The 72089-nt window shown below is 41.2% G+C and overlaps 5 protein-coding genes and 1 pseudogene across 6 annotated transcripts; 1 reads left to right on the top strand and 5 right to left on the bottom strand.

Annotated features, from left to right (window-relative positions):
* Nucleotides 1-2966: 2966 nt before the first annotated feature.
* On the bottom strand, nt 2967-5841 carry LOC111976464 (specifically androgen-regulated gene protein-like; annotated as a pseudogene).
* Nucleotides 5842-17173: 11332 nt separating this feature from the next.
* Nucleotides 17174-22257, bottom strand: LOC111967867 (ubiquitin thioesterase OTU1). The gene is made up of 3 exons (XM_023993288.2): nt 22192-22257; nt 18088-18310; nt 17174-17966 (listed from the first exon to the last, which is right to left on the bottom strand). The coding sequence occupies exons 2-3, from the start codon at nt 18293-18295 to the stop codon at nt 17263-17265; spliced, it is 912 nt and encodes a 303-aa protein (XP_023849056.1). The 5' UTR covers nt 18296-18310; nt 22192-22257; the 3' UTR covers nt 17174-17262.
* Nucleotides 22258-22750: 493 nt separating this feature from the next.
* LOC111967882 (6-phosphofructo-2-kinase/fructose-2,6-bisphosphatase 2-like) lies at nt 22751-32387 on the bottom strand. 2 transcript variants are annotated; one of them, XM_070444999.1, is made up of 14 exons: nt 32295-32387; nt 31306-31372; nt 31139-31213; nt 30943-30999; nt 30664-30788; nt 30232-30439; nt 29480-29626; nt 29150-29254; nt 28932-29061; nt 28774-28836; nt 27175-27239; nt 25774-25956; nt 25094-25116; nt 22751-24696 (listed from the first exon to the last, which is right to left on the bottom strand). In XM_070444999.1, exons 1-14 carry the CDS (start codon nt 32306-32308, stop codon nt 24627-24629), a joined length of 1332 nt encoding a protein of 443 aa, XP_070301100.1. In that variant the 5' UTR covers nt 32309-32387; the 3' UTR covers nt 22751-24626. The 2 variants fall into 2 exon arrangements, with proteins under 2 accessions (XP_070301100.1, XP_023849078.2); XM_023993310.2 differs by lacking the exon at nt 25094-25116.
* A 7743-nt stretch (nt 32388-40130) lies between these two features.
* Nucleotides 40131-47259, bottom strand: LOC111967873 (protein PHTF1). The gene is made up of 17 exons (XM_023993301.2): nt 47014-47259; nt 46382-46494; nt 46234-46290; nt 46060-46129; nt 45795-45953; nt 45473-45653; nt 45165-45282; nt 44753-44917; nt 44428-44667; nt 44212-44340; nt 43738-44007; nt 43522-43653; nt 43316-43402; nt 42971-43126; nt 41665-41760; nt 40975-41100; nt 40131-40797 (listed from the first exon to the last, which is right to left on the bottom strand). The coding sequence occupies exons 2-17, from the start codon at nt 46409-46411 to the stop codon at nt 40777-40779; spliced, it is 2037 nt and encodes a 678-aa protein (XP_023849069.1). The 5' UTR covers nt 46412-46494; nt 47014-47259; the 3' UTR covers nt 40131-40776.
* Nucleotides 47260-47527: 268 nt separating this feature from the next.
* On the bottom strand, nt 47528-48813 carry LOC111971205 (olfactory receptor class A-like protein 1). Its single transcript, XM_023998021.2, has one exon. It carries the CDS (start codon nt 48771-48773, stop codon nt 47817-47819), a length of 957 nt encoding a protein of 318 aa, XP_023853789.1. The 5' UTR covers nt 48774-48813; the 3' UTR covers nt 47528-47816.
* Nucleotides 48814-51379: 2566 nt separating this feature from the next.
* On the top strand, nt 51380-54393 carry ora2 (olfactory receptor class A related 2). The gene is made up of 3 exons (XM_023993324.2): nt 51380-51654; nt 52398-52584; nt 52687-54393. The coding sequence occupies exons 2-3, from the start codon at nt 52509-52511 to the stop codon at nt 53643-53645; spliced, it is 1035 nt and encodes a 344-aa protein (XP_023849092.1). The 5' UTR covers nt 51380-51654; nt 52398-52508; the 3' UTR covers nt 53646-54393.
* Nucleotides 54394-72089: the final 17696 nt, after the last annotated feature.

The following is a 72089-nucleotide window of genomic DNA, read 5'->3' on the forward strand; positions in this document are numbered from 1 at the left end:
GATTTATCGTTATCGAAACCGTAGGTGCAGCCAAGTGGAAATACGAAAGCTTTCTAGCTATTTCGCACTGACGGTAATTTGAACACAAGAACGTTTCTAGTGAAAAGGTGCTTACACTCAGAGCCATGTATTTACACTCAGCCACCCTAGCCTTATTACGGGTTAACGCTTTGGTAATTTTGGTTGGCCTACAAAATGTAAGACTACAATGACTGCATACGTTCCCCAAATGTTATACGAAAAAAAAATGTTTTGTTATTGTGGACAATGGCAAGGCTGCCATTGTATTTTCAGTTACATTCTGTTCAATAAAAATGGTTTACACGTTTATTTTTTAAGAAATACATGGAACTAACCGAATAAAACACCATTAACCATCATGCATTGCTTACATTCATTCTATCCTGAAAAGTCTGTTCAGAAAATCGAAAACAGTACATATAGGCAATAAAACCACAATGTTTTAATAGGGATTAAATAAAGACAATATATATTAACCTCTTATGGTTAAATGGTTAAAAAAAGACAAAATATCTATATATTCATAACGTAAAATAAATAAATACAGCGATCGCGTCTATGGTTGTTGCAACGGCTTGTGTGTCGCCTACTGGTTAAATTCGTGTCTTTTCGCACGAATTAAGTAGAACAGAAATTCGTGTATTTTCGCACGAATTAAGTAGCACAGAAATTCGTGTATTTTCAAACGAATTGAACCACCCCCAAAAATGCACAAAAACGCACGAAATCTGCTGAAATACATTTTGTACATATATGCGCGAATTGAATGTGAGGCTGGGCTGGTTTCAGCACCAATTGGTAGATAAAAAAATACTCTGATCTTGTAGATTATTTAGGTTAAGGAAAATACTTTAGAATCATAAAAAACAGGTTTGGAGAGCCTTTACGCACAAAAKAAAGAAAATGGTGGTTTGATTCATTCTGAAAATTGTCACATTCAGTTCCTCAATCCATGGTAATGTTGAAAGATTACTGTATATACAGTAGAATTATAATAGGGGGAATAGTGTACAATAGTAGGCTATACCCTCGTCTATTGCCTGCACAAACCATGGAACACAAACCATGGAACACAAACCATGGAACACAAACCATGGAACTGTGTGACGACACGGCCAAGTATTGCGCCATGCGTCAGGTTCAAACTGTTACGGCTTGGTCTGCGCGCTGTGCCATAATTTTTTAATTAGCTTACATTTATTTTTATATATCATCAATTGTCACTAATGATCTTCAGCAACAACCACACGATCATGACGCCGTTTACAGAGGAAGCAAATGAAGGTAAACGAAACAATGTAATTAAATGGAATGATAACTAGGCTTTACCATCTGAAGGGAACTAACAGGAAATTGRCAGTTGAATATGTATGGTTATTAGGCCTACTGACAATCAATACTGATAGTGGCTATTAAAATGCTAGAAATAGGAAACAGAGAAAGTCTGGGTAGCCTATAATTAAGACATTCGAGAGTGCCCATCCCTGCAAGTTAAAAGCCCTTACAATTTACAGTTTGCATAATGACACAACAATTCATAAACTTTACCGTGGGTATGTTGATATGCTCCTGTTTGCTGCCATATGACTGGTTTCACATTTGTCTCCAGCGATTATAAAGTAAAAGAGATCTAAAACAAGTGTGATTTATATTTACAATTCCCTTAGCCAAACAGATTACTCATTTACCTAGATCTTATCAATAGCTCTTAACAAGTTGTAAATTACATTGCATGGAAAATAGCATTATTTMTATCGKAAAAAATTAAGTAGATGCTTTTTCCACTTGGAATTGGTGGGTTCGCTAGACCTTATTTATGGTTTCCTCACGTGTAAAGGTGGTGGAATTATTAGGGAATTAAGTCAAGATCAGAATACGCTATATCTGTAGACACACCTCCGCCACACCTTCATTTATTAGATCTCCACCCCAAAGGAATAGCGGGTTCCATTTACGCGGCTTAACTAGGGTCCGAATCGGCCACTTAGTGCTGTGCACACTTGGATTATGCCATATTATGCCATTATTCTTTTCAAAATTCTTCAAGCTCTGTCAAGTTTGTTGTTGATCATTGCTAGACAGCTATTTTCAAGTCTTGCCATAGATTTTCAAGACGATTTAAGTCAAAACTGTACTCAGGAACATTCAATGTGGTCTTGGTAAGCAACTCCAGTGTATATTTGGCCTTGGGTTTTAGGTTATTGTCCTGCTGAAAGGGGAAATTGTCTCCCAGTGTCTGGTGGAAAGGAGACTAAACCAGGTTTTCCTCTATGATTTTACCAGTGCTTAGCTCCACTCCGTTTCTTTTTATCCTGAAAAACTCCCATCCCTGCCAATTAYGAGCATACCCATATCATGATGCAGCCACCACCATGTTTGAAAATATGGAGAGTGGCACTCAGAGATGTGTTGGATTTGCCCCACACATAGCGGTTTGTATTCAAAACAAAAAGTTAATTCCTTTGACATATTTTTCTRTACAGGCTTTCTTCTTTTCACTCTGTCATTTAGGTTAGTRTTGTGGAGTAACTACAATAATGTTAATCCATCCTCAGTTTTCTTCTATCACAGCCATTATCCTCTGTAACTATTTTAAAATCCCCATTGGCATGGTGAAATCCCTGAGCAGTTTCCTTCCTCTCTGGCAACTCAGTTAGGAAGGCGCCTGTATCTTTGTAGTGACTTAATGTATTGATACACCATCCAAAGCCTAATTAATAACCTCACCATGCTTAAAAGGATATTCAGTGTCTGCTTTTTTTTTTACCCATCTACCAATTGGTGCCCTTCTTTGCAAGGCATTGGAAAACCTCTCTGGTCTTTGTGGTTGAATTATTACTTAGGCTTTCCATAACATATGGGTTGAATACTTATATAACCAATACATTTTAGTTATGTATTTTTGTTTATTTGTAAACATTTATATAATTTTCTTTTCACTTTGATGTTATAGAGTATTTTCTGTAGATCAATGAGAAAAAAATCACAATAAATCCCTTTAAATCCCACTTTGTAAAGCAACTACATGTAAGGGGGTGAATAATTATGATAGACACTTCTCTGATCTGCTTTAAAAGAGTGTTCAGTGACTGATTCTGCGACAACAAAATCATAGAAAAACAATGTAAAAATATAATGTTGTTAAACAACTGACATGAAAATTAAATTGCGGTAACAGTAAATTAGTGCTTTTTGAGGTCGGTTCGGTTTATATATAGCTGCTGCCTATGCTGTCTGACTTAATCACTATTTTAGTAGTTCTTCAAAGTAAATAAGGCATACTTAGATCAAATATTTTTAGGTAGATATAACTCCTGAAGCAACTACTCTCTATCCCTTCTGATCGAGCATTCTTCTGTCTCTTCTCTTGCCCTCTGTGTCTGCCACACACTAACGCAACGTAACAGGCGTAAAACAAACACACAGACGGACAAGTAGGCGCAATGGATTATCATCATTGTAGTTAATTACCATGTTTTCTATGTAGAATATTGGCCGTAACTATGTAGAATATTGGCCTGTTGGAAACTACAACTCTCCACAGTTCAGTTCAGGCTTCACACAGTTCAGGCTTGATCTGCTTTATCGCTAGAGAAACTGTGCAATGTTTATATTGAGCTTACAGAAGAAGAAAAAAACTGAACAAAATGGAATTCAAATTATTGAAACTAAATGACAGTTAATTGCCCGGCACTACTGAGTAAATTAAACTGCAGTACTCTCTTAAAGAGAGAAATGGAAGAAAGAGGCCAGTCTTTCCTGAAAAGCCAGCATGTTCAATGCTCAAAATATTTACAGAAATCGGTTCAATCGCCACTTTTGTCTGCTTCCCTCCCTAAGGTGGTGGAAGTGTGTTTCATTTGATACCCTCTGTATATCTGTTTATCCACTGGGCAGATATTTTGGCTGCCTTCTCTCCGGGCCTAGTCTTTCAGCAGCCCCAGCTTCCTAAGTGCCTCTCGTCTGTCTTCTCCCATGCTGGGCATCATCACCACACTGAAGCCTGGGCAGTGCAGGGTCTTGTGGGGGAACACTGGCTGAGCAGCGGGGGTTGTTTCCACCTGTTCTGAGGCTTTGTTGGGAGCAGATGGGGTGCAACGTCCACCCTCCCTCTGGCTGCCCAGGGTGGCGGAGCGGGGATCGGAATGTATCCCATGGTCGGCCATGTAGCTCCCAAGCCCCACCCCTGAGCGCTCCAGGGTGGCAGCTTTGACCCCACTGGGTTTGGACGGGTGTGAGAGGGGGGCGGTGGGCTGCTCCTCACTAGAGCGATGGAGGAAGCTGCTGCTGCTTTTTACTGGCCTGCTGTTAGATTCTCTGGGTCCCTGGGAGGTAGTTGAGGGCTGGCTTCTTGTTGGGTTACCATGAGGTGGAGCTTTGACTCCCACACGGGCTGAAGTTAGTTCCAAGGAGGAGTGAGATTTGGAGGTGCACAGGGGCGTAACAGGCTCAGGTTGGGACTCATTATTGTCTCTCAGGAGCCCCAGCTTTTGTAAGGCATCATTTCTCACCTTCTGTGGGTCCGACAAACGCCTGTCCCTGGGCAATGAGCCCAAGGAAGGGGCACTGGAGTCTGTAGTGGGGTTAGCAGTATCCCTTTGGGTATTCACAGCAATGTGGGAAGGGATTTTGTTTTTTTTGGGGAACACGTCTGGAGGACTGGCCTTGTGCTTGCTGGGCTCCCGGGGGAGTATCCCTTGGGCTGGGGTGACTGAGCGGCCTCTGGGTGTGCTTCCATGATGCGGGTGAATGGGTATGTCTGATGCAGAGGGCTGCCTGTTCCAGTCTCTGGTCTCAGCTGTGGGACTTTGAGGGGTTCTCTTCATGGAGGCACTCTTCCTCAGATGCACTAGGGCTTCATAGGACAGAGGGCCTCTTGGTGAAGGAGGTGGTCTCTGACCAGGGTAGTCTTTGGGCTTTGACGGAGGGGGAATCACAACAACATTGACCTCAGGGGGTAAACAAGGGTGGTTGCCCTGACATGGCATGTTGTCCAAGGCAGTGACCTGGGGCTTTGAGAGAGAGTTCTCCTTATCTTGGGGTATGCCTGGCCTAGCCTTTGGCAGGATGCAGGAGGTGCTGTTGGCCAGGATGAACGGAGTAGGAACCAGGTAACCGTTCTGCTCTCTGGGATATTTTGATACATCTGAAAGAGAAACAGAATTCTCATTAGATGCTTTCGATATTCAAGAGGATCTAATTCCCTCCTGGGCAGGTCACTCACTGTTGAGTTTGTTTTGGCCCATGGAGGCAGAGAGGTGGGCCATCTTGGTGGCCACATTGCCAGGGGTGGGCAGGCGGTCAGGCTCATCATTGGATAGTCCACTGTCCTCCTCAGTCTCTAGGGACTCTATGGTCTCTTCCAAGAACATGAGACATGCCCTCTCCTCAGCAGACAGGTGCTCAAAGCTATCGTCACTCTGCAAGACACACAAGACCAATTTAAAAACACTTAAAACCCCACAACACGCTTACGGTATTGTCAATTCAGTTCATTCTGAGCTGTTTAGTTCTATGTGAGACGCAGTCATTTGTCATAAAATGTATTTAGCAAAACTTATTTTGCAGGTTCAGGAATATACCTTGAGAAATGTGAGGATAACAAATGTACTTACAAATCCAGAGTTCATGCTGACAACACTGTCACAGCTGCCTGCACTGTCCATGCCATTCATTGTCTCTATGGCGACACCACCCGGCCATGTGTCACTCTTTGGCATTGTAAGGATGAAGGAGTCCAAGGTAGTAATAGAAGTTGGTAGTAGAAAACCTTTCTCTCTCTCTGTTAAAAATAAATACAAAACAACTTCATTAATTACACTTGGGTACTTTGATAATTCCACACATTCCTATTTCACATGTTCTTATCTAATTATCCACAAATAAAACTTAGCTAATCAATTATTATAATCCGTTTCACATAATCTATTGTCTCCCTATCAAACTCTCTCTCACACACACACCTTTCTAAACCTTTTTATATCACAGTCAGGGTATCGTGGCTAAGTCTATTTCTGTGAGATATTTTAGCTAACTACTCTTCCTGGTCACATGTGACTCAGATTACAGCACACACTACTCTAATCTCCTTCAGAAGGATCAATTTCAGCAAGAATGAAAGGCAATACAAATGATATCTCTCCTTAACTCTACATCCTACTTAACCATATACCTGTTGGGATAGATAAAGTAGCCTTGCTTGTTTGTTAAATTATGCCTTTGAAAATGTAGAATGATGTAGGTAATTGTTGAACAATGTCTTTCACACCATTTTCCATATTATGTGTGAATACACAACAAACAAACAGATGTGAGATATGAACCTCTAATTAAATAGTCTGAGAGTCTGATATCATAATAAAGTACTCCCTGATTGAGGGGTGTTTTAGAAGAAATGGAGTGGTTTCAACACCTGAGTGGGTCAGTAGAGAGACAATAGCAGTTCTGTTCTGTTCACTGCTCAGGATTTGTCATGTTACTCCATACCAGGCAATTTCCCTGTGGAAGTTAAGTCCTCTATCCACATGCATTTATGTAARATCTCTATCCAAATCTCTATCTGCTCTTGAAATGTGATTTTGAATGTAACAATGTTCGTGATAATGTTTATTGTCTTTTAATCTGTGCCAATCGGGACTGATCTAATGCAAATAGCAGGGCAGTGGCACCTCAAGCAGACAATGTAGAGCACACAGCCTCATCTATTCTGATTCACAACAAAAGAGTGTGACAAAAATGAATAATACAGTCGATACTGGATAGAAAAGTAATAAAATGTCTTATCTGTGGTTATTAGTCTCCTACTGTATAACACATTCCAATGTTCCCTACAGATGTTTCACTAGATATGAGATATGCAAAAGATATGAAATGAATAACCTCCATTGTGTTTTGTGTTATATATTTCAGAGGTTTAACCAAGACACACAAAAGACTTGAACCCTTATGCCCCTATCATGCCAATGTGTATGATCAGCCTGCCCTATGGGTGAAAGAAGGGAAAATAKATGCAGGTTATCACCACACAGTATTATCAGTTGTTGTACAGTATTTACAGAGATTAGCTATGTCCCGCAGGTGCTGTGACAACATGCTAATTTCCTCAGAATGACAGATCTCAGATCATCTAGTTAATCATTACTTCAACTCACCACTTCTGACATAGAAGTACATATACTTATTAGCGAGAACAGCGTTCCTGTCAACTGCTCAAAGGGCTTACTGAATACATATTGAATACAACCCATTTGTGTCTGTGATGGTGAGTCACCTGACACACAATGGAAAAACAAATGTGTCATTCTCCATCAATTCAGGACTATATTGTAAACATTGTTGCATGATTTGCTCAAACATACACATGCACTGGGGGCAATAACATAAGGGGATTAACACTTTGTTGTCATAAAGCAGGTTAAAAGTTGCGAGCAGATATTCAACACCATGGTCAATGTCTTTTTCTGATCTTGACACTCCCATTGGACTCAGTATGTTTGTACAGAGGCAATTGTATAACTAGTGAGTAAATGTATGCCGTGCTGGTCTTGTGTCTTATTCAAGAAGGTCAATTGATCTGTATTATCAATAGTTGCCATACAATCTAGGCAATATACAGTAGCCATGCAGATAGTTTACAGCTAAATCTATGTAGGCTATACATTTGTTTTAATTTCAAGAACCATTCAGAATCATTATTTTATCATATAAAAATATACAAGTAGCTATTCTSTATTGTATTATAATTAAGCTTACCAGTAATTTGTTGCAATTTTACAGGATTTGTGCTAATAACCCCACATTCCATCAATTGCGCAGGGCTTGTCCGTCCACCTGTTGCCTGCCTGTACCGTCTGCGCTTCTGTTCAGCACCTTGCTACTACAGGTGATAATAAACCATGTGCTACACATTCTTAACCAATCATAGTACAGTACACCTAAGCTGTTGAGGCTTCATTCAAGCTACACATCTATGTAGTAGTAGGTTAACTATATGTTTTAGTGGTGTTAACCTTGATCCTTGAATCGGTAAGCAATTTTGTTATAGTATCTACAAAAAATGCCTACCACTAGTGTTTTATATTCTCAGAATACCTGTGTAGGAATGGCCCTGAATGTAGCGGTGTGTCACTGTTGTCATGCACAGGTTCCCAATCATATTGTTGGAGATTGAAGGTTCCTTAAAATAACATGTCTAATCCAGTTGGCAATGATTACATTGATTTAATCATGTTTGTAGGATTGGGATTCATTATAACAGCCTTTGGTCAGTGAATAATTATGGACTGTTTAGGCTATACAGCAAACTATCAACCAAGATAAAATATTACCCATGACAAAATATTAAAGTGAATCTACAAAGTAAATTGTGCAAGATAAAAAAATATATACAGTATATATATACTGCAATAGCATTGCCATGTCATAGCCTTTTTGCTGACATCCTAAAATACTTCCAATTAAATATTCACTGGCTCATCAACGTGAGTTTGAAATCAATCCCATCTGCATTGTACAGGGTTTATCATAAGGAAAACAAATCTAAGCAGCATTACTGTATTCAGTTAGGGGGGAATTTTGTCCTGAGTTAAGTGTGCGGAAATGGAACATAATTCCCTTTTTTCCACTTGTCTCTCTATGCATATTCTGACCTTGAACTTAAGCATGAAAAAAGCATGCTATTTACACGCTATTAGTTTGGGACGGAAATCGAATAAATGAAGGTGTGGCGGAGGTTTGTCTACAGGTAAGCTATATTCTGACCTTGACTTAATTCCATAATAATTCCACCACCTTTATGAACGAGGAAACCATGAATAAGGTATAGCAAACAAACCTGTTTCAAGTGGGAAAAGCATCTACCTTATTTWTCCCGATAGAAATAACATTATTCTCCATGCACTGTAATTTAGAACTTGATGAGAGATAAGAGCTACGTAAATGAGTAATCCGTTTTGGAAAAGGGAATTGTAAATATAAATTACACTTATTTTAGATCTATTTTACCTCTATTTTACAAATGTGAAACCAGTCATATGGCAGCAAACTGGAGCATATCAACATATCAATTTTCCCACTGTAAAGTTTATGAAATACTGTGCCATTATGCAGAATTTAAATTGTACAGCTTTTTAACTTGCAGGGATGGGCATTCAAATGTCTTAATTATAGGCTACCGCGGATTTCTGTTTCTATCATATTAAATGTTAACCACTATCCGTATCGACCATCCGTAGGCTTGATAAATCTTGTTAGGGATAGCCCCTTTTTYTTCAATTTTCGCCTAAAATGACATACACAAATCTAACTGCCTGTAGATCAGGCCCTGAAGCAAGCATATGCATATTCGTGGTACCATTTGAAAGGAAACACTTTGAAGTTTGTGGAAATGTGAATTGAATGTAGGAGAATATAACACAATAGATCTGGTAGAAGAAAATACAAAGAAAAAAACAACAGTTTTTTTGTATTTTTTTCTATCACCATCTTTGAAATGCACCAGAAAGGTCCCAAATCTATCCATCACTCTGGTTGTGAATTCCAATGGTGTCCACAAGAGGGCAGTAGTGTATGGGCAAGGTAAGTTTCAGACTGATAACTTGAAATATGAGCAAGCTACATGACATTTAGTGTGAAGTTACCAGGTGTCCTTCACGATTTGCCCAAATGTATATTTACATTACATTTTTCTGCAAGAATATGGTCAAATCTGTGTACTTGGACTTTGATTTAGCTTTTCCAGTATTAGTAGCCATATTATAAGTTCAACATTTGCAAAACACCCAGTTTTCATAACTTCATAACTCTCTAAAGTCTTGCAATTTTTGTCCAAAAGGAAAAGGCTTGCTGTCGCAYAAGGTTAGCAGCAAAATTGTGCGACAGATACGGGGTATACTTCCGCATACTCCCGTAAAGCCCAGCTCATTGGCTATCTAGTTAGCTTTGTTTGACCCCGATTGGTGCTTATTTGACAAAGTCAATCAAGTGAAGACCGCCCGTGTCATCGGCGCACCATGAAGGCGTCGCTCTCTGACCAAATTTGGTGTCCTATAGGATATACTACACTCCTAATGATAGAGTGAAGTCTGGTTATGTTCTAGGATCTCTGAGGAATAAATATGAACGTCATTTGACTGGTTGAAACAACGTTTAGGGTTAGATTTTCACAGATTCCTTTCTTTGCAAATTGAACGAGTGGAAATACAAAATCGATTGTGCATGCTATATATATGGACATTTTTAGGATATRAAAAAGGATTTTATCTAACAAAACGACACTTCATGTTATCTCTGGGACGATAAATCAGAGCAATATTTCAGAATGTAAGTACACATTTCACCTTCAGAGGTGAATTTATCAAACCTGTCGCGGTGAAAAGTGTTTTGTTGTTTTGAGCTCTCCTCAAACAATAGCATGGCATTTTTTCGCAGTAATAGCTACTGTAAATTGGACAGTGCAGTTATATTAACAAGAATTTAAGCTTTCAGCCGATATAAGACACTTATATGTACCGACATTTGTTGTTTCTCTCAAATCTGCGATCATGACACGACACTACATGATTTACAACTGTCCCATTGACAGGATGCCTATCCCTAACAAGCTGAAGCTTATAACCACACATGTTCAACTGCCAATTTACTGTTAGTTCCCTTCACTTGGTATAGCTTACATTATCATTCCATTTAATACATTTYTTTCCGTTTACCTTCATTTGCTTCCTCTGTAAACGCCATCAGGCCGTGTGGTTGTTGCTGAGGATCATTAGTAACAGTTGATCATAAAGAAAAAACATGTAGGCTACTTTAATCATCAGACCAAGCCGTAACAGTTTGAACCTGATGCACGGCGCAATACTTGCCYGTGTCATCACACAGTGCCATAGTTAGTGCAGGCAATAGACGAGGGTATAGCCTACTATTGTACACTATTCTCCCTATTATAATTATATGTACAGTTGAAGTCGGAAGTTAACCTACACTTAGGTTGGAGTTATTAAAACTAGTTTTTCAACCACTCCACAAATGTCTTGCTAACAAACTATAGTTTTGGCAAGTCGGTTAGGACATCTACTTTGTGCATGACACAAGTCCTTTTTCCAACAGTTGTTTACAGACAGATTATTTCACTTGTAATTCACTGTATCACAATTCCAGTGGGTCAGAARTTTACATACACTAAATTGACTGTGCCTTTATACAGCTTGAAAATTCCAGAAATTCCAGAAAATGATGTCATGGTTTTAGAAGCTTCTGATAGGCTAATTGACATAATTTGAGTCAATCGGAGGTGTACCTGTGGATGTATTTCAAGGCCTACCTTCAAACTCAGTGCCTCTGCTTGACATCATGGGAAAATCAAAAGAAATCAGCCCCAAAAATTCTAGACCTCCACAAGTCTGGTTCATCCTTGGGAGCAATTTTCAAACACCTGAAGGTACCACGTTCATCTGTACAAACAATAGTATGCAAGTATAAACACCATGGGACCACGCAGTAATCATACCGCTCAGGAAGAAGACACGTTCTGTCTCCTAGAGATGAACGTACTTTGGTGCGGAAAGTGCAAATCAATCCCAGAACAACAGCAAGACCTTGTGAAGATGCTGGAGGAAACGGGTACAAAAGTATCCAAATCCACAGTAAAACTAGTCCTATATCGACATAACCTGAAAGGCCGCTCAGCAAGGAAGAAGCCACTGCTCCAGGTCGACCGATTAATTAGGGCCGATATCAAGTTTTCATAACAATCGGTAATCGGTATTTTTGGAAGCCGATTAGATTGCACTCCGCGAGGAGACTGCGTGGCAGGCTGACCACCTGTTACGCAAGTGCAGCAAGGAGCCAAGGTAAGTTGCTAGCTAGCATTAAACTTATCTTATAAAAAACAATCAATCTTAACATAATCACTAGTTAACTACACATGGTTGATGATATTACTAGTTTAACTAGCTTGTCCTGCGTGGCAAATAATCAATGCGGTGCCTGTTAATTTATCATCGAATCACAGCCTACTTCGCTTAACGGGTGGTGATTTAACAAGCGCATTTGCGAAAAAAGCACTGTTGTTACACCAATGTACCTAACCATAAACGTCAATGCCTTTCTTAAAATCAATACACAGAAGTATATATTTTTTTTAACCTGCATATTTAGTTAAAAGAAATTCATGTTAGCAGTCAATATTAACTAGGGAAATTGTCACCTCTCTTGCGTTSTGTGCAAGCAGAGTCAGGGTATATGCAGCAGTTTGGGCCGCCTGGCTCATTGCGAACTGTGTGAAGACCATTTCTTCCTAACAAAGACGTAATTAATTTGCCAGAATTTTACATAATTATGACATAACATTGAAGGTTGTGCAATGTAACAGCAATATTTAGACTTATGGATGCCACCGGTTCGATAAAATATGGAAATGTTCCGTATGTCACTGAAATAATAAACGTTTTGTTTTCTAAATGATAGTTTCCAGATTTGACCATATTAATGACCTAAGGCTTGTATTTCTGTGTGTTTATTATAATTAATTATATGATTTGATAGAGCAGTCTGACAACAATGTCAAGGTATTGGAGTGGCCATCACAAAGCCTTGACCTCAATCTCATAGAAAATTTGTGGGCAGAACTGAAAAAGTGTGTGYGAGCAAGGAGGCCTACAAACCTGACTCAGTTACACCAGCTCTGTCAGGAGGAATAGGCCAAAATTCACCCAACTTATTGTGGGAAACTTGTGGAAGGCTACCAGAAACATTTGACCCAAGTTAAACAATTTAAAGGCAATGCTACCAAATACTAATTGAGTGTACGTAAACTTCTGACCCACTGGGAATGTGATGAAAAGAAACAAAAGCTGAAATAAATAATTCTCTCTACTATTATTCTGACTTTTCACATTCTTAAAATAAAGTGGTGATCCTAACTGACCTAAGGCAGGGAATGTTTACTAGGAATAAATGTCAAGAATTGTGAAACTGAGTTTAAATGTATTTGGCTAAGGTGTAGTAAACTTCCGACTTCAACTGTAACACTAACCTTCCAACATTACCATTGGTTGAAAGAACTGAATGTGGCAATTTTCAGAATGTGTGTAAAGGCTCTCCAAACCATGTTTTTTAATGATTCATAAATACTTTCCTAAACCTAATAATGTACAAGAGCAGAGTATTTTTTAATCTACCAATTGGTGCTGAAAACGGAGAAGAATATGGCTTTCTTTCATTGATCCCTAATATTCTGAAGCCGTTCTCTCGATATATTCTAGTCAGTCTGTCAACAAATATTCAAACTAAAAACCGTCTTTAAAGGGATGGCTTAAGATAAATGTACTGGAAAACCCTATTGAATGAAAACTCCACGAGAAAATCTGTTGGCCAGCAAGTGGAGGATTTTCAGGGTTGAATGAAATTTAATTCTGAGCGTGAAAATACTTAGAAGTGCATAGGATAGGCGTACATTTCCTATGTCTGAATCGGCCTTACTGATGGTGTCTAAGGTTACTAGAGCTCCACATTTTCATGCCCTCATCAAGAGAGATGCTTCACAACATAGAACTAAAGTGTAATCCAACAGAGAGACCCTTGTACCACTGTTTAGAACAGAGTAGCCTACATTTCAGTAGGGTAACAGTGAATGGCAGCCATACTATTGCTAAGAGATCTTTCATTAAAAAAGGAGGACCAAGGCACTCTTCATAATAATTATATTAATTAAATGCCTTTATTAGTATGGCATGTTCAATAGAAACAAAGTTTTTAAAATCTATTTTAAAACTTTGTTTTCTATTGAACATGCCATACTAATGAAGGCATTTTAATTAATTATATGAAGAGTGCCTTGGTCCTCTTTCTTTTTGAATGACCAATTTACCCCTTTTACCAAAGAGCACCTTCTATCTACCAAAATGTACTATTGTGTACCTTAGTAGCGCTTCCCTTCCTCCTCTTTCTACTAGAGATCTTTCATTGGTTGACAATAGTATCAATATGTAGGGCTTAAAGCACATTAGAATCTAAAACCGAATACAAAAACACATTCACTCAAATAATATCCTAAATGATTTATTTTATTGTGACACAACATTGGAAAAATCAAGTAAACCCAGTTTCTCTGTAGTGCTTTGAGTGCAACATTCATTGAACGTTTCCTTGAACATCCATGTAATGGGTTGTGGGAGAAGTCTTATTTGAGTCAAATCAACACCCACTAGAACCTTGCCCCAGACCTCTTACACACAAGTCTTTGAAAAGTCCAAGCAAGAACAGGGAAACATATTCCACACAAAGCCGGCCCTGACCCAGATTATTTCATTGTAARACAAGCATTCATAATGCTCATACATCCTGTCCATTTTCTATAAATAACAAGTCAAAGGAGTTTTCTGAATTGTATAGGGGACACTTTGGAGTCTGTTTACGACCAGCTGACAAAAGCTAAAATAAATATTTTGTTTTGAGAAATKATGTGCGAGAGCTTTTAGACTGCATTAATAGTTAGATGGGGGGAAAAAACAAATCCCCAGCCGTTCATCTCTGCCAACAACCCAAAATTATATGATTATTTATGCCAGTAACAACAGTATCAACCTCTTGAAGAAAACCGTCAGAATTCATGTATTTTTTTAATTTTTTTTAATTTTTTTTATATATATATATTTTTTTAATCCCATTTTCTCCCCAATTTTCGTGGTATCCAATCGCTAGTAATTACTATCTTGTCTCATCGCTACAACTCCCATACGGGCTCGGGAGAGACGAASGTCGAAAGCCATGYGTCCTCCGAARCACAACCCAACCAAGCCRCACTGCTTCTTAACACAGCGYGCCTCCAACCCKGAAGCCAGCCGCACCAATGTGTCGGAGGAAACACCGTGTACCTGGCCCCCTTGGTTAGCGCGCACTGCGCCCGGCCCGCCACAGGAGTCGCTGGAGCGCGATGAGACAAGGATATCCCTACCGGCCAAACCCTCCCTAACCCGGACGACGCTATGCCACGGACCTCCCGGTCGCGGCCGGCTGCGACAGCCTGGGCGCGAACCCAGAGACTCTGGTGGCGCAGCTAGCACTGCGATGCAGTGCCCTAGACCACTGCGCCACCCGGGAGGCCGAATTCATGTATTTTCATGTGTGAGAATTATAGGGTTCAACCATCTCAATGGCTCCGCTTCAAGAGCAAGGCATGAGATCATGGTGGCTGTCATCTGTGAAAGTMGAACAGTGGCAGTCTTCCTCTCATGCATTTAGATTGAACACACAGTTGCTAGGTTTCCATCCAATTGGAGACAGATTTTATTGCATATTCTAACATACGCATAAAGAAAATATGCGCTTTTTCCACCAAACTGACTTGTTGCGGATCAAAATCAGTGCATGATGACGTAGAGCACACAATGTATTATTTCACTAAAGTTTTCATGTTCCAAATAAAATCTAAAGTTCAATGTGTTTACATCACATTTTCAACTCCACTGATAGTTTTGACACAAACTGTTGAGTTAAATAGCAAGATGTGCCTACTCTAGTCTTGGCAAGTGCGCTCTAGCCAACAGCTTGCAGATATAGTGCGAATAGGCTAGTCTATATGATGAGATTATTACGGATAAGGGCGAAAATATTTGTTGGTCAAACTGCAGTCATGTCACCAGAATATTTATTGGAAAGGAGCATCAAGTTCAACATTGTGCACTTTTACCAGCCTGTGAAGTTCAGAACTCATTTCATCTGCAGCCTAATAAACTATATGGTTTCCAGTAGTAGTGGAAGAACCACACACACCATATAATTGCGTGACTCCAAGTTTAAGTCAATATGATGGTTATTATATCAATATTTGCGCATAAAGGTGTTTCCACCATTTCTCGCATAATTAATTTTAAAGACAAAAAGAACCCACCATGTCGAACGAACAAATAATCTGTCTGCATTTATAAAACTGTACCGAAGATTCCTGTTTCCATCACAGCTGKKTTTTTTTTTAATATGGTATGACTTATCTTGCATAAAAACTGGATGGAAACATGGTTATAGATCAACATTACAACTATGACATCATTTGGTGGTCCTCACATTAGTCTAACAAGACCTCCAGGGTGTGAGTGAGAGGCTAATGGGAAATGAAAAAGAAAAACACTATCATGAAGAGAATGTTGAAAAGCAAAGCACATGGTGTGCAGTACCYGAACTACAAATATATAATGATTCATCACATAGACTGAATGATATAGATTGTAAGTCTGTCTAATCATTTTAAGATTAAAATGTAAATAAAATAAGCATGTAGCATTCTTATCGATTCTCTGTAATACAAAATACCATAATTCAAATTACAACATAAAATAGACACAAATAAATATAATAAAAAACCAATCCCACTGTGGGTAATGCCATGGCCTTTTGATGCTAGAGTGCCATGGCATGATAATAATTGCATGAAATGTTAATGTTCCACATCAAGATGAATGCAGAGCTATATTTCAATCCAAACACCTGACAACCCACAATGCAGAAAATATCAAAATAAATTCAGTAATAGCTTACACAATAGCTTATACAGTTGTCAGAGCACCATTGTTGGATAATTTAGGGTTGTATTGACCTATAAAGAATCTAGCTAAACTCTGCTATTACAAATATTAAATGCATTGCCAATATAAAATAACAGCTTCTCTACCAAGTGACTGACTGGGTTTATATTTKATATTTTGCAACAGTTATCACTGTTTTTCCAAGTACTAGTGAGGCACAAACAAAATCATTTTTTCATTGATGTGTGAAATCAAACATGTATCTTGTCACAATGGCCCTGGAAAAAGATTCCTGTTGTAGTACTATCGATCCATGCCGGTTGTGCCACAAGTCAGAACTGAAAAAGCAAGGCATTTCCAGGCATCTACAATTTTGGTATTAAGAAAGTTTTCTGCTCCATTAGTGTCCACAAACGCTACATTACTGAGCAACAAGACTTCAACAAACAATCACCCACTGTGTTTTGAGTTTAGTGTGAAGACTCAAAACTGAGTTTAAAAATKTACCTAAAACAATTGTAGAGGATATTTTGTATGAGATCAGAACCTTACAGTAGATTAGCCTGTGAGCTAACAGCTGTAGTAGTAATACTGAACGGGTAAGGGTCTGCAGAATCTCGCTGGACCAAGTGAGGTAGAGGATCGTACAGACACAGATGTGACGGCATGGGGGTGGTGGTTGTGAGGTAAGGGGGGGGTGTGAGAGGAGGAGGAGTGCTCTGACTTACACCTCTCCAAAGTTGGTGTGGCCCGTCTCCTTGGCATGTTCCCGGGCCTCCTTCTGTCCTACCAGGCCTGTCTGACACACCATGCAGCGCAAGGCAAAGCGGTTGATGTCCGTAAACTGCCGCTTCCTTCGCGCCTCGTCCGCTAGCTCCAGGGCCTGGGCCAGGATGATGTCATCTGTGGTGGAGAAGATGGTCTGGGGCGGAGTGTCGGAACCAGGCGTTTCTTTCTGCAGTGGGTCGTAGTGGATGCCGTCGTAGATGAGCAGCACACGTTTGTGGTAGCCAGCGTCCTCACCAAATCTATCCACACGCACTGTCTGCGTGTCAACTACACAGATCTCACACTGGTAGAATTTGGACAGGATGGACACCTCTATAGCTCCGCCCCAGGTGTCGTCACGTCGGATCCAGGTGCAGTACTCCTCGTTGGTCTTTCCCAAAACTGCCTCAGAGTAAGCCGTTGGGTCACTCGACACGATCTGGGCGATGAGGCCTCGCATCTCGGGGGCACACGCTAGGTCGTATACCCCGCCCTCCACCACATAGGAGACACTGGTGAACAGGCAGGAGTTGTCTGCTGGAACGACCCTTCTGGCCAGCACAGGGGGAGACTCCAGGCGGGGTCCCTTGGTTACAGCTGAATTGGTTGTCTGGGTCTTCATCTTGTTCTTCTCTTCCTCCTCAACAATGAGAGTGTCTCCTGCAACACAGTCATTTTCTTAATCAAATACAGCCATGACACTGCATGGTGAAGTGTATCCAGCTGTGTAAAAGTCACAAGTGATTGATTCAAGTGAGAAGAGAGAGACAACATAGCCTACCTGATTTGATGGGGTAGTCCTTGAGGTGAGCATCTCCGTTTCGGAGGTCCAAGCTAGAGGGAGGGTAACCAACCATGATCTTCTGTACATCACAGGGGATACCAGTCAGCTCCTCTACCTTGCTCTTCAGCTCCTGCACACAGGACTGATGCGTCAGGCCCTGCATTATGTGGCTCCCATTTTTGGTTTTGCAACGCAGACGCAACATCCTGGGGTCCTTAACCTGTGGGAATAAAACACCATTCAACAAAGGAACATCACAGGCGTGTAGGCTACATACAACTGAAGAAGTGAATGCTAGTTTATTCAGGCCAAGGAACCTTGTAGCAAGACATTACTTTCATTTCTAATGGAAAAGTAATTTGTTTGAAGTCACAGCATGCTGATGACACTTCGATGGGGCTAAACTGCCGATCACAGCAGTGCAAGCAAAACAACTGACTGCAACTATTTATTTGTTCTGCAACTCCAAGATCTTTTTCACCTCCCGAGAGGCGCTGAATTGCAGTGCTAGGAGGTCACTACAGACCCGGGTTCGATCCCGGGCTGGATCACAACCGGGAGTCCCATAGGACAGCGCACAACTGGCCCAGCGTCGTCCGGTGTTGTGCCGGAAAGCTTCTCCCTGCCAGAACCCCCCCCCCCCCCCCACCCCCCGCGTGAACGTGCACACACGCAATTATTCATTGCTGCGACTTGCTTGCTAGTTGAGATTTCTGATCACGTTAGGCTGCGTTTCCCTTTATTTTTCATGGTGGTTTGATCGCAGGGGAGGCACTAGAAATGTCTGCAGTTTTCGGGTTTGGCTATTTGTTTCAAGTGTATTAGTCTAGAAATATTTTTTTTGCCAAAATTCGTCATCTCTCCCATGTCTTATTCGACTAGTAGTTGTTCTGAAATGTTTATTGCTTGCCTACATTTTACTCCCTCTGTTTAAAATAACACATACATTAATTATTAATTTGCCTATCCTGACGTGAAGTTTTTTTCTATAGAAAGTATTTGACTCTAGCCACAAAGTTAAGGAAATTAGAAGGAGGGGGGTCGGCAAGGCCATTTTCGTGTCTGTTGAAATCCCCCCCAATCTATTTTGGGACTGCAAGGCCTGGCACTTCAGAATAATTTTGATGACCTATCATGCCCTCTGATGTGTGCCACAGGAAGTATTTGACTCTAGTCACAAAAAKAAGTGGTTATTTCAGCAATAATAGTTTTCAGAGCCCTCTACTGTTCTCTATATCCATCCCTCCATCCCCATCCCATTGTGCTTTTCCACATTTTTTCTTTACACTTTTTCTGTTTTAGTAGTAGGTACAGTAGTAATAAAATTAAAGTGTACTCTAGGCAAAAAGAAAGTTCAAATATACAAGTCAACATAAGTGCATATCCATAATCACAGTAAACTGTTATAATAATAGAAAARAATATGTATAATATAATAAACAAAACTATGACTGAATGTGCCTCCATGAAGAATCCCCTCCCCAATAGGTCTCTTCGCCCTCAATAGGACAGCCCCAGCACCTCCATCGTCCCCATCAACCTCCCCCACCCCTCAACCACAAAACACAATAATGATCATTGAAAATAGATATATATCTCACTCACTACATAAACATATTCACAGGATACTCAACTTATCTCTTTTCCTACATCAGATATGCAGGTGACATTTCCACTTGGATGACAGCACATWATCAGCAAGACAGAGATGCTCTTCATCCGAGGGATGCCCATTCTCAGATGTCAGATAATCTGAGATGATCACGTCATTTACATTCCAGCCCTAACCTGAACGTTCTGCTTCTTCCTCCACACCATCCAGCGATGACCCCAAGATGCTAAGTCAGAGCCTTTGTCAGCTCCAGATTTGACTACTTSAACTCACATCCTGCTGGAATCCCTGCATTCTCAGATTCTCCTCTGTTATTAATCTCTATATTGTAATCAATAAAGTGTTTCAAAATGCTGTACTTTTATTAACATATATGTTCAGATCGCACCTGAGAAGGGGTGTAATATCTCCAGATGGGCGTGTGGTACCCTTCCTCACCCATGCCAACAAGATGTTACTTCTTGTGGGGTCTTTACTTATACTCTCATACTTACTTTCAAGGCAATGTACAATGAACCTACTGATAAAATACTGACTAAAAGGCAAAACAGAACTGTCAAATTATATTATAGCTGTGTTGTATACTTCAAATCTTAAATGTYAGAATCTTAAGTGTAACAATTTTTTTGGGGGAAACAACTGTTTTTCCCAATTTGCTGAATGTGTTCTGAAGGAGGAGTCGATTTGTCTTTTCAAATACGGACAAAGATGTTAACATCATGAGAGAAGAAATAGCAGTCACTCTCCTCAAATGCTGTTATGTTCAATTTCTAATTTAATAAAAAAACATGTTTCAAGGTTTCATCTTTCAAGGTTAACTTTGATCCAACTTCTGACTAGATGGCCACTAAAACACATGTATTTAAATAATTCTGTAACTATTCCCTTGTTCCCTGTTTGCTCAGAAAAATGCATGTAAAGATTTATAGACTACTTGACATTATGTTTTGCTAGATAACCTGAGCCAACTGTGCCACTTCTGTGGGGAGGTGGACAATAATGAGGAAGACACTAACTGGGTAATTGCTTATTACTACTTATACAAATTCATACTCCTAAAAATGTGCCTTTAGAATTGAAAAGTTCTAGAGGTAGTATCATCTGCTTTGTCTGATAATAAATGAAATAATTGTATTTCAAGAAAATGTTTATTTTATTTTATATATATTAACATTTTTCATCATAAATGTCAGATTGGTTGTGCCCACGATGGTTCCACCAGTCCTGTATGAAAACCATCTCATCATTGGAGGATTATGTCTGCGCTGCCTGTCAGGACTAGGTTAGGCTTGAGTTCCAGGCGACGGTATCACCTGGAAAACGTTCCATAAAAGTGGACTAAATKTTCAGTCGAGCGGTTGCAGCTTTCCAATATTTGTTTGTTATTTGTCTTTTTATGTTTTATTTTATTTTTTATTTTATCGTATTATGCAAAGATCTAAATTTGTATTTCTTATTTAATGTTTGTTAACAAACTTAACTTTGTGATGTTATTGTGTATTATCATTATTTTCTTAAACATTACAAAATGTTTCTAAAATAAATGTTTGTTTATTTATACTCTAATTTTGCTTTGTGGCACACACTACTAGTCAACATGAGTTACCAAAATGATTCTGAAGTTTACAGGCCTCGTTTACAGTCCCAAGATTTCCTTAATTTTGTGGCTAGAGTCAAATACTTTCTATAGAATTAACTTAATGTCAGGATAGGCAACCGAAATTAATAATTAATGTATGTGTGTTATATTAAACAGAGTCAAATGTAGGCAAGCAATAAACATTTCAGAACAACTACTAGTCGAATAAGACATTGTAGAGATGACGAATTTTGGAAAGGAGATTTATTTATAGACTAATAGACTTGAAACAAATAGCCAAACCGAAAACTGCAGATATTACTAGTGCCCCACGATCAAACCGACATAAAATATATAATGAAACGCAGCCTAACCTGATCAGAAATCTCAACTAGCAAGCAAGTCGCAGCAATGAASAATTGMGTGYGTGCACGTTCACGCGAGGGAGGGGGAGCATTTCGGCACAACACCTGTTTAGGGCAGGGTTTGGCCGGGGGAGAGGACTTTACAAGTAGGCCGTAATTGTAAATGATAATTTGTTCTTAAATGACTTGCCTAGTTAAATAATGTTTAAAAACAAATTACATAGCATTTCTGTGCTAGCGTTACCTACGCTAGCATGTTGTCACTTTCCTCTTCTGCTATCTACAATACGAGACGAACTGGTTTCAGTGAAACTGTCTAGCAAAACACAAGCAAATGAGCAATGTGATTGATTAACGTTAATTGATGTTGAGTGTTAGCTAGTTTGACAACTAGGCTASCTAGCCAAGTGTTCTGCTAGCAAAGGGCTAACGTTAGCTGGCTAAACTGTTATGGTACTTTACTCTAACGAGATTGCAGCCTCACTTTACATAACTACGTCATTTACCTCTTTAATTAATAATTGAACCATTATTTATTTGCTTACCTGATGAAAATTGTACCCCTGCCTCGGACAATAAATATCAACCGACAGTCTCTGATGTAGAACGTCACAAATGTGAGTGTGTTATTATTCGTAACGTCGTTGCCACACACATGACGTATACACAAGCTTTGTTTCCTTTTRGCTAGAAGAGGGGATAGATCCACTCAATTGATGGATCCAGTCTCTTTTCAAATTAAATGTTAACTTTTGTGACATATTAAAGCCTCATATAGTTTACATCCTAATAATGCAATTGAAGTGAAATTACATGAGCTAACTTTATATTTTAGCAGACACTTATGCAAAGCAATTTATAGGAGCGATTAGGGTTAAGTGCCTTGCTCAAGGCAGATTTTTCACCTAATCAGTTCAGGGATAAGAAACAGCGAGCTTTCGGTTACTGGCTCAAAGCTCTTATCTGCTAGGCTACCTGCCGCTTGTGTGCATAGTGCTTAATAGTTCTCGAGCGGTACAGAGAGTAGGCAAATTAACTTGAAACATGTCACCTCCTCCTTCCCCCAAACTCACACAGAAAAAGGAGACATAAATTACACCGGTTTTACATATTTAATGACTCTTTAATACAGTTACTGGAGCAACATCTTAAATACAATTCAACTATGCTAAACCAGCTAATTGAGGCAATGAAGTCCATATCAACAGGCAACATTTTACATGACAAAATTCACGAGAATAATACTGTAACGACCCGGTATTGTGTTCTGTGKTTGTGGGTGTGTTATGGTTCTCATGGCTACTAGCAGGGGTTAAATATGTCAGGACAGATGGAAAGGTTGGGGGGGTATGATGGGTAATACCGCGGGATTTGGAAATGCATAAATAGGGATTACTGTCTCATTGTTCTCTCTCTTCTGTTCGGGCCTTGATCTGTTCATATGAGAGTGACCCTTAACTCAACATGTATAATTGTGTACGTTCGGCATTTAGCGGCGTGGGCTGTGGCCTGAACAATAGCCCAGTTTAGGAATAAACCTGTGTTCTAACCTGTACACCTAGAGTCCGTCTCTTTCCTCTTTAATGACCCAGTCGGGTCATTACAATACTGCAGCCGGGTATTGAGTACAGTACATTCTTGAGCTGAGCAGGCTATCGTTGGAAAACGTATCAAATATATAGTCACAACTTTTCTTTGGAACCTTCTTGTGTATGATTATAAACATCTTTACAAGTGTACTATGCACAGAACAGATAACTTTTCAGTAAGGCTTTCAACATGCCCCAAAAGACACAGGCAAAAAATCATAAATAATTGTGACACTGTAGTTCGCAGTCATTGGAATAATTGGGTGTACGTAATAGCATAACTTTTATCTAAATTAAAAGGATATTGTGTGCCCCTACTGACTAGTGGCTTTTGGTGCAAATTTCCCAAAATCTCATCACTTTATGCAGGTTATTTATGAAAACATTCAGCACAACACCAACTCAAAACACAGCAGAATGCCAAACACATTCATACAAATAGCGACATCTCAATATCTAATATACAGCTACTCTACATTCTTCTGGTATTCTACATATCAATATCCTATTAAGAATATGTGATGAGAAAAAGATCTTATCACACCTTGACTATGTTAAATATTTCCTTCAAGTATCTCAAAGCATCTGTTAAAATATGGGATATTTGCACTGTTTTGGTTTTAGTGGTAATGGCTAACAAGCTACATTTATTAATAGTCGCATGTCTGTAATAATTGGTTAAAAGGCAAGGTTCTCAAATAAGCTTTGAGTTGCTTAAAAATCTACTAGTGTAAAACATTTCCTCAACCATGAATATAATCAAAGGGACAATTCAGCGAGAATTTCATAAGAAAGGTATTGAAGCTACACTATGATAACTAGGACCGTAGTACTTTTCTTATTCCATGTTTACATATTTCTGTTACTCCTTTATGTTATCTGAAGACAGAGTAAGTAATTGACAGATAAATACATTCATTTACATGTCAACTTCCCYTTTAAGAGCACTGGACTAACTTCTAATCTAAAATATATACAGTATATCCTTATTGTAAATGGTTCCACACAAACCATATATGACCACAATATCAAATTATCCTACTATGTTTTTCTGTGTTCATAATGTCATGTGATGGCTAATATGGATGTATCTGATAATTGGCAAAAATGCTTTATGCTGCAGTAGTGGGAAAGGATTTCATGATACCATAACATGCTGCCACATATATTCAACAAGACATAAAGGGTCTCTGATACACATAAGGCATCATGTTTGATCTCTATTGGCATACATGAAAGAGGTGTTATAGTTGTGGTTTCAGATATTTGGCATGCAGGGAAATTATTATATGATGTGGAAGGCCATAGGGACATGGAGGATAGGATGAGCAGAACTTCAGTGTCACAGGGATAGACTGAGGCACCAGCTGAACTTGAAGGTGACTTCAYAGTCACTCAGAAGCGGACACWGCCAYTAGYTTCTWCTGGGCTGTCATMGTCGATTCCTTCACACAGGGAGTCCTTTAAACAGAAACAGACATGATTAATATTCTCAGTCGATAATTAACATGAGTCYAAACACTCTGACCAATTATGGTCTTGAWRACAGGTCTTACATTACTACTAGTGTTTTGCCTCAGAGAGACCAATGAAAAGAAACATCCCTGCTAGGTAAAAACTTTTCTCCTGATACACCATCATCATTATAAAACAAAGTGGGAACGAAATGATTAGTACTATTAGTAGTGAAGTGTATGTCCTTGAACTGAAATTATGATGAAGCATCATACTGTATGATGATATCAGTTTAAGATGCTATACATACCCCATTGTCTTATTGAGATGACATTTCATGTGAATAAGTGAAAACAGAAATTAAATTGGTGGAGTTCTGCGGGAATTTATCTTAAATACTCACAGACAACAGCTTCCTATCCGAGGCTATGACGACACAGGGAGGGAGGGAGAAAGGGAAGAGACAGAAATGGGGAGACTAGCTGAAGCACTGAACTCACAACAAAGCGAAGCGAACCAACACACTCGGATCACAACAGCAACTTTGAATATGCATCTCAAAACATCAACATGTCTATATTTACGACCCTTGTATGGCATTGATCTCTGACGCTAATTGTTGTTCAGTGCATGTTTCTCCTAAGATCACCATATGACTAATGTATAACACCTGGTTACTGGAAGACTTTTTAACTGTGTATCTGGAATGGTACTTAAGTGATCTATTCATAAGATGTAAATGAGTAGAAGTTAGTGGTGCAGTTTATTTAGGACAGGCATAGTGCTGTGCATATTCAAGATGGAGACACAGCCCATGAAGAAAAGGGGAGGCCATGTAAGACAAACAGCTGATGTTGGGGGAGAGACAGACATAATATAAAGAGGGGAAGCCACCAACAAGACCACAGCATGTCAGGGAGAAGTCCACTCTGTTTTTATTACAGAGTCTGAATTATCAAGTTGATTTAAGGGTGGTGGGATGCTAAGGATAAAGAAGAGATTGGCTTGGGTGGGAGGAGGGAGGGGACTGAGTATAATTATGAGTGATTAATTAAGAGGGCACCATCCATTTCTGACACTAACTTGGCTTTGCTGCAGCACCCCCTCTGGCATCTCKGGGAACTGCAGGGCCGATGGGAAGGGGCGTTGGGGGAGCCAGGGACGGTTGCCGGCACTGTAGAGCCTGGGCCGCTTGAAYTGGTCGTGACTGGACAGGGGGGTGTAACTATTCCGCCGGACGGGAGCTGGGTTCCTCGGGACCTTTTCCTGGTTGGAGATGGGGAAACACCAGGTGCATTAAAGAAAGCGACCCGGGAACACACAGCGTTACTGGGACAATTCCCCAAAACACAGCAATCAAACAATCATTCTCCTTGATCAACCACTACAATAGGACTTTTGCTATGGAATATGAAAAAGTTGATTCTGCATAGTAAAAAAAATAAAAAAATAAAAAGCACTAACAGATTCCACTTAATTCTGCTCCTCTCAAATATTGTCTATGGCATCTCACTAATAGCTCAGACACACCGGTAGGATTGTGAAACGTTTGCCTGCCGACTACTTAGCACTTCTGAACAGAGTGTCGGCAGTCTCTCTCTTTTGTGTTCACATAGCAAAGACCTTGAAGTCGTCAGCAACTCAGCCTTGTTAAAATAGTCCAAAACAGAAGGTGGCAGTAGCGTTATTTGGAAATGCATGTCCGTTGTTTTATGGTCTACAGTCACGACGAGTTCAAGCGGCCCAATATTAGCTAGCTATATAGCTAGCGGCGCTAATGTTACTATTGTTTTAGACAGCCCTTGTTGATATAGCTAGATGGCCACAGCTAGATAACTCACTAGCAAGATGACAAATAAACAATTTAATTCACTCTCCATGGTCACTACAGCCCATAGATACATTTTTTTGCTAGCTGGCTAACGTTATGGTTAGTATTATTCATTAGCTAGCAAGATGTTGTGCTAGCTAGGTAAAGTTAAGACACTGCATTGACTCTCAGTAGCCAGCTACAGGCAGCTGCTTCATGGAAAATAATCCATTGTGATGTAATTATCATTTTACTAGCTATAGTGGCCAGATTGGTAAAGTATTTAGTGTTGTGTGCATTGTGCTGCACTTACCACCCCRTTTGTTTCATATGAAGTGTGTGTAACTGCCTTGTCAGTTAGCAAGCTAACGTTATCTAGTTAGCTAACTAATAAGCTAGTGCAAACCTAAATAAATATGTAAAGACTTGCTCTAGAAAAAAWKTAGTTTTATTGTTTTAGTGGTGTCGGTGTTCGCAAGCAGGGAAAGGTAATCAGTCATAGCTTCGTACAAGTTAAATATAAAGTCACACTAACTACTCATTTATCCAGACATAGCTTGAGCTAGTTTGGTTAAAGAGGTTCCGTGAAGCATGTGATATGTGAGCAGAACAGAGCAGGGATGCCAAAAAGGAGCAAMGCCTTGCCACTGAGGATAACATGCAATGTTACTTACAAGTGGTCGGTCGCGATGTGTGTTCACTGCCTCCACGTTAAGGTAAAACATTTCCACTTTACAGCCTGGGGATAGTTGCAGAGATAAATTCATTTKACCCATTCCTAATTGTCAAACTAAACTCAGCAAAAAAAGAAACGTCCCCTTTTCAGGGCCCTGTCTTTCAAAGATAATTCGTAAAAATCCAAATAACTTCACAGATCTTCATTGTAAAGGGTTTAAACACTGTTTCCCATGCTTGCTCAATGAACCATAAACAATTAATGAACATGCACCTGTGGAATGGTCGTTCAGACACTAACAGCTTATAGACGGTAGGCTATTAAGGTCACAGTTATGAAAACTTAGGACACTAAAGAGGCCTTTCTACTGACTTTGAAAATCACCAAGAGAAAGATGCCCAGGGTCCCTGCTCATCTGCGTGAACGTGCCTTAGGCATGCTGCAAGGAGGCATGAGGACTGCAGATGTGGCCAGGGCAATAAATTCGCAATGGCCGTACTATGAGACGCCTAAGACAGCGCTACAGCGAGACAGGACGGACAGCTGATCGTCCTCGCAGTGGCAGACCACGTGTAACAACACCTGCACAGGATCGGTATATCCGAACATCACACCTGCGGGACAGGTACAGAATGGCAACAACAACTGCCCGATTTACACCAGGAATGCACAATCTCTCAATCAGTGCTCAAACTGTCTGCGAAAGGCTGAACTGAGGGCTTGTAGGCCTGTTGTAAGGCAGGTCCTCACCAGACATCMCCGGCAACAACGTCGCCTATGGGCACAAACCCACCGCCGCTGGACGAGACAGGACTGGCAAAAAGTGCTCTTCACTGACGAGTCTCGGTTTTGTCTCACCAGGGGTGATGGTCGGATTCGCGTTTATCGTCGAAGGAATGAGCGGTACACCGAGGCCTGTACTCTGGAGCGGAATCTATTTGGAGGTGTCGGGTCCGTCATGGTCTGGGGCGGTGTGTCACAGCATCATCGGACTGAGCTTGTTGTCATTGCAGGCAATCTCAACGCTGTGCATTACAGGAAAGAGCCTCCTCCCTCATGTGGTACCCTTCCTGCAGGCTCATCCTGACATGACCCTCCAGCATGACAATGCCACCAGCCATACTGCTCCTTCTGTGCGTGATTTCCTACAAGATAGGAATGTCAGTGTTTTGTCATGGCCAGCGAAGAGCCCGGATCTCAATCCCATTGAGCACGTCTCGGACCTGTTGGATCGGAGGGTGAGGGGTAGGGCCATTCACCCCAGAAATGTCTGGGAACTTGCAGGTGCCTTGATGGAAGAGTGGGGTAACATCTCACAGCAAGATGTGGCAAATCTGGTGCAGTCCATGAGGAGGAGATGCACTGCAGTACTTAATGCAGCTTAATGCAGCCACACCAGATACTGACTGTTACTTTAGATTTTGACCCCCCCCCCTTTGTTCAGGGACACATAATTCAATTTCTGTTGACAGTGAGAGGACGTTTCTTTTTTTGCTGAGTTTACTAGTGGTGATAGAAGAAATCCATCAGATGTGAACATAACACAATGTAATTGTCAATTTATTCTACCGTAAGTCTAATGAACACAAAGTCTTACCATAGGCAACAGGGCTGAGCTTGAGCACTGTGTGCAGTGGACATTTCAGATAGGGTAGATCATCTACGAAATACAGTTAAAAAAAAAAAAGTGTCAATGACTTCTGGTGTTTGTGACATTGTCAGTAAGTGTGTACTGTATGGTGTGTGCTCACCCACCTGCACTCTTGTCCAGGAAGTAGGCTAGCAGGCAGCGCATGACAGCCTGGTGACAGATGACCAGCACATTGCCTTGTCTCTCTAGCTCCATGATGACAGGCTCTAACCGCTGCACTAGGTCCTGGTAGGACTACAGGTGAGGAGAAGGGACACACTGAGCTTTAGCTATCCCTAACAAGATAAGGGCTCCATATTGTGGTAAGTGGGTAGGACTTTACCTCTCCTCCTAGGTAGCGGTAGTGGTACTTGTCTTGGTCCCTCAGGGCAAACTCTTCTGGAAAGGAGTTCTGGATCATATCATATGTCATCTCCTCACAAACACCCTAACAGATGGGAAAGAGAGAACTCTGGAAAATGTGCCTTGGCAGTTGAGTTGCCAGATAATGATCAATCATTACTTATTATTCAAACAATGAATATAACAAGTCCTTTATCAAAGATCAAATTCATTTTAATCACAAATGGTGTCTACCTAAATCAAACCATCATGGTATTCATTATTTTAGACCAGTGATAAGTGAGAGATCAGAGGGAAAGTCAGTACTGACAGCATCTATCTCGTTGAGGATCTTCCACTGTTCGTAGGGCACAATCAGCTCCTCAGCAGTCTGGATGGTACGTCTCAGCTGGCTTGTCCACACCTTCAGGTCCGACAGTTTGTGCTCCTCGATGAAGCCGCRCAAGGCATGGGCAAACTGGACCAGAAAGGGCAAAGAGAGATTARTGTCAATAACAGGCCCATCTATCAGGGGACTTCTTACTGTACATGATCATGGTAAACATGCTATTAACTATTTAAGAGTACATGACCAGATTACCAGTGTTTCCTCAAATTTAAAGTACAGGAGCTTTAATTAGTATTTTCCATTAGCTGTTCAACTAAATCTAAATAGAAATCGGTAGGATCTACTGACTCAAAGACAAAGGTCAGTAATATGCCTGACTGCTCCATAGAGATTGATAGAGGCTTCTACTGGACAAAAGGCCGTATTAGCATTGGCACATTGGCACTGAGGGCTTCCATCATTTTAATGTAGTCAACAGGGGGGGCCTTTCAACTTCATTGGCTGATCCCTCCTGGTTACCCTGTTGGAGTCATGTCCAACTGAGTCATCAGGGGGGGGGGATCAGCCAATCGTGAAGAAGAAAATGGACTACTTCAAAATGGAGATGGCCTCAATGGCGCTGCCCATGCTATCACAGATGCTATAATGGCACAGGTACAAAGATGAATCCTCTAATCTCTATGGACTGCTCTCTCTGGACTAGGCCTAACTGTCATGGCAGACAGGACACATACCTGTTTTCCCCCTGGGGAGAGCTCCGAGTCACCTCCGATACGGCCCTCCATGTTGTGATTGCTCTCTCCATGCCGGCACAGGTAGAGCGAGTGAGAGTGCACTTGAATGTTCATGAGGTAGTACACTATCCTACTCTGGATGTAGTCTTGCACCCGGTTCACCAGGAAGCGCCGGCCCACATTCTCCACCTTGATAAAGGATAGGTCCCTACGGGAGACACAGTAACACAATTGTCTGTATGTATTCTGTCTCCACCTGGTGGCATTCATCTGACCTTGCAGCAAATTTACAGCAATTCTCGAGAACTACAAACGTTAATGCCTATTAGGTATACCACATGATGATCGGTATGGACAGTTCCCTCTAATTGAAGCAATGTCCTATTCAATTGCAACAGACTGAGACAGACAATATGCTTTGGTCATTCTTACTTGTCATAATCATCGGGATCCAAAGGTTGGTATGTAACCTTATAGCACTCTATGCGTTTGAGAAAGTCATCCATTACCCTCTCTCTGTGCCTCTCTGGGTAGTCTGGACTGGACACCTTCACCTCCTGTTTAGAGATATGACACATTAGAATGTGGGCAAAGAAAAATGAAAGTCGTGACATGACAAGGATATAGYCAGTGTATAAATAGGTTAGTTTTGACCCTGGCCTGGGCTCATAGTAAAGCATTACAATCCCACATGGCGACATCGGAACATACCAGAATATTAGCAGCAATGACTTCTGGGTCATCACACACAGACTCCACAAAGAACACCTGTTGGAAATAAAGCAGCTCAGACTGCGCCACTAAAATATACTGCCTCACCACAGGGCTGGATGCAGTGTCGTTACACAGAGTAACGTTATATGGAGATAAACACAAAAATATATTTGGCAATTTAGCACATTTTTACCTTGAATGCATTCTCTTTCCCAAAATCAAGAATGAGGTCTCTCCTCTCCCTTGTTGTGTTTGTTGCATCAAATACCTAATCAAAGCAAACATCACTAAACGGGTGGATATATGTAAAATATATTGAACAGACAAAAAGGAATCTAAAGGAAAGAGTAGATGCCTTACAGCGATTTGTCCTCCTTCTTCAGTTAGATATCCTTTCACATCCTCCAGGGCTACCAGAGCACACTGTCTGTGGGAGAGGAGAGGGAAATACAATGGCAGTAGTCTTAATCTGCATCAAAGGGCTCAACAGTTGGTCTGCAGAAAAGGGGGCAGGTATGCATTCCAACCTCAGATAATATATATATATTGTTTTTATACTCAATCTTAAAGGCCCCTGTATCATTTTGTGTTTGATTCTATGGTGAACAGTCCAGTAGACCAGAATGATATACTGTATACCTATCTTTCTTCTGTACAGACATCTGAATAGTAACACTGACAGAACAGTGAGGGAACATACCGATGCAACATTTTGTAAGGAGTGAGTGAGTGCCAGAAATAYATTTAGATCAGCATTCTGTGATGTTGTCAAGAGCAGTAGCCATTTACAGGTCCATAAAGGGCAATYCAGATGTGTCTCATTAAGTGATTATCCTGGATCAAGTTTAGTGCTTGCTTAGAAAACTTTCAGCTAGTTGGAAAATAGTAATCCATCACAAATTACTATGAAAAACTAAGCAAATGTCCATTTGAATCCCACAACTGGTGTGTGTGTACACACACACATTCTATTAATATAATATGGGTCTTTTGTACACTGAATATCTGCTTGCACAGCAGACAGTGTGTTGGTTCAGAAACTCACTGGCCATTGACATTGGCAGCAGCCGGGGCTGCAAAGTACACCTGTGAAATCATGCATAAGAGAACCTGGTGAGCTGCTGGAGTAATGAGATTGACTCAGATCTGACCATGCTGATGGAAACAATACTTGATTAATGACCATTTTTTTCTAACATGTTACGATTGATAGAAAACTTTGTCTGTCATATGTGAACTTAAGTTCTAAGCAAATAAAAATGGAAAATGTGCCATCAAAACAGTGTGCATGGCAATTGTGAATGCTTTCTCAGTATGGAATCTGCATGAATAAAACAAACGTAACTTACTTCCTTATTTCCATGGCTTCCTTGTTGTCGTGTCTGAAGAAGTCGTAGGACTTGTAAGCTTTGACAGCCTCTCGGCGGTAAACACCCAAGTTAAACACTACAAAATTAACAAAATGRCACCAACAGAGTTATGACTTGCTTGTATTAGTGTCTACATGGTTWATTAAGTTAGGGTTGTCTCCTATCATAGAAATGGGACTGGTTCAAAGTAGGATCCTATTCAACATGGGGCGTCTCAGTTCTCAGGAGMTTTACATTTTTTATTAAAAATGTGACATTTACCTAATAATGAAGGCATTTACTTTGTAGGACACAATATACTGGTGATTTAAAGTTGACTGAAGTGCTTATTAAAAGATATCTCAAACACCAGAGGGTTCCACCATCAATAGTCTGTCGTAATGGAAGACTTAAAGGGAYATGTACACTGCTCAAAAAAATAAAGGGAACACTTAAACAACACAATGTAACTCCAAGTCAATCACACTTCTGTGAAAATCAACTGGTCACTTTAGGTAAGTCAACATCTGATTGGACAATACATTTCACATGCTGTTGTGCAAATGGAATAGACAACAGGTGGAAATTATAGGCAATTAGCAAGACACCCCAAATAAAGGAGTGGTTCTGCAGGTGGTGACCACAGACCACTTCTCAGTTCCTATGCTTCCTGGCTGATGTTTTGGTCACTTTTAATGCTGGCGGTGCTTTATTCTAGTGGTAGCATGAGACGGAGTCTACAACCCACACAAGTGGCTCAGGTAGTGCAGCTCATCCAGGATGGCACATCAATGCGAGCTGTGGCAAGAAGGTTTGCTGTGTCTGTCAGCATAGTGTCCAGAGCATGGAGGCGCTACCAGGAGACAGGCCAGTACATCAGGAGACGTGGAGGAGGCCGTAGGAGGGCAACAACCCAGCAGCAGGACCGCTACCTCCGCCTTTGTGCAAGGAGGAGCAGGAGAGCACTGCCAGAGCCCTGCAAAATGACCTCCAGCAGGCCACAAATGTGCATGTGTCTGCTCAAAAGGTCAGAAACAGACTCCATGAGGGTGGTATGAGGGCCCGACGTCCACAGGTGGGGGTTGTGCTTACAGCCAACACCGTGCAGGACGTTTGGCAATTTGCCAGAGAAACACCAAGATTGGCAAATTCGCCACTGGCGCCCTGTGCTCTTAACAGATGAAAGCAGGTTCACACTGAGCACATGTGACAGACGTGGCAGAGTTTGGAGACGCCGTGGAGAACGTTCTGCTGCCTGCAACATCCTCCGCATGACCGGTTTGGCGGTGGGTCAGTCATGGTGTGGGGTGGCATTTCTTGTGGGGCCGCACAGCCCTCCATGTGCTCGCCAGAGGTAGCCTGACTGCCATTAGGTACCGAGATGAGATCTCAGACCCCTTTTGAACCATATGCTGGTGCGGGTTGGTCCTGGGTTCCTCCTAATGCAAGACAATGCTAGACCTCATGTGGCTGGAGTGTGTCAGCAGTTCCTGCAAGAGGAAGGCATTGATGCTATGGACTGGCCCGCCCGTTCCCCAGACCTGAATCCAATTGAGCACATCTGGGACATCATGTCTCGCTCATCCACCAACGCCACGTTGCACCACAGACTGTCCAGGAGTTGGCGGATGCTTTAGTCCAGGTCTGGGAGGAGATCCCTCAGGAGACCATCCGCCACCTCATCAGGAGCATGCCCAGGCATTGTAGGGAGGTCATACAGGCACGTGAGGAGGCCACACACACTACTGAGCCTCATTTTGACTTGTTTTAAGGACATTACATCAAAGTTGGATCAGCCTGTGTGTGGTTTTCCACTTTTAATTTTGGTGTGACTCCAAATCCAGACCTCCATGGGTTGATAAATTTTGATTTCCATTGATAATTTTTGTGTGATTTTGTTGTCAGCACATTCAACTATGTAAAGAAAAAAGTATTTAATAGAATATTTCATTCATTCAGATCTAGGATGTTTTATTTTAGTGTTCCCTTTATTTTTTTGCGCAGTGTATAATGTTCTTCAAAAAGTGATGTTTAGGGGCTGTCTTCCCCACTCACCTTTGGTTGCACCCCTATCCAGTTGAGGTATCGTGTCAGTTTCTTAGACATGTAGGTCTTTCCCTAGCAGGTAGGCCGATCATTCAATCACTGTTGGAGAGTTTGTCATGTAGGATGCCCATGCTGAACAGAAAGACAGACAGACATACAGTGGGGAGAACAAGTATTTGATACACTGCCGATTTTGCAGGTTTTCCTACTTACAAAGCATGTAGAGGTCTGTAATTTTTTATCATAGGTACACTTCAACTATGAGAAACGGAATCTAAAACAAAAATCCAGAAAATCACATTGTATGATTTTTAAGTAATTAATTTGCATTTTATTGCATGACATAAGTATTTGATACATCAGAAAAGCAGAACTTAATATTTGTACAGAAACCTTTGTTGCAATTACAGAGATCAATACGTTTCCTGTAGTTCTTCACTAGGTTTGCACACACTGCAGCAGGATTTTTGGCCCACTCCTCCCTACAGATCTTCTCCAGATCCTTCAGGTTTCGGGGCTGTCGCTGGGCAATACGGACTTTCAGCTCCCTCCAAAGATTTTCTATGGGTTCAGGTCTGGAGACTGGCTAGGCCACTCCAGGACCTTGAGATGCTTCTTACGGAGCCACTCCTTAGTTGCCATGGCTGTGTGCTTCGTGTCGTTGTCATGCTGGAAGACCCAGCCACGACCCATCTTCAATGCTCTTACTGAGGGAAGGAGGTTGTTGGCCAAGATCTCGCGATACATGGCCCCATCCATCCTCCCCTCAATACGGTGCAGTCGTCCTGTCCCCTTTGCAGAAAAGCATCCCAAAGAATGATGTTTCCACCTCCATCTTCACGGTTGGGATGGTGTTCTTGGGGTTGTACTCATACTTCTTCTTCCTCCAAACACGGCGGTGGAGTTAGACCAAAAAGCTATATTTTTGTCTCATCAGACCACATGACCTTCTCCCATTCCTCCTCTGGATCATCCAGATGGTCATTGGCAAACTTCAGACGGGCCTGGACATGCACTGGCTTAAGCAGGGGGACCTTGCGTGCGCTGCAGGATTTAATCCATGACGGCGTAGTGGTGTTACTAATGGTTTTCTTGAGACTGTGGTCCCAGCTTCTTCAGGTCATTGACCAGGTCCTGCCGTGTAGTTCTGGGCTGATCCTCACCTTCCTCATGATCATTGATGCCCCACGAGGTGAAATCTTGCATGGAGCCCCAGACCGAGGGTGATTGACCGTCATCTTGAACTTCTTCATTTTCTAATAATTGCGCCAACAGTTGTTTCCTTCTCACAAGCTGCTTGCCTATTGTCCTGTAGCCCATCCCAGCCTTGTGCGGTCTACAATTTTATCCCTGATGTCCTTACACAGCTCTCTGGTCTTGGCCATTGTGGAGAGGTTGGAATCTGTTTGATTGAGTGTGTGGACAGGTGTCTTTTATACAGGTAACGAGTTCAAACAGGTGCAGTTAATACAGGTAATGAGTGGAGAACAGGAGGGCTTCTTAAAGAAAAACTAACAGGTCTGTGAGAGCCGGAATTCTTACTGGTTGGTAGGTGATCAAATACTTATGTCATGCAATAAAATGCAAATTAATTATTTAAAAATCATACAATGTGATTTCTGGATTTTTGTTTTAGATTCCGTCTCTCACAGTTGAAGTGTACCTATGATAAAAATGACAGACCTCTACATGCTTTGTAAGTAGGAAAACCTGCAAATCGGCAGTGTATCAAATACTTGTTCTCCCCACTGAGCATACATACTATAGTGCATTAGCATCAGACTAACTCAGATACTACTGTATACTGTCTATACTGTATATCTACAAGTGATACACAGGCCTGACAAAATTATATACAGTAGATAAGGCAAAACAATTTAGCTATCAAATTTGTTGGTTGGTATGATCAATCATCATTGGATACATTTCTTATCCTTGATTTCCCATGTACTGTATACTTAGATGAAAAGGGATATGTCAAAGTGGACTGGCAAGCCATGGCTTGCTATTCTCATATAAATTACACCCGCAACAGGACTGCAGATAAACTGAATACTGTATGGAATATGGGCTGCATTGTCGGAACTAGAAGCACAAGCATTTCGCTACACTCGCATTAACATCTGCTAACCATGTGTATGTGACTAATAAAATTTGATTTGATTTGATTTGAATATGGGCTCATTATAAACAGATTTCAACATAATCTGCATGATAAAAATATGTGGAATGAGAATTAATAATTTACCCAAAATATGCCCAACAGAATAATTTTCAAAGAAGACTAATCCCTCTCAAAATATTATAAACACAGTTGTATTTCTTTTAAACTAATTTGCTTGTTAATGTGTGCATCAGCAAAAAAAWAAAGTGCTTTCAATGCATAGGGAAAGCTTTACATCATAACTAGCAACATTTTTGGAGATGAAGCCAAAACAAAATAACACCTGTAGACTCATGTGCCAGTCAAAACAGCCTGAAGCAAGCATCCAGACTGCATTGTTGCTGTCTTGCCTATGGTCCTGCCTGCGCAAAGCTGTCCTGCATTGAAGATGTTGCTCTGGGAGRCTTATCATTAGGCTACTTACAGCATTTCTTCTTGTTTACTCTGAGCTCTGTTTTCTTGGCTTCAGCAGAGTTCGCCGAGCTAGTCTCTCTCTGAATGGTTGCGGACATGGTGGAGTTGTGTCCTTGTTGTGCCAGGTTCTCAAAAGCTCTAGAAGGGCATGGCCCCAGACAATCTGAAACACAAGGTTGATTTATTCTAGCAGTAGGTCTAGGCCTATGTAATATTACATTTATATTTATATTTCCTGAATAAGAATGACTAATGTATCCACTATCTGAACAATATTCAATTAAATTGATGTTGATATAAAATATATACAATGGTATTGTTACACACCTTCAAATTAGTGCATTCGGCTATTTCAGACACAATCATTGCTGACAGGTGTATAACATCAAGCACACAGCCATGCAATCTCCATAGACAAATATTCGCAGTAGAATGGCCTTAGTGAAGCGCTCAGTGACTTTCAACATGGCAACATCATAGGATRCCACCTTTCCAACAAGTCAGTTCGTCAAATTTCTGCCATGCTAGAGCTTCTCCAGTCAACTGTAAGTGCTGTTATTTGAAGCGGAAAGTGGTCTAGGAGMAACAACGGCTCAGCCACAAAGTGGTAGGCCACACAAGTTCACAGAATGTTACTGCCGAGTACTGAAGCACGTGGCACATAAAAAATCGTCTGTCCTCGGTTGCAACACTCACTACCGAGTTTCAAACTGCCTCTGGAAGCAACATCWGCACAAGAATGGTTAGTCGGGAGCTTCATGAAATGGGTTTTCATGGCCGAGCAGCCGCACACAAGCCTAAGATCACCATGTGCAATGCCAAGTGTCGGCTGGAGTGGTGTAAAGCTCGCTGCCATTGGACTCTGGAGCAGTGGAAAGGCGTTCTCTGGAGTAATGAATCACGCTTCACCATCTGGCAGTCCGACAGACACATCTGGGTTTTGGCGGATACCAGGAGAACGCTACCTGCCCCAGTGCATAGTGCCAACTGTAAAGTTTGGTGGAGGAGGACTAATGGTCTGGGGCTGTTTTTCATGGTTTGGCCTAGGCCCCTAAGTTCCAGTGAAGGGAAATCTTAACGCTACAGCATACAATGACATTCTAGATGATTCGGTGCTTCCAACTTTGTGGCAACAGTTTGGGGAAGGCCCTTTCCTGTTTCAGCATGACAATACCCCTGTGCACAAAGAGAGGTCCATACAGAAATGGTTTGTCCGAGCCAGGCCTAATCTCCCAACATCAGTGCCCGACTTCACTAATGCTCTTGTGGTAGAATGGAAGCAAGTCCCCGCAGAAATGTTCTAACATCTAGTGGAAAGCCTTCCCATAAGAGTGGAGGCTGTTAAAGCAGCAAAGGGGGCACCAACTCCATATTAATGCCCATGATTTTGGAATGAGATGTTCAATGAGCAGGTGTCCACATACTTTTTGTCATGTAGTATATATGGGCCACACTAAATGCACTTAAAATCCCATTTCATTAAGTATTAGGAGTCTGATGAATTTTCTAATGAATTAGAAAGTAATGGCATGACTTGACATTTGCTGTAACATAATTAGACTACTTTTATATTAGGTTGGATACAGCTTCGTTTTCTGTCAAAGGCCTTCAAGCATATTGCAACACAGCAAAGTGAGGGACTGCAATTTCATTCTCACAGCCACCATGTATTGCGCGGCCATATCCGCTCATCAAAAGAGCACTAACAAAAACCGGGAATCACAAAATGATGCCAAAGCCATTTACCTCAGTAAGCCATATTATTATGCGACGACACTACTGCAGTCCAATCGGAGTCTCGAGCCAGGGTCACTTGTCTGTGTCGGGAACACTGATAATAGACGCGTTGGTTGTTTCCATGGAGATAGTTAGAGGGCGCAACATCTTATTTGTCCGATTATTGCGTCTATGAGAGCATGAGCAGCGCCATTGAGGCCATCTCCATTTTCTACTAGTTGGTAAACAAACTGAAAGGGTGCATACTGCCACCCGGAGTGTGTTGTTTGAACAGGTATAAAGCCAAGGTTGGCGATTTACTGCCACCTGCCATTATGCAATGTTTGCTCACAAGTATAATTAATTGGTCCCGAGTATAACCCATTGATCCCACCTAATGACCTGGATGGAATTATGTGATCCTTCCTTAACCCATAGGAAGTCCCACCCAGTTGATTACTTCAACATGGTGAATGTCCTCAATGGCGCTGCCCATGCTAAAATGGCATTTTGGCCACTAGAGTCCTCTATCTGGCTCTATGGTTGTTTCACACCTAAATAGCACAGGCTACTTACTGTACACTCTCAAAAACTATTGCAATTTACCTGCAATATGAGAGCCGATGAGGGAATTAGAACATTGATCTGACGTCCAATCCGCACGTTCTGCTATCTCTGACTCTATGAGGTTTTTGTCCCACTCCAGTCGGAGGCGCAACTGTTAAGTCCTGTTGTGTGCTACGCTGTCCTTGTGCTGAGGTTGGTGGCGCGGGCCCGGTTGATGTCCTTCCAAGCCAGAAAAGCATGAGGTGTGCCATTTGCGTCACAATTTCTTTACCGTAATCGTCATAATATTACGATTTATGATGCGCATATAATGTATATTCATTCAAGTAAATTTACCTTAATAGAAAATTACTCAAGTATAAGTGGAAGTCACCCAGTAAAATACTACTCGAGTAAAAGTCTACAAGTATTTGGTTTTAAATATACTTAAGTTTCAAAAGTAAATGTAATTGCTAAAATATACTTAAGTATCAAAAGTAAAAGTATAATTCATTAAACCGGACTGCACATTTTTTTAAGTTTATGGATAGCCAGGGGCACACTTCAACATTCAGACATCATTTACAAACGAATCATGTGTGTTTAGTAAGTCTGTAGTACTTTAAATTATTTTTTACTTAAGTACATTACATCACTGTGTATATATGTATATTATGTAGGCAGTGGAAGTGAGAACATTATATGCACTGACCAGACAGCAGTAATAAAATCATTGTGAAAGATTTATTATCAAAGGAAATAARACATAACCTAATTTATAGCCTATTAACATTTTTTTTGATCAAACTATACTATCTGTGAATAGTTGCTTAGCAGAACATAATGGTCTTCAGTACTAAGGCCATGATGGCAGTCCAAAKGTTACAATCTATGTGTACCATTATGTCAGTAATGAAATACAGACAAACCCCAAATAAATAATGCCCCAATAAAAGCTACWGCACGTTGCCCTTAAAATATCACAAAATTGGTTTAGAGTAGAGTTAAATATTTCCTATATAAAAAWAAAAAWATGAATCAATTTAATTCAGTAACCCATTTTGAAGAACTATATTAACATTTTTCATCTTAAAAGTATTTTAAAAGTATTTTACGCTGTCTACTCGCAGCCGAGTACATGTCAAACCACGCTGGAATGTCAAATTCTTTCATAACAGTTTGTTCATTCTTGTTTCCTATTCCATCCGTTCTCCACGTCTTGAAATGGTTCACATTCAAATGGCCAACAAATTTCTCAGTGTTCAGAAGGCACCCATTGGCTACTGTTTCTCAGAGTAAGAACCAGGAAGTGGCCAGGTCCTGGCACTGGAACTGCTGCAGCAGATCAGTTCAGGCTACAATGATTACGTAGCCAGGGATGTGTGTATCATTGATTGTAAAGAGCTCATGCTTGTGTATGACCACAATGGTATTGTGTGATTTAAAGTTCAATGTTTCTGGGAAGGCACAGAGATGCATAGGCGATCACTCAGTAGGTTTGCACACTTTGGACACATTGCACAGATTGCCAGCTATGGATGGTAGGACTTGGCAGAGTCTCCAGTATCCAACAGTTAGTGGTTTAGCAAGTTCACATTAAGGCTTAATCTTCCACAGCTGTAAGAGAGACAACAAAGAGGGCACATTTAAAAACCCAGCACATATACTCACTTTTGGAAGTTAATGCACATGTGCCAGGAGGAAAACAACTCTGACAAAGGTGAAGATTCACTGTATGGCAAAAATATCAGTGTTAAGCAACAGCATTGTAGGATTAGAAGTGTCTCCACTCACTCGGATGTTGAAGCCGAGCAGGTCGCTGACCACAGCGGAGACTGCAGACAGGATGACCACGCGTGTGATGTTATAGATGAGCGGGTTCACAGTCAGCCCCAGCAGTCGGAAGGGGGTGTCAAGCTCCTGTAAAAGGGTTGGTATGAGAAGCCAGTCAGAGATGCTTTCACTGCACGTTATGCTGAATAAACAACTACCAGMCCAGTAGATTMTTTTCATTTATTATGACAAGTTTTTTTGACACCCTTTTTCTCCCAAATTGGTAGTTACAGTCTTGTCCCATTGCTGCAACTTCCGTACGGACTCGGGAGAGGTGAAGGTCGAGCCGCACTGCTTCTTGACACAATGTCGCTTAACCCGGAAGCCAGCCACACCAATGTGTCGGAGGAAACACCTGGTGACCGTACACCTGGCGACCGTGTCAGTGTGTATGCGCCTGGGAGGACATCCTGGCYGGCCAAACCCTCCCCAAACCCGGACGACGCTGGGCCAATTATGCGTCGCCTCATGGATCTCCCGGTTGCGGCTGGCTGCGATACAGCCCAGTATCAAACCTGGATCTGTAGTAACGCAGCTAGCACTGCGATGCAGTTCCTTAGACCGCTGTGTTACTCGGGAGGCCTCTCAGCCCAGTAGATTTGACTAAAGTCAAAAAAGTCATGATGGGCTGAAGTTGAGAGACATCCTTACTTTCATTAGTTTTGTTGCAAGCTTCAGAACATTGTTCACTATGTTCAAATTTTCTTTCTTGTTGGGCTTCTTTTCCATCTTAAGATACAAGTTGATCTGAAATAAGAAAATAATTGAGAGGGAGATGTATTAATAAAGTTTTTGCTTCAATAGAGTTGTAGCATAGATTTTTGTATCATACTTTTTTCTGAAACTATATTGAGTCATTATTACTGACAGTACCCCTTTAAGACTTTTATTACTAAGCAYTTAATTATTCCCAGAAGGCACCTGTGCATGTCCAGAGGGAAAGAGAAGAGCTTTGATGTTGATGTGAATCCTACTTGGCTGTGTTCTTGTGATCGGAGAACTACGGAGAAGTACTTTACCCGTTGTAACCATGTGACCCACACGTCCTCCAGAGGAGATTGAATATAATATCCATGATCAAGAAATGAAGGTCGCAGAGGTGCTTGGTGTTGCTAGTATTAGCAACGTGTTTCTCCATCCAAGGCAGTGAACTATGGTGCATGTCTCAGCTAACACACGTTGGTGTGAGTGGACTGTTTCGGTAAACGTGTCCAAAGTGGACATTTGAAACATCACTAGCTTAATTTCATAGCACATCTATGTTAAAGTAGTGAACACTCAACGGACATCATGCATTCATTGGCCAAAAACTACATCAATCAAGTTCTCTCAAACATCAAAGAGACACGCACATGCATTTCACTACTGCGTTGAACTACCCCATTGTTTCTAGAAGCTTCTCCACATGGAATACCCAGTTGTAGCTCGCTGTGCAACACATTTGGCAGAAAATTGTTTTCATCAGATGACAACACTATTTGGCTAGCAGCCACACATAAGTAAGTTAGCTTACAATGAAAAAGCAAGGTCTTTTTTGTAAAAACGATGCATGGMCATATTTCTAATGTTTATCATAGAAAGAATGTAGCCGTCTACATTTCCTGAAGTTTTGCTTGAAGTTAATCTTACATTTTAACTTGCTACCAGAGAAAAAAAAAGTACTAGAGAAAAGTAGCCTACACAGAACGCTGTGTGGTGATCCAATGACAAGAGCAAAGATATTTCATCCGAGTGGAAAAGTGCAACTGATGCACGAAATTAGTCCTTTTAMATTCATGATTTGGAACGAACCCTGACTGAAGCCGAGCAGAAATTACAATAAGAAGCATTTTAAAATCTGTGTTTATAAAATGCAGCAGAACTTTTTTTCTGTCTTATCTTTCCCTTTCTGCCTGAAAAATGCAGAATCCTGCGTTAATGCGAACCCTGATTGTGTGTGTGTAGCAGGGGGCCTTACCTGTTCGGTAAGCAGCACTGACACGTTGCTGTATTTACAGTTGGTCTCGGAGCCCAGGGTGGCCAGGCGGAGCAGGAAGAGGATGAGAGAAGAACCCCACACCATGAGCTCCCAGTTGGTCTCGGAGTCCAGGAATGTGTGGTGACTGTTTAGTAGCTGGCAGTTAGATATAGAAAATGAGTACTCATTATCTTAAATCTATTCTGTTTGTACAGGTTGGAGCTTAACAAATACACATTCGGTCTTACAACAGGTCTTTTTTTTAATTGGATGGTAAATCATGGTGTGTTTACTGGAATCTTGTGTATTTATCAAACAAAGTACGTTTTTATAGATATGTCTGACCTGTGTACACAAGATGAAGGCGATAGAAAGGGCCAGGAGGAATATGGAGGAGACGATGACATCAACGGAACGCTGGGGCCCACGTCTCTGTGGTTAATAGGAAAAAATATTTGGGAACATTTCAATCAAGGCAGGACCTTCATGCCCCCTAGTGGCAACACCATACGCTGAAGTAAAGGCATCTGAGTAGTGAGAAGAACTCAGACCTTGAGGAAGGAGCGGAGCGACAGCCACATCTTAATGTTCTGCACATTCTTCAGCCTGAAGTGGGGGATTTCCGACTTCTTGGCCTTTCGTGCTGATGTGATGTGGTTGAAGAGTTTGGCGAAAACAAGCCTCTGTTGAAAGAGAAACAGCCACACCATTTACAGCGTATTCATTGTGTTGTAGTGAGTCTACAACAGTGGGACTAACATGCTGACCTGTTTGTAGGTCCTCTCTGCCACACACATCATGAAGAAGAAGAGGCCTGTAAGGCAGAGCCTCTCCACAGTGGTGATGAAGAGGAAGGCGTAGGTCTTGGCGTCGGGCGGCCCCACCGCCATGACAGCCAGCTCAGCCAGAGACAGGGAGCTCAGGCGTGTCATGTCCAGCCGCTGTGCCAGGCGGAAGCCAAAGGGAAGCAGCACCAGTGTGGCAGTGACCAACCCCCCCAGGGCTAGGTAACCCATGCCCTGCTCCACCACCTTCACCTACAGAGAAGATATCACCTCTGTTAGGAGGACAGAGTTATGGGGCACAGAGTACACAGCCCGTATGGTGTTTCTATAAATAGAAACAGTAAGAAACCCATTCCAGCCCTAAAGCATTACACACCAGCATTCACTCTGTATTGAACGTGTGTTAATTGTACCAAAATGGCAGTGAGTGTAATGAAGTGGTCATAGGAGGTGTACCCGTGTGAGGATGATCCCACTGATCTCCAGTACTGACATGTCTGCTTTCTTGCACTCCCCCTGCTCCCAGATGATGGCACTGACCCGGTCTCTAGATGGGTGGCACGCCTGCAGCCATGATAGTTGGCCCTGTGAGGAGAAAAAGCTGGTGTGCTGATATACTAAGCCTTTTTGAGGTTACATATTAGATGACAGGGTATGGTGGTGTAGACCCACCTGCTGTAGGTTCTCATCATCACTGCTGAGAGTGGTGGATGGGGGGAGAGTCAGGCCAGGGCAGTACCGCCCCTCCCCCTCACTGTCACTGCTGCCAGTGGAAGCGGAGTCAGGCCCTTGAAGAAGATCCTCCCACATAGTATCATCTGTGTCAGAGGCCGGGCGCGAGCCCTCTGTCCTCAGGTGCTCCACTTCACGAGGGTTCACCTTAGTGTCCTTGGCACCTCCACTACTTTCCTCCTGTGCAAATAATAGGACTGTTCAAACTAAATGTCCACCTTTCACTCAGGCTACAAAGAACAGGACTCACTGTCTTAGGGTTTACCTCAGGTGGTGAGGGATTTGAGAAGGAGTGAAGGTGTCTCTTCCTGAGGACAGTGGTAGGTGTTGGTCCAGCTACACTAGTGGGTGGTTTTGCTTCCTTATTATCCTCTTCCTCCTCACTGGAAAGCTCATCAGAGGCCCCAAAGCCCGACTTTCTCTGATTTGTCTGGACAACATCACAAACAGCAATAGAATTAGCTGGATAAAACAGCAAATGGTACCCAAAATGTAAATCACAGACAAAAATCCAGCCTGACAACCCTCTATACAAGTTTGCTAAGGCAACGCAAAGGAAACAAATGTTGACATTTGAAAAAAAGGAAAAACTGGAACTCTGTTAATGACTGCTTGACTCAAACAGTCATTGTTTTATGATCAGGTAAAGGATCTGATCATTGTTTGTTTGGCCTTACCCTTCTCTCCTCTGATCTGTACAAMMTTTGGTTTTCCTCCAGCTGCCAAGGCTGCAGCTCAGTGTCCCTGTCGTTCCCCTGTCCCTCTGTCCTCTTCAATCCTTTACCCTTCCTTAGCCTGAATGAAGGGTGAGAAAATAAGGGAACATGTTATACAGTGTGGGAGCAGTTTGCGCAAGTRTATAAAAGGGTGTGTATGAACAGCATGTGTGTGAGCACCATGTTTGTGAACAGCATATGTGTGAACAGCATGTGTGTGTGTGTTAGCAGTGTGTGTGTGTCTGTGTTACTGGCAATAAGAACCATACCTCCTCCTGCGTGCAGGGCTGGTGCTGCTGCTGCTGACAGGACTGGCTGAAGGGCTCCGGTTGGACTCAGTGGACACTATCTGGCAGTGCACTGTCCCCAGCAATAACATAAGACACATAGGCCCCAACTGCTCACTAGCACTGGCTGCAGGAACCTCTACGTACAACACTGCTGCTGCCACTACAGAGAGAAAGCCATTAATATACTATTTAGGGGACTGAGAGTTACAGACCCATTTAGGTTTATGAAAAAGTATATTGGATTCCACAGCATACATCTGCATCATTCCTAAAGTAATGTTAAAGTGAGATGTGAGTTTACCTTGCATGAAGTAAAGCACCAGGATAAAGGTAGAGATAGACCTGGAGGTCACCTGGATCCACCACTGGAAGAAGAAGGGGAAGAGGAGCACCCTGACCAGGCCCTTACGGGTCAACGCCGTCCATGGACTATCGGGCTTGGCCTTGCCGAATGTAGACCCTGAAAAAGAAGAGACAATCTATAGCGTTGCATGCACCCTTTCCATCCAATAAGCAAATAGTGCAAATGAGCATACATATACACCTTGTAATAAATGGATACTCACCTCTTACTAAGTCAACATCAATGAGGTCTGGCTTGACATGACCGGACCTCTTTGGTTTACAGTCCATGCCCTGTGTGAGAGGCAGTTATCTTTCTAACAAATACTGATCACATAAGACATTAATCTAATTGCTTGTGAAATATGAGCATATTAGACCAAACGTCATGAACTTACATTAAGTTCAGCCTGTTCCAGAGACTTCTCCCAAACCTGCTGATCATATGCACCGATCTGTTGACACATGGACACACTTCAGTTTTATTATACCATGTAAGGGATTTTAGACCCTCATTACATTGTCAGTAAGTCCAGCATGTCTTACCTTCTCTTGATACCATGCTATTCTCGCCATTGTCTTATGATTGTGGTGAACACTCAGTGTCAGGTCATTTCAGAGGGGACACAGGGACAGATAAGATCTGGCTGCAACCCAGGCTTGTGTAACAACAAAAACAAAGGAGAGAACTATTACAGATTAAGCAAAAACAATGACATCGTGGAGTACAATGGGCCTTTCCACTACATGTTCACTSAATACCAGAAATTACCACTGCTAGCTAATTGTAGCTTACTGTTTTTCATTGTGCTGCATGTACAATTGTTACCCTCATTACAAAAAAATAACTATATAGAAATTCAACTCATCTCAACTTAGGATAATGTGTTTGAAGATAGGTGATACAATTGTTCAACTGTGTTCAGGTGAAACTCTGTACTAGTGATCATTCTAAAAACAGCCAGTAAAACCATCATCCCGGAGCAGTATCATCAAGCGGGATGTCGCAGTGTGGTTTGCAAACTAGCTCTGCTTCGCCATCATTCATGCAACCTAGCTATACTTTTCAACTCGTACAAAACACGTTTGAACTTGCCACCATTCAAAATAGGTAAACAGATTCGTGCCACATTTACATTATATAAATTAGAAACAAGTAACGTTAGCAAGCTAGCTACCATTAAACAAAGAGTTATCTCGCCAGCTCTTCTTCAGCCCAGGAGTAGCGCGCGGCTCGACGACGTAAACTATCCAGTTTACTTGAGCAGCATCTCGCCGGTAGGAATTGCAATGATTTATGAGTAACTCTCTTTTACTGCAGTTATCAAAACGATGTCTCCAATCTTTGCTATCAGTTCTATTTGAAGTCGAATTCCCAGGAATGCACACTGAAACAACTCTTTTTAGGCTCTTGCACTTCCTTTTTCCGGGTTGATCGGAGCCTGCTTGTTTGTTGACATTTCTGTCAGAACTGTCAAATCTGTGCAGCCAACCGCTGCGCGTGTGGCCTGTGGAAACTCCACATTCCAATGGAAAACCTGTGACAGCTAGAGCGTACTCTACAATARAATCTATGCGTATGGAATACAGTAAAAATAAATAGCAACATAGAACAGAATAGAAAATTATTTTTTATTATTTTTTGTAAATATTGTGTTAATTTCCATAGCATTTCATATAGCTATTTAAAAAAAAAAGTATAGTTGGACTACATTGTTGTATTGTATGCTACTGTATTTGCAGTCTATCTTCACAGCTCCTGCTTGTCCAATAGAATGATAATATAGTTTCGAACCTCAGGTCAGACTAGTTCAATCTAAAATCCTGAAAACTGTCAATGATTTACACAAATAAATAAAATGCCTATAACAAGAAGGCTACATAGGCAAAATGTTCACAAATTAATCACAACAAGACCATCCATGAGGTATTAATAGCCCCAGAAAAAGAAAAAAAATCTGCCCAGAATTTTGGTAACATTTTACATCTTGTCATTGGAGTCCTGGGTGTCGACTGATGGCGGCTCTTGGTCAGCTGCCACACACACCAACTTACTCTTGACCTTCTTATTGGAGCTGATGATGAAAAAGGGGCTGAGACAGGCATAACAGGAGGAGAAGAAGATCTTCATGTCAGCTACCACTGGAGACACATTATCTACCGTCAGCATGTAAATCCAGATGATATTGTCTATGCCGAAGAATACAACATACAACACCACCAGGGTGATCACTGTATTGGCTGCCCTAGTCTCAGCTCCTCCACCCTGGGATGATCGTCGGATGCTTCTCACTTGGCGGCTGTGACGGTGGAGGAGGAGAAGGATGTAGCCACTGGACCACAACATGAGCCCCACAAAGACAAAGTCCCGTGTAGAGACAATCACTCCATTGATCTTGTAGGACAGCCTGTCCCTGAAGTCCACATGGCAGAAGCCCAGGTTGAGGGTGAAGGCAGGCACTGTGCCGTTGCGAGGGGCAATCGAGAACAATGGAGCTGCGAAGCATATAGCCATGTTGAAGAGCCACAGCCCTGCGATGGTGGGCACGATGAGCCTGGGAAGCCGGGCCTTAAGCCTGGACAAACAGGGTCCACCTGCAGGGGCGATGGTCACTGCCTGGAACACACTGAGCATACAGGTGATGCACACTGACAGAGCCCGGGCGATGCGATAGGTGTAAATGACCACCTTGCAGCCCGGGTCATTCAGCAGGTCACGCAGGCCAAACACAGTCATGGTCTGGGGGACGCAGCGGGTGAGGAGCAGAATCAGGTCAACGAAGGCTAGGTGGCAGAGAATTATGTCCACAGGCTGGAGTCGGCACTCAGAGCAGACGACCTGGGTGTAGGCCAGCAGCACCAGGGTGTTCCCCAGGAACCCTAACCCTGTTTGCAACAGGAAGGACACCCCTTTGATGGTGACACAGAGATCCAACATGATACTTAACTTGGGTACCACGCTGAAGAATAGAGACAGAAAATTAAGTTTGTTAAACAGATTTATGAATACACCAACTGTGAACAAATGTTACTTATTGCACTCTCTATTAGACTAGGATTGCGGAAGCATATTCTTACCTGCAACTATTGATAAAGAAACATGAACACAGTATTGAGCATTCATTGTGGTTAATTGCCCCTGTAATTTCAATATATAGCATGTTCTAGTCTGTGGGGATTATTAGGGGACAACATTAGAACACTCACCCCACCCCTCCTAAAGATGTAAGAACCACTACAATATGTAAACAAGAATAAGAACAACTGTACATTTTTTTTAGATGGCAGCCATCAATGGCCATATTCTATTGGAACTTCAATTAAATTWAAAAAAGTAATAATTTGGCAAAACTAGTCAAGGGGTAAGATTCAGTCTTAGTGTTCAAATACCCCAGCAGAGGTTTTTGTTATTGTTGATGTAAAAGCAGCTTGATGAAGCTATTAGGAAGTCATTTAGAGGTTTTAACATGCACAGCTGGCCCCTTACACTGCTCTCCTCTGTTCTCTCCTGTCCTGGGAGTATGTCACCTAGGCACACAGCAGCACAGGTCATTATCCAGCAATAACAGATGTCTGTTCTAATTGGGAGCACTGGGAGAGTAACCTTATATTCTGATGTTCTATTCTCTATTCTTAACACTGCTTTATTCACCTACACTCTTAGAAAAAKGGTTYCAAAAGGGTTCTTTGCAGAGGGATAAGATTCTACCAAGAACCGTTTCAATCAGAAGAACCCTTTTTGGAAGACAAGGGTTCTTTGTAAGGCAAAGGGTTCTACAGAGAACCTTTAACATCCTAAGAACCGTTTTTGGAAGAAAGGGTTCTTTGATGATTCTTTGGAAGGCAACACGGATTCTTTGGAAGGCAAGAAGGGTTCTACATACAACCATATATAATATTTCCCAGCATGTTCTATTGCAGTGAGATTTTCAAAATTGTTAGTGTAATATCTGTTTTTGCATTTACATTGATTGGTTAATAAWTTTTTTGCTACACAAAGATAAATAACATACAGTTTTCTAAACTAATCCAATAGGTTGGATTTATTTCACCCATTACTGGTTGTTCCAGGTTAGGTGAATGAGGTAGTCTCAGTATTCAATATTCCCTACCTGGCAGTCATACTGAATGCAGGTTGAGGGTGATTAACAATTCCACTTGTTAGATATCCTAACTATGGCTGGATTCCAATAGGAATTACACATCACGTTGCAAGCCAGCATAATGTGACTTGCAGGCCTGATGTGGCCAGTATACCAGGAKATTCCTGACACCACTGTGTTAGGGTATAACTAGGCCCTCAAAGAAAGGCCTTATGATACACAGTATGTAATGTATTGCCATAGATAATAACATTTTAAAGGCAAATAAGGCTGGTGGAATCGATCATAGTGGGTTCTAGAAATAACCATATACAGTGTTTTTTTTKAAGAACCCTACATAGAGGGTTCTAGATAGAACCATCTGCAAAGGGTTCTACCCAGCACCAAAAGGGTTAACCTATGGGGACAAACCAAAGAACCCTGTATGGTTCTACTTAGAGTTTTCCAAAACAATCATCCTGTTCCACCAATACTCTTCTGCACTATGCAATCCAGACAGTGTACATCTATAATCCAGTGTTGCTCCATAATGTGTCATTTAGACTGCACAGCCCTTTGACTAATAGTCAAACTTAGAAGAAAGTCAACCAATACTGAAGGATCCTTGATAAAGGCGAAGGTGACATTTTAATTTAATTTGCTAAACACATCCTGGAAGCACTCTCTGGGTTACATAATGTAAAGGTGTTATTTCCCCATGTGTGTATCAAAATGTTTATATGAGTACAGGACTAATTAAAGAGCAAGCTCATGCATGTTCTTCTCTGGGGATTTGATCATGTGTTCCGAGTCAGTGAGCAGATKGTTTTAATGTGTTTCCTCCAAAGACCAGACCCCCCACCCCCGCTTCTAATTACTTTATTGATTCATTATTCTTTGYGTCAAAGAGGTTGTCACAAACTACAGATGACTGTTGAAAATCTCTAAAAGCTACTCTGTTCACCAAGTTATTTACTCTCCTGTCCTATTTCTTCTGCCACCCTACTCGTATCCCCATCGCTCCCTGTGGGAGACATTATGTCTTATTAAAAGACTAATGAGGAGGGGTATAGGTGTACACTACTATGTATACACTCCTTGGAGTGGGATCCACTTACAGGAAGATATATTTTTTATTCACTTCGTATGTGTTTTTATAGAGCACGGTGTCTTGCTTCAGCATCACTTTCATCTCTGACAGAGGTGACAATGACAGTGAGGCGTTTCCGTCAATGACATCAAACAGGCTCTTTGTTTCACTTGTTACTCATTTCATTACAAGCATCAATCACAAAGTAAAACAAACCACACAGTGCTCATACATTATTTCTCAGTTTGGTGTAACTATTTTACACCTAGGTCAGATCTTTTTTAATAGAGTACCACAGTACTCTATTGTATGAGTCATAATACCCATAAAATACCCATAAAACCCCATAAAACCCCATAAAACTCCAGGGGTCAAACAAGGAAATGGTTCCAATCGTTTTTCCGCCATTCATTTTTCCCATAGGGGATTTTAGAAACACTTAAAAGAAGGACTGTTTTGTGTAGGCTTACCCTGGTGTGACGTTTTGATAACCGTGTAAATCTCTCTAGGACAAGGGGACTTTTATCAATAAATTCGCCTGTATTTACCGCTCAAAAGTTAAATTCTAATTAGCTACTAATCATGTCTATCATAAAGAACTACAAATGCCATGATGATCTGGACAAGACTGCCAAATCGAGGCAAAGGTAAGAACCTCTGAATTAACTATCTAATGTTAGCTACATTTAGTAATGAATACATTTATACATTTCTTGACAATTCTGTGAACTGTCTTCTGCAAGTTTTAAATTGACACAATACCTGTTAGCAAAGGTGTCAGCTAGAGATAACGTGCAGGGATTTGTAGTCTTCCATGATGTCTACTTTGATGCTAACTAGCATTTTTAAATCGGAGCGTAAATAGAGCTGAATACATTGATAAAAGTCACCTTGACCGAGAGAGATTGACATGGTTATCAAAACGTCACGCCAGGGTAAGCCTACAGAAAACCGACATTATTTTAAGTGTTTCTAAAAATTCCCTATGGGAAAAATGAATGGTGGAAAAACAATTGGAACCATTTCCCTGTTTGACCGCTAGGTTTTATGTGTAATATTACACCTCCACTCTGGGGCTCTATGGCAAAAATTCTACACTTATCGATCTTGTCACATCTTTCTCCATAGGGGGGCACTGTAGCCTTGTTGTTAGTCCTTACCTGAACCATAGCAGAAAGCAATTCAAAGGAACCATAGAAATAGAGCAGTAGACCTAATCCATGAGTATTGAAAGTGACCGGTCTGGCTGGGAGTGCATTAAGCCCATTGAGATACTTCTTGAGACCTACAGTATATTTCCATTCTGGCTGACTATCCTCAGTCCTGATCATATGTTTTGGTGCCATATGGCCACAGCTGGAAAATATTCAGTCATCTGTATTGATATCAGGTAATTGGAGAGAGACTGAAAAGCTGCCTAAAGTCAGTGGACCATGCTGATCACTCCCTACGGCTACTGAACCACTCTAGGAGTATAAGAATACGAGGAAACTCACTAGACATGGGGACTTTGGTCTGGTTTACAAACAGACTTGTGATCTACAGACTCCAACTGCATCATAAAGCATACCCCTCAGGTAAGAGAACTGATGAATGCAATGGCCTTCTGAGATGATTGAATATATTGACAAATACTGATAGGCCTATGACATATATTTTCATATCCTTCATCCCTGCAGCCATGAAATCAGAGGAGGTGGTCCGGGGAATGCTGTACCTGTCTCTCACTGTGGTTGGAGTTCCGGGAAACACTGCTGTCATCGTGGCATTCCTCCTGGCACTGTACCAGGAGCATCAGCTTCTTCCTGCTGACGCCATTGTGCTGCACCTGGCCTGTGCCAACCTGCTGGTAGTAGGCGTGCGCTGCCTGCTGGAGACCCTGGCCACCTTCCGCCTGGTCAACATCTTCGGGGACACGGGCTGCCAGGGGGTGATCTTTGTCTACCGTACGTCTCGCTCCCTCTCCATCTGGCTCACCTTTGTGCTGAGTGCCTACCAGTGCCTGAGCATCGCTACTCCCGGCTCCTGCTGGGCCTCCATCCGTGTCCTGGTGGCTCGCTACCTGGCAGTGATCTTCCTCACCCTTTGGGTCATCAATACCTCCATGAGCTCGGCAGCCAYAGCCTTCTCCCTGGGCTCCCGGAATAACTCGGTCAACATGCAGCACAGCATTAATGTTCAATTCTGCTATGTTCGCTTTCCTACTATGCAGTCCAAACAGGTGAACGGGGCTGTCCAGGTAGGGAGGGACGTGGTACCTATGGGCATGATGACCCTGGCCAGTCTGGTCATCCTTGTGTTCCTGTACCGCTACAGCCAGCAGGTGAAGGGACTCCGCAGCAGCTCTGGGGCCAGCGGTGGGGCAGAGCGGCGGGCGGCTAAGGCTGTAGTGGCCTTGGTGACCCTGTATGTGGTCCTCTATGGGGTGGATAATGGACTGTGGGTATACACCCTCACCGTGAGGAAGACCATGAGCTCCTCACTGATCTCAGACCTGCGCATATTCTTCTCGTCGCTGTATGCAGCGCTCAGCCCCCTGGTGATCATAGCCACCAACAGGAAGGTGAACAGCAGGCTGAGGTGTGTKGTGCAGGAGAGGCCCGTTCAGGACAAAGYCACTACACTATCTACTGTGTGAGTTAGGGACCTTATTGTAGTAAGATGGTAACAAAGATGAAGAATGTTGATTATAAATSAATTATGTTGCTATTAGAATATGGAGTAGAAAACACATAGAGCTAACATTGTACATTGTTAAAGGCGTGGCAAAAGTATCTTGACCTCTTGTACTCACATTTTTTAAGACTTCTTCTGTTTAATATTCTTTAATATACTGTATAAAGTTAATGTTTGAGCTGTTTTGATTATTATGTGGAAAAGTTRGTGGCAAGCTTGGATTGACGGAACTCAAAGGTCATGAAACCAATATATTGCTACAAATGTGCCTAGAACATGGCTAGAAATTTAAAAAATAAGCATCGCAAGTAGTGTTTGAGCCTTTTCTGTCAAAGTCCTATTAGTGAAATTGCCATGATATTAATCATTCCATATTTGTCCTGTTATCGCTTTGTTTGATCATTCATTATGCTCCTTCATCTTAATTGGATGGAAACATTATAATTGGATGACTAACAGCACACTATAGCTGTCAAATGACTTCCAGCAGTCTCTTTCATTGTTATTAACGATTTAATTGAGATCTGTAAACGTCACACTGCTAATGAAGGTAGTTAATTGCCCCACAGAGACCCAGGTACAGTCGCATGAGAAAACCAACTCTYTTTAGAACAAGAAAGATTCACTCTGAATAGAAATATCTGATGTAAATGTGAAAAGGATGGTTTTCATTTATAGGTCAAATAATAAAGATGAGACTACTAAGATAATAGTATATGATTGGTTGACATTATAAATGTAGACATTTCCATCAAATTAGATGTTAGATTAAGTTGCATGAGCTGTTATACCCTTGATTGACTGACTCGCTAGGGGTGATATTTGCCATTTGCATGTAGTTATATTCCACTTCAGGAATACAAGGGCTGAGTAAACTGGACTAGGAGGGGTGGGGTTAGGGGTGTCTGTATAACAACTTCAAAACCTCATGATTTATGTACAAAGAGTGAGTCATGAGTCATCAAATTGCAATTACTACAAACATTTTATGTATTCTTTGTAAGGGCTTTGARTTGTGTATACCCTAGCCACATATATTCTAATTTTGTGTGTTGGATGCAACTTGTTTTTTTAGATGCATTTATATCAGTAGAGTATGGCAGGTCACAAAACCGCCATAAATGTATAATGTTAATGAGGAAAAATCGGACCTTGCTCACCATGTTCATGTAGAGATTGCAACTGTGTCATGCACCAATCGATAAACATAAAYATTCCTTAAAACTAATGCAGGAAATAACATGTTATTCATGTTTGCACCTCTCTGTCAGGCTTTTACTGATCTATGTAAAAAATATATTATATTATGTTTCTATCATAATCTGTAGCAACATACACTATGTCTGCAGTACAATGGTCAAAACTATTTTCCGAACAGGGCTAGATCTTGTCTGTAAATTCAGGTCAAATTCAGCTAAGTTACTGATTTGAGTCCAGATTCAGAGTAAAGAATCCAACTCTCCAAATATTTTCTCATGATGATAAACTCCATGTTTCTTACTCTTCATACCACTGAAATCTGATTGGTTCGTGACACAGACTCCGGTGGAATGAAGGATAGAATGCATGGATAATTCCAGTCAGCCTATGGGTCTTTTCCTTCATTCTCCCCAATTCAAAGCGGAGTACTCCTTGGATCCTTGTCAGAAAACAAATCACAAAAATAGTCAAAATGGAACATTAGACACTGGGGAAAAACTGAGGGGTGAAGAATTACATACAGTTCAYTCCATGTGTCTGTGTATTGTGTGTGGGCCTCTGTGTAGGTGTGCCAGCCTCTCGCTGCACAAGATGCAACCTGCTCCTGTACTGTTTCATTCCTTCAGTGTGTTCCAGGCCCTGGTGAATGCCTTAGCCCTGTTAGACATATGTAGAGGTGTGGCTTAAGCCTCTGTGGCCCAGAATCACATTGTTTTGTATGCAATCCTGAACTTGGAAAATTATTTTTACTTTTGCAATACTGAGTAGAATATGAGATTTCAATATCACGGCTGCTACCTATCAATCAAAAATGGTTGAAGGTCTGGGTCACTGCATACCCTGTTTTAACATCGATACCGGAAGTCTCCAATCTGACTCACCTTACTGGAGATTGACTTTTCAACCCTTGGTTCTCGTTTGATCCATATCTAAAAACAAAACACAAATATCAAACATCAAGTAACAGTTTCATCAAAAGAAAAAATATTTTTGAATTTATTTCTGAGTAATCATTGAAGGTAAACAAAAAGTAAAGACGATGTCTCCGAAAAGGTTCTGTAAATTTCCTTTGAAAGGTAAATTAAATGAAGTAGTCCAGATCAATCCTTTTCCTGAAGTGCCTGATGTCAGCCTCATTGTCTTTTCACCTGCCCTAAATAGAGGCATTTTAGCTTACAGCATGGACCAATGGCATTGCAGCAAAAAGAGCATGCCTCGCCCCCTCTTTCTTAAAGGGATACTTCGGGATTTTTGCAATTAAGTACTTTATTTACTTCTCCAGAATCTTACGTTAGCGCAATTGCTAACTAGCGTTAGCACAATGACTATCAGTCTATGGGAACAGTTGTCCCTGTAGTCTTCCAGTCATTGCGCTAACGCTAATTAGCATTGGCTCATGAATCTACCTCTAACTTCCTTAATATTGAACACAGAGACATGAAAATGGTATCAATGGTATTCGTTGCCAAAATCCCGAAGTATCCCTTTAATACTGGTCAACACCCTAATATAGCCCTTGTGGCCAATTTCTGAATGACAGAACAGAACTTATCCCCTCCCTTGAGAAACTAAAACTATTCCACCAACAAACACCCAACATTATTCAGCAGTATTGTTCCACATCCATTTTCACAATTCAGCATAAGAAATGATAATGAAAAATGATCATACTCAAAGCATACACAATCAATAACTGTTGAAATGGATAAACCATTTTGGCTTTATTCTATTATTATTCTAGGTCAACACAATAGTATGTTTAATAGCTTTGTCTTTGGCTGTCTATGCTTGACAACAATCTATAGATGTGAGTTGTGCATTCTTTGGCAGAAATTCTATGGAAATGTGGGATATCATCAACCCACCCTCCTCCAATCCTCCCCCTCCTCCCCKTCCTTACATTCTCACCAGAGTGGAGTCTGTTTGGACACGTTGGCCAAGGAATTTGCTCACTTTCTGGGTGACTGCAACTATGGAAGAAAACATGGAGATAAAAAGGAAACTTAATGCAGGAAATCTGTATGCAAAATAACAGTATTTTAATGGTCACAGTTAGCCCCCAGAATAATGCAAAATCAGTTGTGTTTGATAAAAGAAAAACACCATATATTTTACAGTCCATAAGTGATGTTACGCTATGACACTACTTGTGAATAACATTTATGATTAAGATATTGCAGTTCACATGTTGTGAGGGCAATATGTTATTAAGACTTCCTGTATAAACAGGTATAATTTATGTTAAACAKAACAGAACAGCTATTTCAACATCCCAGTTCCAGGGAGAGGTCACTGTTTCAACATGCCTGGAATTCTACAGTGCAGGAAAGGAGTAAAGACAAAGGTTGCACTCAGTGGAAAGAGAACCTGACACTCTGAGAGGAGCAGAATGACACACTATAAGCAGTAGAACACTGTTTGTTTATACAACTATTTGATGAAAACATATTACTGTGATCCAGTTGAGGAAATGAAATGTCAGAGGAGCCCCTGGGTGAAGCAGGCCACATAGTAGATAGGGGTATGGGGAGTTACAGGAGCCCCCTGAGGGCCCGGGGCCAGCCACAGCCACAGTCTCTGCTAGAGTCTCCTCCTAGCCTACACTTTCAGGTAAAATATGTGTTGCTTTGTCTGGACTTGCACAACATTCAAGGTTGGCTGCAATCTACCCAGCAACACATTCAATCAGGAGATTTTATTTTATTTTATTAGGATCTCTTTTAATCCTCATTTGGACTAATCTTCCAAGAGTCCTTAAATATTCAAATACAATTTATAATACTATCACATTTTCACATATAACACACTGTTAAAAACAGACATAATACACTGACATATTGACCAGATAAATATTCTAACAGTCAATCTATCTAAAAGATAAACAACCTTCCAATTTATTATATTTAAATGGTTCTAAAGAATTGTTTGAATTTATTAATTAAAAGGTTTCTGGGTTGCTCAGATAAATTATTCAATTTCTTTATTGCTCTAAATCAAAATGTTATTTTGCCTATTTCTCTTTTCTATCTGGATAACACATAGATGGAGGACAATCTATTCTTAGTATTTAATGAATGTCTGTCTCTTACCAACTGAATACTGTTTTGAATAGAGTTTGGCCATTTTAAATGGTGTACATTGTGAAATAAAATAAGCATGTTTTTTTCCAATTATCTTGTTGATTGATGACCAATGCTCAAGAGCATTGAGCATGACTATAACAGAAGAACCATATCTCCACCTTTAATACAATCTTTGCTGCTTTGTTCTGTGCAATCTGCAGCCTCCTAATTTCACTTGCTGATGCATGTCCCCAGACCATAGAACAGTAGTTCACCTGACTCCCAATTAATGCTTGGGTTGTTTGCTTAAGAATATTTTCTGGTAAATATTTAKCTTTCCTTCTGATCATGCATGCAGTTTTAATATTTTTTTTTTTTTTTAAACATAGATGAGTTATTTGAGACGGCCATGATTAGCAGTTGTCTAGCTGCACCCCTAGTAGTTTGGTTTCTGCCACTTCCTCAAGTTGTACTCCCCTCATACTTAACTGTATCCCATGCTGTGTTGGCCTTTTCCTGGTGGAACAGACCAACATAACCTTGATTTTATTGGTGTTCAAAACAAGTTTGTTCCGGCAAACCGACTCCCTGATATTTTGCAGATCTACTTGTAGAGCTTTCTGTACCTGTTGAATCGATTGTCTTGCTGTATAAATTGTAGTATCATCTGAAAATATACTAGCATGAGTTTCAGATAAGGCATAAGGAAGGTCGTTGGTATATATTAAGTAAAGAAGTGGCACAAGGCAGCTACCCTGCGGTATTCCACAGTTTAAAGCATGAGGGGAAGAAAACAACCCATTGACATAGGTGGACTGTTTCCTGTCAGTTAGATATGACTGTACCCAATTCAATGCTGCCTCCTTAAACCCATAATGCAAGAATATTGTTACAATTATTTCATGATCCACTAAAYCAAATGCTGCACTAAAATCTAAAAATAGTACGCCCACAAACCTACCATTATCCATAGCATTGAGCCACTAGTCAGTCATGTCAACCAATGCAGTGGTGGTGGAATGGTTTTGTGATAAGCATKYTGATTGGCTGTAATCAGATCATTCTTTTCCATGAACTCCCATATTTGKCTACTCACAATACCCTCCAACATCTTACTGAGGGAAGGGAGCAGACTAATTGGTCAACTATTGGCAGGAGTAATGGGTTCTTTGTTGTCTTTCATGATTGGACACAGTTTAGCATGCTTCCATACATTTGCAAATGTCCCCTTTTCCAGTGACCAATTAAATATGTATTTCAGTGGATTGCAATCTGGGGAGCAGCATAGTGAAGTAAAAAATTGTCCATAAGATCGTAACTTGTAGATATACCATCGGGTAATGACTTCAATAGGTTTAACACATCCTCTACTGACACCATTTGTAGACTAAAAGAGCTGTTTTTTTTGCTCATAATATGATCATCAATCCATTGAACAATAGCTTGTTTGGAAGAATGGGTGTTTACATTATCGCTCTGTAAATTCATTTTCTTTGTAAGAAAAATCWGCAAAATGATTGGCAATATCAGCCGGTTTTGTTATTGTCCTCCAGTCAACATCCACACTAGATGGGCATGTTGAAATAGATGTACCAAGTAAGCCCTTAACTCTATTCCATACCGTTTTAGAATAATTTCTTACGATTTTATTTAACTGCATAATTAAGTAGTATTCTATAATTCTGTTCATCAATTTCTATTTTAGATTTGGCTGCTAAGACTTTTGCCATATTTCTTTGAGAAAAGAGTGCAGCTTTGAGTTTCACCTGTAGCCAACACATTGCTTAATGCCCAATATTGTACAAGCTAAGACATAATAGGAGGGTAAGGTGGGGAAGCAAAGCAGAACCTAATCATGAGGCAAGAAGACACTTTGTGACAACTGGTGACAAGCCAAGCTGGTATTAGTGTAGATGAACACATCTCACATAAAACATGTGAATTGATTTGGCAGAAAAATATACTTTGATTTGCTGCGTCAGTTCCATTGTCGTCAATTATTTGGAAACGTGAAGTGAAATCCATCATTATCTAGAAGCTGATCTATATACATTAGGGTGTCAGTTTGCAAAGATGAATTCCTCTGATGAAAACCAATGAGCCAATCCAGTGCCCTCCCTTGGGGGAGACCATGGCCGTGCTGTGTGCTYCCTGAATACAAAAACCTAGCTCCAAGATTCTAATCTCATTTAATGATTGTGGTTMWGAGCTGAAGGCTGAAACTGGGGGAGGGTTGATTGTAACTCCTGAGGGACATTGAGTCTGACCCTGGTTAGTTGATTTCGGATTAGGATGTCACCTCATCTTTCTTTTGGCAATGACACATAAGAGCCACAGCCTGACAGCACGGTCAAAGGTTCAAAATGTAGGCAACACAGTGTTTCACCACGGCAACACATTTGTTGAGAGAAATAGCCATAAAATACAGTATGTTCTTGAACACAAGTAAAGCTGGTATAGAGGCCAGTTGTACAGAAACAGGTTATCCCATACAGTACTAGGTTGTGTTAACGTGGTCCCCTGGCCACCCCTTCTTCTCTTTCAGTCCACAGAGGTGGAATTTTCCACATGGGAGCTCCATAGACCACTGTGGAATGTAGACAAGACGGAACACGATCTCGGGGTGTGTTGCCTCTCCTGAATCCTGCCAGTGAAGTCTTGTGTTGTAGTTCAGTAATTTACTGGTGGACATCATCTCCRGTCCCCGGGAGACTCCTTCCCTCAAGGGGTGGTCATTTACTATGACTGTAGGCTACATCTTCTTGTCACTGACTCGTTGCTCAGAGGGTCTTACAGTGATAGATGGTTATCTCTGCCTTGGAGCAGAACTTGTAAAGTTATACAACATGGGCAGGGCATGTGCTGACATAACAACATCCTCAGAGCTCTCTCTCTCTCTCCCATGCTCTACCACACCTATAGCTAAATGAATTGCTTACATGGCACATGAGTAGAAAAGAAAAGTACAGAAAGGGCAGACCTTTTAGAAATAGTAGAATCACTGATTCTAAACTATATCCCATTAAAAGACGAAAATGTGATCACTGAGCTGCATGTCATGTCCGTGCATTGGCACAACAAGACCATTCTTGCCAACATTGAACCTTTTACCCCAGTGGGATAAATCAGGGTCACACAGAGTGTTTCTTGGTAGTATAAACAAATCTACTTTGAAACAAAAGTATACACCTTACACACATGGTTATGGGCTTACAAAAAAGAAGATACCTGTACTGTGTTAAATATAGAGTTGAAATCTATTCAATTCTGAGTTTGTATCCCAACATAAGACTTTATATACATCACAGAAGACAGAAATATAACACAAATGTTTGACATAGAAACACTGTATTCCTTGYGTTTWAATTTTTTWAATAATGTTAATTAATTATGAAATTATGAAAAATACTAATAACATTCCACCCATGAGGCCACTAGGTCATTTGACTGCAGGAAAGAGCTACAACATGAGGCACTAGTAGACTTCAGCTGGAAAATCTGTCTAGGCCGTTACATTTTTCCTCCAGTGAGATTCTTTGAGAATCAGAAGAGGGCTCTTGATCTTCCCAGAGAGAGCTCAGCGCAGATAAAACCAATGGAAAAGTGCTTTGTGTAAAGCATGGGAATATTTTGTCAGGATGGAATAGCTGCACATCCATAAGGCTTCTCCCATGGGGGTGGTGATATTACAGTTACATACACTCTTATAAAAAAATATGCTATCTAGAACCTGAAAGGGTTCTTTGGCTGTCCACATAAGAGAACCCTTTGAAGAACTCTTTTTGGTTCCATGTAGGACCCTTTTCACAGAGGGTTCTACATGGAACCAAAAAGGKTTTTCCCTGGAACCAAAAATGGTTCTCTTATGGGGACAGCCAAATAACCTTTTTGGAACCCTTTTTTCAAAGAGTGTATACGCACAGTGTGGAACCAGACCAGCATGAGTGATATAGAGCTTTTATTCTTCATAGAAAGTGTTTTAAATCACAGGAGCAATTACTTTAATATGAATACATAGTAATCATTGTGGAGGGTACAGGTACTTTATGCCAGGGGTTTACAAATGTTCTTGCCCATGAAAACCTGCAACCCAGGGACCTCTTGTTTTATCATCAGGTGAATGATGAGTAGAAGTAGAAGTAACATTTTTAAATTAATACATTTGGTAGACAGTTCAATTATTTKGACCTTCCCACAGTTCACTGGAAGAKAAAGTGTAAACTCTAACTCTATTAGTTAGAAAGGTATATTGACGGTGTAGAGAAAAAGGTACTGTTGTAAAGCACATTTTCTGCAATTCTACACATTTTTTCCATTGAGTTTAGAGAAAATGTTGCAGTTGTGAAGCTCATTCCCAGCAATTCTACATAGTTTGGCATGGAGCTGAGAGACTATTTTGTAAAGCCAATTACCTGAAATTMTATGCATTTTGCAATGGCTAATGCTGTCTTAATATGCTCAAACATTATAACARAATGAATGGGCATGCGCCCGGAGTGCCAGTTTTTTTTAATAGTGTTTGATTCTCCTTGACTGTCTAGCTTTCATTTGATTGTTCCGTCAGTACTACTAAATATACTGAACAAAAATAGAAATGCAACATGCAAAAATAGTAATGCAACAACCGGTGCACCCACACATTGACTCTGTACCGGTACCCCTGTATATAGCCTCGCTTGTTATTTTACTGCTGCTGTTAACTGCTGCTAATTATTTGTTACTTATATTTTTTACTTATCTATTTTTTACTTAACACTTCTTAAAAAAAAAAACATCTTAAAACTTCTTAAAGTATTGTTGGTTAAGGGCTTGTAAATAAGCATTTCACTGTAAAGTCTACCTGTTGTACCTGTTGTATTTGGCGCATCTGACAAATGCAATTTGATTTGATTTTGCAACAATTACAAAGATTTGAGGAAATCAGTCAATTTAAATAAATTCATATTAGGAAATCAGTCAATTTAAATACAGCCATTAGGCCCTAATCTATGGATTTCACATGACTGGGCAGGGGTGCAGCCATGGGTGKGCCTGGGAGGGCATAGGCCCACCCACTGGGAAGTCAGGCCCAATCAGAATGAGTTTTYCCCCATAAAAGTGCTTCTTTTACTGACAGAAATACTCCTCAGCACCTCCRCTGCCACCCCCCTCAGACATTCCCACAGGTGAAGAAGGAGGATGTGGAGGACCTGGGCTGGGTTGTCTGCGGTTGTGAGGCCAGTTGGACGTACTGCCAAATTCTCTAAAATGACATTGAAGGCAGCTTATGGTAGACAAATGAACATTGAATCATCTGGCAGCAGCTTTGGTGGACATTCCTGCAGTTAGCATGCCACTTGCATGCTCCCTCAAAACTTGAGACATCTGTGGCATTGTGTTGTGTGACAAAACTGCATATTTTTAAGTGGCCTTTTATTGTCCCCAGCACAAGGTGCACATGTGTAATGATCATGCTGTTTAATCAGCTTCTTGATATGCCACACCTGTCAGGTGGATGGATTATCTTGGCAAAGTAAAACATGTTCACTACCAGGGATGTAAACAAATTTGTGCACAAAATTAGAGTGAAATAAGCTTTTTGTGCATTTTTTATTTCAGCTCATGAAACATGGGACCAACACTTCACATGTTGCGTTTAGATTTTTGTTCAGTGTAGCTTCAGGCTCAAAGACATGAAGTAGGGGTAGGAGAGAGTACCACCTTCTGACCAACAACGGTATGGCTTCTATGTGCAACTGTCATTGGAGGTTGACAGAGAACCACTGACATACAGTATGTGCTCAGTCTTATTAACAGAGGGGAATGAATGCACAGCACACCCAAGGCAAAAGGAGCTCAGTATGCCAGTGCAATGTCCTCACAACATACAAGACTGGGTTCAATTTATTCAATGAGTGATTTACATAAATAGATGCTCGCCTTGCATGGCTCACAATTACAAAGCTCAAGCTGGGTCTGTCTGCAAAGTGGGRTTCTACCAGCAATACATAGAAGCTGTGAGCTTGTAAACACACAAAAAGATTGCCAGCTCTTTGGAGGGTGAATGTAATCTGCACTGTGTGATTTTGGGGGTGTTATTTAATGTTTACAATTTTCATACCCAGACTTTCAGGTGCCTTTGAAATAGTAAGAGCCCCGACGCTCGTTCTGAATGTTAAAACGCATCGCTTGCYGTACAGTTTTGGAAACATAAGGAAAGTATATTTCGTATCAGCAAGAAATTATATACATAAAAAAGGTCAAATTACTACACACCTTTATAGTGTTAGAGTTCCCACACGGCCATATATCTATCTTACAGCGCTTGTTTTTCGGAAAACAGACGGATGACAGAGGCGTACCTGTGCTAATTAGTTATCTGAATACCTGTGTGTAAACGGTAGACGGACCCCACAAACGTGTTGTCACTGAAAAATKATGTGGGCTGCAATTGTGTTCAAACCAGTTAAAACAGTGTACAGTAAGTGTATATTTTGCATTTGTGAAATTATTTTGATGTAATATGAAAGTAGAGTGATTTATGTTTCTAGAACCGTACCACAATTGRGTATCGATTCACGTTAAGATGGAGTATTTGGCTGTTTTGGCTGCCAGAACCAAATTCACCTCTAAACAGAACATGTTACTATAAGGAGTAACATTAGGCTTTAGTCCATTATTGGGCTAAGTTCAGGGCTGCACTYACAGGAGCATTCACAGAAAGTTTCCTTTGAAACCCAAGATGATTATGCACACTTTATAGGTTTATTGACTGTTTGTGTAAAGAGTGTAAGGCATAGAAATCTATCACAAAGCTGCCACCTCACTACCTTGCAGTGGAGGGAGAGTTTTAAACCTCATTTAATCAAGGTGCTTTCCCCCACTATAACTAAAAAGAGAGAAAGACAGAGTGCATAAGAAYAACGCAGCTACTAAACATTAGCCATAGGCTTTGCAATCCGGTCTTTAGGGAACACCTGAATAGGAAGCTCTTCTGTCATGCTCTTTTGAATTCAAGCATTGTGAACACTATGATTTGGACGCCATTATTATTCAGTCAGCTTTACAATAACATGCTGTAGACACATGCACAATACCAATCAAAAGATTGGACATACCTACTCATTTCAGGGTTTATTTTTATTTTTACTATTTTCTACATTGTAGATTAATAGTGAAGACATCAAAACTATGAAATAACACATATGGAATCATGTTAAACTAAATCAAATTATATTTTATATTTGAGATTCTTCAAGTGGCCACCCTTTACCTAGCTGCCTAGTTAAAGAAAGGTTAAAGAAAAACATTAAAAAATTGCCTTGATGACAGCTTTGCACTCTTGGCATTCTCTCAGCCAGCTTCACCTGGAATGCTTTTCCAACAGTCTTGAAGGAGTTCCCACATATACTGAGCACTTCTTGGCTGCTTTTCCTTCACTCTGCGGTTCAACTCATCCCAAACCATCTCAAATTGGTTGAGGTCGGGTGATTGTGGAGGCCGGGTCATCTGATGCAGTACTCCATTACTCTCYTTCTTGGTCAAATAGCCCTTACTTTTAAAAAAGTATTATTATTTCACCTTTATTTAACCAGGTATGCCAGTTGAGAACAAGTTCTCATTTACAACTGCGTCCATCTCCTGGGTTTGGCGTGAGTATTCCATCATCATTACTTTCTGCCAAACCTTTCTTAGTATCAATTTCACTGKCTGGCTGTYTTTCATGTTTTGTTTCTACAGCTCTAGTGGACTCCGGTGGCGCAGATAATTTTATTGACCAGGCCCTCATCTCCTCCCTTAACATCACTTCATACCCTCTCTCCTCTCCTTATCCGGTTCAAGCGSTCAATAGTCAACAACTAGGATCCGGGACAATCACACACATCACAGCACCACTCACCCTCACCGTGGAATCCATATATCAAGAAAGTCTTCCCTTCCTCATCATCAGTGCATCCGTACACAAGATCATCCTCTGCCTCCCATGGCTTCAACGTCATAACCCCACCATCTCATGGCCGAGGTTGAAAATCACTGACTGGGCACCCGAATGACGGAAGACCTGCTTACCCTTTCCCTGTGGTTCAACGTCGGTTGAGAGTCCTGTGGTTGCCTTCAACCCAACATCCCGGAGATACACCAAGATCTTGGGAGATTTTTTCCAAGACCCGCGCCACCTGTCTCCCTCCTCATCGCCCCTGGGACTGTTTGCTGGCTCTGCCGCAAACGCGGCCGCAACTACCCTCTGTCGATGGCCGAAACCAAGGCTATGGAGGAGTACATCCAGGAGGCTCTCAAGGAGGGTTTCATTCACACATCCACCTCCCCTGCGATGGCAGGCTTCTTCTTCGTGGCCAAGAAGGATGGAGGATTGCGTCTGTGCATCAATTACAGAAATCTGAATTCCATCACCCCAAAGTACCGGCAAATAAAATTAAATAAATGTGTTTAGCAGATGTTATGCGGGTGTAGCGAAAGCTTGTGTTTCTAGCTCCAACAGTGCAGTAATATCTAACAAAAACACACAATACACACAAAACACACACAATACACACAACATAACAAAATATCTTCCCAACAAAACACACAATACACACAAATCCAAAGTAAAGGAATGGAATCAAGAAAATATAAATATTTTTATGAGCAATGTCAGAGCGGCATAGACTAAGATACAGTAGAATAAAATACAGTATATACATATGTCATGATGATCAGCTTGGCAATGGTTGACATATAACCAGGCCCTCTGTCACCCACAGGAGGGGCGGGGGGCTGGGACATTTTTGACACATCACACCCGGTCGGTAAATTTTTACAGCCTTATTCTAAAATGATTGAATACAACATTTTCCTCATCAATCTACTCACAACAAAACAGAAATACCTTATTTACATAAGTATTCAGACCTTTTGCTATGAGACTCAAAATGGAGCTCAGGTGCATTCTGTTTCCATTGATAATCCTTGAGATGTTTCTACAACTTGATTGGAGTACACATGTGGTAAATTCAATTGATTGGACATGATTTGGAAAGCCTGTATTTAAAGCCCAGCCTTATCTCAGCTCACTGCTCACCATAGCAGCATCCACCCGTAGCACCCACTCCAGCAGGTATATTTCACTGGTCATCCCCAAAGCAACTTCTCTTTGGCCGCCTTTCCTTCCAGTTCTCTGCTGCCAATGACTGGAACAAATTGCAAAAATCACTGAAGCTGGAGTCTCATATCTCCCTCACTAACTTTAAGCATCAGCTGTCAGAGCAGCTTACCGATCATTGCACCTGTACACARCCCATCTGTAAATAGCCCACCCAACTACCTCATCCCCATATTGTCATTTATTTTTTTGCTCCTTTGCACCCAAGTATCTCTACTTGCACATGAATCTTCTGCMCATCTATCACTCCAGTGCTTAATTGCTAAATTGTAATTATTTTGCCACTATGGCCTATTTATTGCCTTACCTCCCTAATCTTACTACATTTAAACACACTGTATATAGATTTTTATATTGTGTTATTGACTGTACGTTTGTTTATCCCATGTGTAACTCTGTTCTTTGTGTCGCCCTGCTTTGCTTTATCTTGGCCAGGTCGCAGTTGTAAATGAGAACTTGTTCTCAACTGGCCTACCTGGTTACATAAAGGTGAAATAAAAACAAATATATAAGGTCCCACAGTTGACAGTGCATGTCAGAGCAAAAACCAAGCCATGAGGTTGAAGGAATTGTCTGTAGAGCTCCGAGACAGGATTGTGCCAAGGCACAGAACCAGCGAAGGATACCAAAAAATGTCTGCAGCATTAAAGCYCACCAAGAACACAGTGGTCTCCATCATTCTTAAATGGAAGAAGTTTGGAACCACCAAGACTCTTCCTAGACCTGGCCGCCTGGCCAATCTGAGCAATCGGGGGAGAAGGGCCTTAGTCAGGGAAGTGACCAAGAACCTGATGGTCACTCTGACAGATCTCCAGAGTCCCTCTGTGGAGATGGGAGAACCTTCCCGAAGGACAACCATTTCTGCAGCACTCCAMCAATCAGGCCTTTATGGCAGAGTGGCCAGACAGAAGCCACTCCTCAGTAAAAGGCAGTTTGCCAAAAGGCACCTAAAGGACTTTCAGACCATGAGAAACAAGATTCTCTTGTCTGATGAAACCAAGATGGAAACCTGGCACCATCCCTATGGTGAAGCATGGTGGCAGCAACATCATGCTGTGGGGATGTTTTTCAGCGGCAATGACTGGGAGACTAATCAGGATCGAGGGAAAGATGAACAGAGAAAAGTACAKAGAGATCCTTGATGAAAACCTGCTCCATAGCGCTCAGGATCTCAGACTGGAGTGAAGGTTCACCTTCCAACAGGACAACAACCCTAAGCACACAGTGAAGACARCACAGGAGTGGCTTCGGGACAAGTCTCTGAATGTCCTTGAGTGGCCCAGCCAGAGCCCGGACTTGAACCCGATCTAACATCTCATAGAGAGACCTGAAAATAGATGTGCAGCTACGCTCCCCATCCAACCTGACAGAGTTTGAGAGGATCTGCAAAGAAGAATGGGAGAAACTCCCCAAATACAGGTGTACAAAGCTTGAAGAATCATACCCAAGAAGACTCAAGGCTGTAATCGCTGCCAAAGGAGCTTCAACAAATTACTGAGTAAAGGGTCTGAATACTTCMATTTYTTTYCTATACATTTGTAAACATTTCTAAAAACATGTTTTTGCTTTGTCATTATGGGGTATTGTGTGTAGATTGATGAGACAAAAATGTTTGAATCCATTTTAGAATAAGGCTGTAACATAACAAAATTTGGAAAAAGTCAAGTGGTCTGAATACTTTCCGAATGCACTGTATTTACATTGTTCGAGTGGTTACTCAAATATCTTGTCAGTATAACAGACATTCTTTGCTTCTGCCCTTCTGCTGCTGGTGAAAATAACCACGACTATCAGGTTGCCATGCCACCTGAGYGCCATGCTACCGCTATACAACTGCAATTGAGCAATGCTGCCGCCTGGAGGGAATTTGGAGGACAAAGCCAAATGAMCGAGTGCTGTGATACACAACGCCTGAACGTGGCATGATGGATGTACTGTATGTACTTGTGGTTTTCTCCATACTCTAGTCCTCCCATCAGTGTGAAACAGCAGGAACTGGGATTCATTTGACCATGAAATGTTTTTCCAATTGTCAAGTGTTTTTGTTCCTTAACCCACTGCAACTGCAGTTTCTTGTTTTTTTGCTAAAAGAAGCTGAAGGTCGTCACCCCATTCGTGTCAAGGTACAACTAGTTGTGCATTTTTTATGGGTCTTTGAGCACCAATGTTGTACTGGACTGTCAGTTGACTAACTCTAGCCTGTGTGTTGCTCTGCACAATTTGTGTCTGACTCCTTTGTCCTCTTTCAACAATGACCCGTTTTCGACCACTGGCCTTCCGTTGACAGGATGTCCTTTGGGTGGTGGACCATTCTTGATACACACTGGAAACTGTTGAGTGCGAAACACCCAGCAGCGTTGCAGTTCTTGACACACTCAAACCGGTGCGCCTGTCACCTACTACCATACCCCGTTAAAAGACACAAATCTTTTGTCTTTCTCATTCACTCTCTGAATTGCACACATACACAATCAATGTATCATTGTCTCAAGGCTTAAAAATCCTTCTTTAACCTRTCTCCTCSCMTTCATCTAAACTGATTGAAGTGGATTTAACATGTGACATCAATAAGGGATAATAGCTTTCAGAGCAGGTGTTCCTAATGTTTTGTACACTCAGTGTACATACAAACATAGTAGGTAGCCTATGGGTAATGAGGGTATATTGATTGCCTGAAGCTTTCAATMGCTGCCATACACTGGTCTTCATGGGTTTCCTTTTACTGAAAGGAGAGAAGAGGTCACTAATTATAACAGTTGTGAACATTCTCCATGTTGTGTCCAATGAGCAGAAGTAAACGGTCAGGTGTTCCAGTCAGACAATATCCACTGTCACAACAGTTGCTTATTATAAACTTGACCCAAGTCTTCTCGGGTCAGCTGTGCTTTCCTTCTTCTCTCCTCCCCTCATTCCCCAGACACATGTATCATTACACCCTCCATCCTTGCCCACATAATCCTTGTCAGCATTTCATTTATTRACCAATTAGACCAGCACTAGTGTCTGCCTTCCAGATTCCCGAGTCATGTCGGTCTCTATCTCCCTAATCACAAAACACCTACTCCAATGAATACGATGGCAGGGTCTTAATGACAAGTAATTACACAAGCTAACTTTGGGTTTGTCACATTCAACTTGGGAAGTGTGTTTGTGTATCTGTCAACGGGATTTAATTTTGTGTGATTGCACATTAAGCTTTTTAACATAAGGATCCAGCAATCACCAGCAGGCACTGTTATAGTAAATGAGCGAAAGCCCTTTCACTTCACAGGATCAAGATAGTGATTAAAGGTCAACATACAGTAGATTCACTGCATGCTAAGTACATACAGTACCTAACGAACATTTTACACAGTAATCCTACAGGAGCTTTAGGGACAAATTCTACTGATGGATCTCACAGCAGTAGAAATCAATCTCTAAACACCTGAAGTAGGGCACTGTTTTCTAATCTAAACTCTGAACTGACAGTTTTAGGCTGTACACTGTTGCCTGAGAACTCGGAGTGGCCAGATGCAGCAACTAGAAGGATAAAGTCTAATGACGGTTGGGAGTTTTTTCCTAGTGGGTTGTCACTATAAAAAAAAGTGCAATAGAGCACAGTGTGTGAATGTGAGAGCATCAAATGACTCAGTCCTGTGGACTAATTTGTCGACTTTTTGTTAATGCTGAGACCAAGGTCTCTTTTCCAGATGAGCTCTACACATCAAAATACAATATACACATTCAACTAAACATTACAGTTTTTGACAATTGCATACATATGATTTCTGAAACTGTGGCTCCTTTTTTCTAGACTCGACCCCCAAAACAAACACACAACATGCAAAACGTCACACATCTCTTGCAAAACCAAACACTTAATTCAAAACTATTTKAACTCTTCTCAAAATTGTGTTTTTGAATCAAAACTCTACACACAAACCATCAAATGATTAGCTCTTATACACGCCAATTACACACAGATGTGACACATGTAAAACACTACTATCTTGTGTCTTTTGCATGATCAGTGTGCAGTGGAGTCCACGGAAGTTTGTAATAGCACTCACAAGTCCATGTATTTGCACAAATATATACATTATGTATCAGTAGCGTAGCTTAATCATGACAGGCCCAGGTTCCCCAAAAAATGATGGGCCCCTATCACCACACATATTTCCCTTAAAATGTAAATAATTTTGGTGGTAAGGCTGTGTGTTAATATTACTAAGCATTGTAACAGCAGAGCAGAACCTAATCTAAGGGCACATTTGAAGCTGTTACCAGAGAAGCCGCAATATAGCCAATACATTCAGCACCATGGACGGCGGTCAGAAATTAACCCGTATAAGTCGATCAGCACCACAAAAACCACAAAGCGGTCAAAAAACACCCTATTTTATCTGCAAATAATAGGCAATAGCCTATATTATAAAACATAAATATATAGATCCATCTCTTGACAGAAACACCGAAACACAGCTAATGACCCAGTACATGCTCGCTGAAGTTATGCACAGCGGCAAAACTGACATACCGGTATTTCAAATGATCTSCCTCCCGCAGAGGCCTATAGCAAAAACACCAGCAAATCAATCAAGYGGAGCATTCAAACAGATTGCTTAAATGACAGCATGCCTTTTAACAGTATATGATGTGTATGTGCTTACTATTATTCTTATAGCCTAGTTAAATGTATAGGCTATGATGACAATAAAATGGCTCACCGGCCGTGCACCAGTCGTAGATTGACAAGCAATGTAAATTAATCTCAATAAAGCTTGATTTATATAGGCTGTCTGGGTAGCCTGCCCTATAAAAATAAGCTTAYTCACTCATTTGATTGGCATTCTACGGRCCTTACGCTCTGCGAAGTCGTTGACTAGGGCATTCAAATCCATGGTCCTGGCCCTGGTGTTTTCAATGGACAGAATGGCCAACCCACGCAGTCTCTCCTGTCCCATTCTGCTCCTCAGGTATGATTTCATTATTTTCAGTTTGGAAAAGGAGTGCTCGGCACTGG

This window comes from Salvelinus sp. IW2-2015, linkage group LG1 (assembly GCF_002910315.2).
Source record: "Salvelinus sp. IW2-2015 linkage group LG1, ASM291031v2, whole genome shotgun sequence".
NCBI lineage: Eukaryota > Metazoa > Chordata > Actinopteri > Salmoniformes > Salmonidae > Salvelinus > Salvelinus sp. IW2-2015.

Excerpts from the sequence above, each read along its gene's own strand:
- LOC111971205 (XM_023998021.2), bottom strand. The coding sequence starts at position 48,773 with ATGTTGGATCTCTGTGTCACCATCAAAGGGGTGTCCTTCCTGTTGCAA.
- LOC111967867 (XM_023993288.2), bottom strand. The coding sequence starts at position 18,295 with ATGTTGCGTCTGCGTTGCAAAACCAAAAATGGGAGCCACATAATGCAG. Across the intron at positions 17,967-18,087 it reads GGACTACCCCATCAAATCAG|GAGACACTCTCATTGTTGAG; the intron begins GTAGGCTATGTT and ends ACTGTGTTGCAG.